The sequence below is a fragment of the Acinonyx jubatus genome, chromosome C1, assembly GCF_027475565.1.
Source record: "Acinonyx jubatus isolate Ajub_Pintada_27869175 chromosome C1, VMU_Ajub_asm_v1.0, whole genome shotgun sequence".
In the NCBI taxonomy this organism is placed as follows: domain Eukaryota; kingdom Metazoa; phylum Chordata; class Mammalia; order Carnivora; family Felidae; genus Acinonyx; species Acinonyx jubatus.
In genome coordinates this window covers 108,594,566-108,665,700 of record NC_069381.1, presented here as the reverse complement: position 1 = coordinate 108,665,700, position 71,135 = coordinate 108,594,566, and the positions used below count along the sequence as shown (strand labels likewise).

At 48.4% G+C, this 71,135-nt stretch overlaps 1 long non-coding RNA gene across 1 annotated transcript; it reads left to right on the top strand.

Annotated features, from left to right (window-relative positions):
- Positions 1 to 11,616: 11,616 nt before the first annotated feature.
- LOC128313989 (uncharacterized) lies at positions 11,617 to 63,405 on the top strand. Its single transcript, XR_008295254.1, has 3 exons — positions 11,617 to 12,105; positions 12,487 to 12,704; positions 59,951 to 63,405. It is a non-coding gene; the product is annotated as an uncharacterized LOC128313989 (long non-coding RNA).
- The last annotated feature ends 7,730 nt before the right edge of the window (positions 63,406 to 71,135 follow it).

Sequence of the window (71,135 nt, the reverse complement as noted above, 5' to 3'; positions counted from 1 at the left end):
CCCCATCTGCTATGTACTGTCTGCTCTCTCCCCTGTCTGTTGTGTCCCACCTGCTGTGTCCTGTCTGATGTCACCCGTCTGCCGTGTCCTGTCTGCTGTCTCCTGCCTGCAATGTCCTGTCTGCCGTGTCCTGTCTGCTGTCTCCCCTGTCTGCTGTGTCCTGTCTGCTGTCCCCCGTATGCTATGTCTTGTCTGCTGTCCCCCATCTGCCGTGTCCTGTCTGCTGTCTCCCCTGTCTGCCGTGTCCTGTCTGCCATTCCCCGTTTGCTGTGTCCTGTCTGCTGTCTCCCCTGTCTGACGTGTCCTGTCTGCTGTGTCCTGTCTTCTGTCTCCCCTGTCTGCTGTGTTCTGTCTGCTGTCTCCTGTCTGCTGTCTCCTGTCTTCCATGTCCTGTCTGCGGTGTTCTGTCTGCTGTCCCCTGTCTGCCATGTCCTGTCTGCTGTCTCCCCCATCTGCTGTGTCCTGTCTGCTGTCCCCTGTCTGCTGTCCCCTGTCTGCCATGTCCTGTCTGCTGCCTCCCCCATCTTCCATGTCCTGTCTTCTGTCTCCCCCCTTTGTGGTGTCCTGTCCCCTGTTCCCCTGTCTGCTGTGTCCTGTCTGCTATCCCCTGTCTGCTGTTTCCTGTCTGCTGTCTCCCCCATCTGCCATGTCATGTCTGCTGTCCCACATCTGCTACATCCTGTCTGGTGTCCCCTGTCTGCCATGTCCTGTCTGCTGTCCCCTGTCTGCTGTGTCCTGTCTGCTGTCCTCCATCTACCATGTCCTGTCTGATGTCCCCCATCTGCCATGTCCTGTCTGCTCTCCCCCATCTGCTGTGTCCTGTCTGCTGTCTCTTGTCTTCCATGTCCTGTCTGCTGTGTCCCATCTGCTGTCCTTGTCTGCCGTGTCCTGTCTGCTGTCCCCTGTCTGCTGTGTCCTGTCTGTTGTCCCCTGTCTGCTGTGTCCTGTCTGCTGTCCTCCATCTACCATGTCCTGTCTGATGTCCCCCGTCTGCCATGTCCTGTCTGCTCTCCCCCATTTGCTGTGTCCTGTCTGCTGTCTCTTGTCTTCCATGTCCTGTCTGCTGTGTCCCATCTGCTGTCCTTGTCTGCCGTGTCCTGTCTGCTGTCTCCCCCATCTGCCATGTCCTGTCTGCTGTCCCACATCTGCTGCGTCCTGTCTGGTGTCCCCTGTCTGCTGTGTCCTGTCTGCTGCCCCCTGTCTGCTGTGTTCTATCTGCTGTCCCCCATCTGCCATGTCCTGTCTGCTGTCCCCCATCTGCTGCATCCTGTCTGGTGTCCCCTGTCTGCCATGTCTTGTCTGCTGTCCCCTGTCTGCTGTGTCCTCTCTGCTGTCCTCCGTCTACCGTGTCCTGTCTGCTGTCCCCTGTCTGCTGTGTCCTGTCTGCTGTCCCCTGTCTGCTGTGTCCTGTCTGCTGTCCTCCATCTACCGTGTCCTGTCTGATGTCCCTGGTCTGCCATGTCCTGTCTGCTCTCCCCCATCTACTGTGTCCTGTCTGCTGTCTTATCTTCCATGTCCTGTCTGCTGTGTCCTGTCTGCTGTCCCCTGTCTGCTGTGTCCTGTCTGCTGTGTCCTGTCTGCTGTCCTCTGTCTGCCATGTCCTGTCTGCTCTCCCCCGTCTGCTGTGTACTGTCTGCTGTCTTTGTCTGCTGTGTCCTGTCTGCTGTCCCCTGTCTGCTGTGTCCTGTCTGCTATCCCCCGTCTGCTGTGTCCTGTCTGCTGTCCTTGTCTGCCATGTCCTGTCTGCTGTCCCCTGTCTGCCGTGTCCTGTCTGCTGTACCCCATCTGCTGTGTTCTGTCTGCTATCCCCTGTCTGCTGTGCCCTGTCTGCTGTCCTTGTCTGCCATGTCCTGTCTGCTGTCCCCTGTCTGCCGTGTCCTGTCTGCTGTCCCCCGTCTGCTGTGTTCTGTCTGCTGTCCCCCGTCTGCTGTGTCCTGTCTGCTGTCCCCTGTCTGCTATGTCCTGTCTGCTGTCCTTGTCTGCCATGTCCTGTCTGCTGTCCCCTATCTGCTGTGTCCTGTCTGATGTCTCCTGTCTTCCATGTCCTGTCTGCTGTGTCTTGCTGTCCTGTCCTGCTGTGTACTGTCTGCCGTGTCCTGTCTGTTGTGTCCTGTTTGCTGTCCCTTGTCTGCTCTGTTTACCGTGTCTTACTTGCCATCCCTTGTCTACTTTTGGGAGGGAGACACCTGCCTGTCAGAGGTAGTCTAGACTGATCTAATGGAATACAATTTATCTTATAGGTTCTTCCTTGTCCTCAATGCCAGACTTATTGCTGGGGGGTTCATCAGAGACATGTGTCTCTAGGTGGATGAGCATTCTTTTCCCACCAGCTTCTGACTTCCTTCTCAGGGCCAGTGTCAGGGAGGGCCTTCTGTGTGAGCTGAATTCAGAGAGAAGCCCTTACGGAAAAGCAGGGGTTTGCCACATGTCAGGAACTGGGGGCCTGACTGGGGTTCCCTCCGGGTCCCCTTGCATCTGCTTCTTGGGTCAGGGGCTGAGCTGGGTGGGGATCCCTCCTGAAGATCATACTCTGGGGTGGGGTCACTGAAAGCTGTGTGATCAGGGGTGACAGGGGTCAGCATTCTTCCTTGGAGCTGGCCTGCTGGGCACACAGACAGCTTTGGGGGTGTGCAGAGGAAACCTTTGGACTAGACTGGAGTTGGGGCAAGAGTTCCAGCTCATCTGTGGGAGGGGAGCGCCTCCCTTGCTTTCCCAGCCCTGCTCCCTGAATCCCAGGAGGCCTGGAGAAGCAGGCAGAGGCTGAGACAGGGGTACATTTTTGGAATTCCAAGCATGTCTGCTTCCTTTCCAGGCCAGGCTCTAGAAGCCAGGCCTAGAAGCCAGGAGCCGGTTAGTCCCACCCCAAAGGTCTGGGAGCGGGGTCTTCTCAAAATGTTGCCAGATGAAACCCCTCCTCCCTGTCAGGCCTTCCCAATACCCCACTAGCCTCTGCTAAGGGGTGGAGGGTGGAGTGGGGGGGGGGGGTGGGGCATCCTCCAGCCTCGTCCCGACTCTGGTGGAGGACTTAGCCCCCAGGACACATGGTGTTAGAAAAGGCCACAGAAAATGACATCACTTAATTTACAGATCAAAATATCGTAGGGAGTTCTTTTAAAAGAGGTTTACGTGGGACATTGTGTAACCACTGAAATGTTAAACATTTTTAAAAAGCTCAATTTTATTTTGTTCTTAACTTTTGGCTATAACTCAAAGCAAAGACGTAAGTATGTGTGTGTGATGTTACTGACAAAGCTGGACATTTGGCTCTTGTGACATGACCATAGGAAGTGTCTCTTTTGAAAAGAAAAGTCTGTCAGCTTGTCAGTTTCCCTGTACACCCTGCTGGCCTCGGGGCCTGGGTGGTGGCCTGGTGCTCCCTTTCATCTGGTCACCCGCCCCCTGCTGACCCCTCTTTACAAGGGTTCGGGGTGTTAAGGCAGCAGCTTTCCACATTCCTTGGCTTTACCACATCCTTCATTTCTCTTGCAAGATTTGGCATTTCTGTCTGCAAAACATCTGTCAGGTATGTGTGTCGATGTCTGTTGTCAGGTGTGTGCATCACTGGGCAAGGCAGCAGGGGAGACTGGAGTTAAGACACCATGTACATCTGCATGTGGTCCTAAGAGGTCCTTTGTGAGAGGGCTTTCTTACACCGTGACCTTGGCTTTCCCACCCCCACCTATGGGGAAGCGGGTGCTGGAGATCTGGATGAAGAAGGCCTGGGACCTGCCGCTCCTGCAGATGCCATGATCTCCACCCTCCCTGCCTGGCCAGACTGGTGCCGAGGCTGGAAAGTCCTTCTTCAGCACCCCTTCTCCCCCCCTCTCCAGGCCAGCCAGAGAGGCCCAGTCCCCTCTTGAATGTGACTGCTCTCCACAACAGCTGTCCCTAGGCAGCACCCTTGGTGTGCGAACCTGACGTCCCCCACCAGCCTGCGGGCCTGGCGATGGCTGTCTGCAGCTGAAATTGAGCTTGCATTTTGAGTCAGGTCCTGCCCACTCCAGCTGGGGTGAGGGTCCTCAGGGGAGCTGCTACGAGGGGCCGGCCTGCCTGCTGGGGCCCTTTCTTGGACTTCAGACTGCTGCCTGAGTGGCCCTGCCCTGCCACAGCCCTGCATTTCGAGGGCTCCCAGACCACGGATGACATCTCATGCCCTCCTCCTGTGGACTCTCCTGCCTTTGCTGGACCCACAGCTTGGCCACTCCTTCCTGGCCAGCTTCATGAGTTCTTCCTGCCAGTCTTGCTGGGAGTCCCTCAGGTTCACCCCTCCACTGTGAGGGGGGCTTTGGCAATGCAATCTGCTATCTATTACTTAGTAATAAGCCACCCCAAGAATTAGTAGTTTAAAAATAACAATTTGGGGCATTTGGGTGGCTTGGCTGGTTAAATGTCTGACCTTGGCTTGGGTTGTGATCTCATGGTTTGTGAGTTCAAGCCCTGCATCGGGATCTCTGTACTTTGGATTCTTTGTCTCTCTCTCTCTCTCTTTCTGCCCCTCCCTTGCTTTTGTGCACTCTGTCTGTCTCAAAAGTAAATAAACATAAAAAATAACAATAATTTGTCTCCTTTGTGAATCTTCAATTTTGGCTGCTTCTGGCATCAGTGGAGGGGTCCCTTCCAAGATGGTGCACTTGCATGGCATGCTGGTGCTGGCTGTCAGCTGGGATCTTGGCTGGGGCTGGGAGCTTGGGGTCTTGGTTCTCTCCGGGCTGCTTGGGTTTCTTCAGAGCAGGGCAGCTATGTTCCAAAAGTGAGCATCTCTAGAAAACAAGGTAGAAGCCTGAAAGGTTATATCGCATCACTTCTGCCATGTAATAGGGATTGAAATAGTCACCAAGTCTCACCAAGATTCAAGAAGAGGGGCCATGGGCTCCATCTCTTGATGGGTGAGTGGCACAGTTCTAGAAGAGCATGGGGGTGGGAGATGCTATCACAGCCAGTTTTGGGAAAAAGATCTACTCCAGGAATGAAGATGATAAGTGGCCTCTGAGGTGGCCCCAAGAATCCTCTCCTCCTAGGATTTGTGTCCTTGGGCAATCCTCTCCTCTTGAGTGTGGGCAGGACATGTGGACTCACTTCTCATGAGCAGAATATGGTGGAAGTGATAGGATGTCACTTCTGAGGTTAGATTACAAAAAGGCTATGGTTTCTGTCTTGGGTGCTTTTTGTTGTTATTTATAGGATCACACATTATGGGGGACACCAGCTGTCATAAAACAGCCCCATGGAGAGCCCATGTGACAAGGGTCCAGGGCCTGTCAAAACCATGTGAGAGAGCTCAATGGCAGAGTTCTCCAGTCAAGCCTTCAGAAGAGACTGCAGCCCTGACTGACAGCTTGACCTCAGTCTCATGAGAGACGCCTCCCCGGGGGTCCCCAGCTTAGCCAAATCTAGATCCTGGTCTCCAGAAACTGTGGGATAATGAATGTATTATTCTCGGGGCACCTGGGTGGCTCAGTTGGTTGAGCATCCGACTTCGGCTTAGGTCATGATCTCACAGCTTGTGAGTTCAAACCCCGGGTTGGGCTCTGTGCTGACAGCTCAGGGCCTGGAGCCAGCTTCCAATTCTGTGTCTCCCTCTCTCTCTGCCCCTAACCCACTCACATTCTGTCTCCATCTCTCTCAAAAATAAATAAATATTAAAAAAAAAACTTAAAAAAATGAATGTGTTGTTCTTAGGGTAATCTGTTACATAGCAGCAGATAATACAAACAGTTTTGCCATAAAGAGTAGCTTGAACCCATGGTGCACTCCTGTGTCCTTTTAACCCAGAGAAGATAGGGCCATTTCCTCTCCTGATGTCATGCTTTTGCTGGCCTTTAAGACTACAAATATAGTTATTTTTTTTAAAGTTTACTTATTCATTTTGAGATAGAGAGACAAAGGGGGAGGGGCATAGAGAAAGGGAGAGAGAGAGAATCCCAAGTAGGTTCCACACTGTCAATGAAGAGCCTGACTTAGGGCTTGAACCCCCAAACTGTAAGATCATGACCTGAGCCAAAATCAAGAGTCAGACACGTGACTGAGCCACCCAGGGACCCCTATGGCTCCAAATACACATGGGTCATACTGACAGCTGCTAAAAATGGTTTGAATGTAGGGTGAAGGAAGGAAGAAAAAAAGTGGTTTGGTGAAAAGTTTCCCGTATCAGGAAGGAGGTATTTTTGCCAAGCTCTCTGCTCTCCAGTGACTGCCTAGTTCATTCATGCGATCCACACAGCATCTGCTGGGTGCAGGCGTGCAGTGGTGAGGCAGATGGCCAAGCGTCCCTCATGGGACAGGCCACAGTTGTAGGACGGAGGGCTTAGGGAAAGGCCACAGAAACGAGATGTGTGGGTGGGTCTGCAGAGACACAGGTGTGTGGAAAGGTAGGGTTGGGGGGGTCAGGCCTGGAGGTGGGTAAAGATACCTGGCTGGGGCAGGTGGCTGAGGCTTTTCCTCAGAGCTGCCTTTCCTCAGCAGGGGAGAAGCTGGAGGAGGCAGAAGGTGCACCTGCTAGCCTGCAGTGGAGGTGATGACTTAGGAGAATTTAGGCAACCAGGTCTGGGCTGCACATCAGAGGCTGTCACGGGTGAGCAAGGATGTAGTAAGCGCCAGGACCCCAGCTCCTCTCCAGGGTGTGGACAATGCTCTCGGCACTGGGGAGGGGGGGAGCGGGGGTCTCTGAGGGGAGGGCCTATCTGGGAACCTCTCTGCTGTAAGGGGAGGCCCTGACTCTCCAGTGCCAGCCCCTCCCCAGCCTCTGTAACTCTTACTCTCCCATGCAGCTTGTCACCCCGACACCCATGTGGGACTTGGACTGGCTGGGCTGTTCCAGATGCTGTTTGTAGATGCTTCCCCCACTCCTTAGAGTGCTCCTTCCCCACTCATCCCTGTGACCTGTTCAGGTGTCTCCTCCCTTCCTCCCTGGCCTGCCAGTGTCTCCACCTTCCCACCCATTCCCCTCCCCGAGTTTACCTCCCACACTGGTAGGCCTCCTCCCAGACCCCTGGTGCTCACACCCTGGAGCCTATGTCCTGATGTCCCAGCTCTGCTGCACAGACCCCGGATGCAGAGATTACCACTGACTGGTTTACACAAACACAGAATGTTCTGGAAACGGAAGCCAGCCGGGACTCAGACAGGCCTCTGGGTGTCCTGACTCCCACCCCACCCTGTTCATGCTCCTCTCTGCCCTTGGCACCTTTACTTTCTTCTCCCTTTTGTAGTTTGGACCTTGACCTAATGTCCCAAAAGTTCTGTATCTGAGTCTGACAGAATCTGAATCATCCCTATTCTGCTGACAGAGACTCCAAATTTCGTCAATCACTGAAGTCCACATGCCTGAGACCCCCTGAAGGGACATTAATTAATATTTGTAAAGATTCCAGGAGCCCCTTGTCGAAAGGTGCTACATGTAGAAGATATTCCTTTAAAAACTGATTATAGATCCCCTCCTGAGACCCTGTAATTAGGCAACTGTTGCTGTACTTGAGTAGCTGCAACTTTAATATCCAAGTAGATGGTGATTAAGTCGGGCCTCCTGGAATCGGACGGGCCTTGCTTTGCAGTTGGGGAGAGAATTCCACCCACAGCAACTCATTACAGGAATGTGCTTGGATTCCAGGAACTTTGCCAATTATTTTTTTCTATAATTCAAATATGGTTTTAATCTCCTTCCTTGCAATTTCCTTTTAGGTGAATGGAAATGTCTTCTCGTCTCTTTACACTTCTCTGGTATTTAATTGATCAAACATCCTGTAGTGAAAGCCACATGTGGGGGTTTCAGTTTGAACAGTCTTGATTCAGCCCCTGTCCTAGAAGCAGACTCAGAGAAGATATGTGTGGGGAAGCCCAACGGCAGGGTGGGTGGTGGGGTGAGGGGAACCAGAGCCGGGGCATCCAAGCCGGGGCTGGCAACACCTGGCCTGATGCCCCCAGTCACATCCTTCTTTCTGGGCACACTTGGACTGCATTTTCCAGCCTGCCTTGCTGGAAAGCTAGATTATGTGACTATGTTATAGCTGATGGGTGTGAGCTGAAATGAGGGGCATGCCAACCTTCAGGCCTGGCAGAACCACAACCTATAGGGCTCTTCCCATTGTCACTTACTGACCAGCACAATGTAGAGGGTCCAGGGGAAGACCCCAAAGACCCTTGAAGACAGTGCCCCTGCTACATGGCAGGAGATGGCCAGCAGAGACACAGACCAGACCATCTGCACTGGGTTTTGCATCAGTAAGAAATAGGCTTTCCTTGTGTCAAGCCAGATTTTTTGGTTGTTAGCATGGCCAGCATTGATAGCCCTAACATATGGAGACTCAGTTTTCTCACCCGTAAAATTGGTGAGAATGGCGTTTTCCCCAGACCACTCACAGGGCTGTTGAAAAGGCAGACAACAGAAGTAAAAATACTTTGAAATGGGGAAATGTCCTCGAAAGAGGGGCTGTATGGAGCCCTCAGAATTCACAGGTAACACTTACATGCCGTGCTTTATTTTCAAAATGGTGCTGCCTGTGTGTGTCGTAGGCTGGCCACTCAGAGACCTGGGGCCTGAGGTGGGGGTGGGCGGAAGGCATAAAGTCAGGGCAGCTGAAGCCGCAGGATGTGTGGATTCTGCAGTGAGTCATGTGTCCCGCGGTGGTGGAAGGCCTGGGCCCTTGCTCTCCCAGGTTCTGTCCTGCCTCTTGAAGTGCTGGCCATCCCAGCAACTGTGGCCTCAGCTGCTCGGGAAGGCTTGTGACAGGTACTCCTGCAGCGGGCAGCTCAGGGGCACAGGCCCTGGTGAGGGGAGAGCCCAGCCCCGAAGCTTACAGCCTCGGCCCTAACTTGCCAGCTGTATGATGGCCTTGTTGAGGAAAACTTGGCAAGATCCTGGCACCCCAGCTCATCTTGCTTCCCTCCCTGTGCTCCTGCCTGGTCCATGGCCCAGCCCCCTTCCTTGGCCAGGCACCCAGATTCTCTGTAAAAGACCCTGCCCTGTCTGTTGAGGTGGCTTTCATCTCCCCTAATCCTCACTGCCTCCCTTCTTTGTGCCTGTTGGGTCTCTGCCACATTTCCTTCTCTGGGCCCCTGAGTAGCACAGGCTGTTGATCAAGGTGCAGGGAGGCCAGAGCCCGTGGCTGTTGCCTCCTGCTGCTCCCTGCACCATCCCTGTGCACTGCCCACTGGGCTCTGGAAATGGTTCATTCTTGCTTCTCAGATGGCCTACGTGGCCTTGGCCTCCTGGAGCCCCAGTTTCCTCATTTCTTGGGTTACTGATACCCCTTTGTGGGGACCACACAAGCATTCAATGAGGCTACGTGAGGAAAGTGCCTGGTACAAGAGCAAAACGACAAGAATAACAACACTTTATTTCGTGGAGTGCCTACCAGTGCTGGTACTGCTGTATGTACATACTTTACTCCTCTCACATCCTTGGGAACAGGGCTCACCACCTCCAGCCCCATTTCGCAGATAGGGCATAAACCTCTGAGAGGTGTGGTGGTGAGGGCCATGGGCACACAGGGGCAGTCACAGAGCCAGCATTCAGCATTCTGACTATAGCGGTTGGTGACTCTTGTTGGGTTAAGGAGTGAGTGCCAGTCACAGTGCTCTATGCCCAGTGGCTGATGCATCAAGGACACACAGAGGACTGGGGCCCCCACCGACGCCACTGATCTGCTCTGTCACCCTGAGGAAAGAGAAGGGTGCCCTCGGGATTCTGGGCTGTTCCCAAAGGCTGGATGTGGGTGGTGGGAGATGGGCCTGGCTTCAGAAACCTGTGAGGAGGCTGTGAGGGTGCAGAGGCAAGATGGACGCCATCCAGAAGCTTCTTACCTCCCTCTAGGTTCTCAGTGGCTGTTGAAGGTGTGTGTCCTGCCCAGGAAGGTCATGGGCAAGAGGAAGTACAGGGCAGGGGTGGATCTTCCCTCAGTGGTCCCACAGAAGAGACCACTCACTTTTAGGGAGGTCAGAATCATTAGTAGGCGCAGAGACCTATGGATACAGGGAGTCTATTTCCAGAGTTCTGATTGCCCAGAACCAGTGTCAAAATGCTGTGTTTGTCTACTTAGGTCATCATAACTAAATGACAGAGACTGGGTGTCTTAAACAGCAAACATTTATTTTCTCACAGTTCTAGAGGCTGGAAGTCCCAGATCAGGGCACCAGTGTGGTGAGGTTCTGGTGAGGAGTCTTCCTGGTTTACAGATGGTTGACTTCTCACTGTGTCTTCACATAGTGGAGGAGGGGAAAATAGAGAGAGACAGAGAGGAGGGAGGGAACAAGGAGAGGAGAAAGAGAATAAAGAGGGAGGAGAAACACAAGGGGACAGAGAAGGTTCTTTGGCATCTCTTCTTATCAGATTAGATCCCCACCCTATGACTTCATTTAACCTTAATTAAATTCTTTTTTAAGTTTATTTACTTTTGAGAGAGAGAGAGATAGGGTGTGAGCTAGGGAAGAGGCAGAGAGAGGGAGACACAGAATCCAAAGCAGGCTCTAGGCTCTAGGCTCTGAGCTGTCAGCACAGAGCCTGATGCGGGGCTTGAGCTCACAAACCATGAGATCATGACCTGAGCCGAAGTCAGACGCTCAACCAACTGAGCCACCCAGGCACTTCTAACCTTAATTAAATGGCTCTATGCTTAAATACAGTCACCCTGGGGGTTAGGACTTCATCATACAAATTTGGGGGACATATATTTCAGTCAGTAGCAAATAGTGACATTTTCATCAAAATAGAAATATGAAAACTTTACGAGTAATTTCTGGTCATGTTGATGGTCCCATGCCTGCCATCACCACATTGGGGTCAAGAAACGTGGGTTCTAATTCTGGCTCCACCCTAAACAACTATCTGTAACTGCCTACAACCTAGGCCCCTTCTGTGTCTGTGGCAGGCATCACAAATCCATCACAGAGCACTGTCATTTCGAGCTGACAGGCAGCCTCAGAATCCTTCTCAACACACTGTTCTAGGCAGCTCTGATCAACCAGCCACAGGTGGCCTGTGACTTAAACCTGACCTATTTTTCTTGTGTTAAATGAAGTATGAGTTTGCTCAGGGCAGGGCAAGGTCTTCCCTTCCTTGTGCCCTGCAGGCCCAGCCCGTGCCTGGTGTGGGGCAGGCCCTGCAGAGGGTCTGGTGAATGACAAGGTGGGGCTGGCTGCTCAGCTTTCTCATCTTTCACGTGGTGGGGATAGTGTCTGTCCTGGCCCTCCAGATTGTGGGTAAAATCTCAGGTGGCAATGAGGGAGCAAGCGTTCACCACAGCGGCTGCTTTAAGCACAGGGACTCACGGGACTCCACATCTGCCATATCTGAATGCAAACTGTCCATATTAACAGTAGTAACCGTGATTGCATGGGGCACCGGCCATGAGACAGATCCTGCCTGGGCCCTTTCCTCAGTACTCCTCCATACAAGGGGTGGGGGAGTGCTATTGTGGTCCCTATTTACAGATTGGGAAACTGAGGCACAGATTGCTGAAGCTACCTGCAAAGGTCCTGAGGGGAGGTAGGAGAAAAAGCAAAGATGTAAGGGGAGCCCAGACTTTTCCAACCAAAATGGCACAGTTGTTGGTCTGTCACCTAGGCCAGAGCATGAGGGCCAGGCCCAGACCGGCTGGAGCTTGGCGGGGGGTGGAGGGGGGAAGAGAGGAAGAGGGCACAGAACTTCTGCTGGGGTGTTAGATGCGGGCAACCAGCCCAGGCTGAGTTTCTGGGCTGTGATTGGAATTCTGCTGGGGTCTCTCTAGGGGAGGTTTGTGCCTGCTCTCAGCGCAGCATTGTTCCTGTGACGAGAAGGGCTTTTTATGTGGCTTCCCTGGGAAATCAGACATGACCAGACTCCCCGCTGCGTGTCTGCGTTCGCTGCAGGCTGGTGGGAGATGCCTTTGTGGTTCCTAGCACTTGAGAACAAGTTGCTTAAAAACCAAACCAAACAAAACAGAATAGAGCAGAGCAGAGCAGAGCAGAGCAAAGCAAAACAAAGCTCATTGTTTTCTTTTATTCCTTCATTTAAAAAGCAGAGGTTTTGCAGAGACTTTGGACACATGGAGACAAGAATAAGAAGTCAGGGAAGCCATAGGTAAGCCCACCAGCCTGAGCTACCTGCAGGGAAGCATCCTCTACTCCGACAGGGTGAGTTCCCCTGAGCCAGCCTTTCTGACCCGTCCAGTAGGGATGGCTGGAGCTGACCGTGGGAAAAGGCTGCTGGCGGGGGCCTGGGTGGGGTTGCATTGTCTTGTGTCCCTCCCACCCCGTAAATCCTTCTCAGTCGGAGCCTGGAGTGTCCTGTGGGAAGATTGATGGGGACTCTGGGCCTGTCAGCTGGTCCTGCCCTGGGATACTTGTGATTTAAGTCCCTCAACAGTCTGGGGGAGGCTCTGAAAGTATCCCTTGCAAAAGGGAGGAGGAATGTGGAGGATTTGGGGTCACCCCAAGGCACCATGTGAGGTCAGGGGTGGCAGCGACCAGAGGTGGGAGGCATCTCTGAATAATGAAACATTTCTCTTCTGACAGCCACCCGGTTGAGAAGGTCACGGGGCCACAGAAGGGCTCCCCATAAACATCTGAGAGGGATGAGCACCATCTTAGTGCGCCACACCTCGCCCTGGCCTCCTGGCCCCCTGGCTTCCTGTCTGCGCTGTACAGCATTGGAAGAATTTCCCAGAATTTCAAGGAATGAAAATGTGAACATTGGAAATGGCCTGGCTTTTTATCTCTGCCTGGGGAGAGATGTGAGTAAATAGGCTTATGCTAGAGAAGTGGCTGGTGTCTGGAGACTTCTTTCTAGGGAGAGCAGAAATGGGGAGACTGGCACTTCCTAGCCCTGTGGGTTTCCACTAGCTACTTGTCTCTCTGAGCCTCAGTTGTCTCATCCGTAAAATGGGAGTGAGTACCGTGCAGCCTTCGTATGGGAGCCCATCAGAGGCCTGCAGCGACAGGAGTTGCTGTATTATCTATGCCTGTGTCTCATGTGCAGACACGGGATCTCAAATCATCCCACTAGCCCTTCTGAGAGACAGGAATTCTTAGTCCCTCCAGAAGGATGAGGAAAACTGGTTGTGGGGAGGTTAAACAGCCTGCCAGAAGTCCCAAGGGCAGGATGGAACACAAGTCCAGTTACCGAAGGCCCCTCTGGCCTCCTCACGATTTAGTTTTACTTCTCTGCCTTCATGTCCCAGATCGTGCTGGCCTGTGCATGGGGCAGCAGCTGTCCTCGGTGGGCTGGCTGCCTAGATGGCCCTCCGGTGACCCTGGCTTCAGGCTGACCCCGCAAAATGATGAACACCTCTGTCCCTGCTCAGCTGCCCCCAGCTGCCAGGTCCCACCCCCCTGCGCCTCTCCCAGGACAGACCACTGGGTCCTGTCATCGGGTGGCTGCCCTCCATCAAGCTCACTGTCCTCCTCTCTCCCCCTCTCTATCCCTTCCCTGACCCGACCTTCCTCAGAGAGCAGCTGTCTTGACAGATGGGTGGGCAGGCTGCCCCTTGGGGCATGTTTTTCTTCCCTACCCCAGAGCCTTTCATCCCAGAAGTGACATGGCTCCAGGGCCTGAGTTGTAAGGAAGTAGCCTGTCCACAGATCATAGCTCCTGGAACATTCCCTAGTGGTGGCAGTCTCCACCCTAGGTCCAGGGCCCAGGCACAGTGGCATAGTGTGGGTGTCCTCCACAATGGCTGCGGTCACTTTGGGGACGGGACCAGCTGATGGTGCTGATGTTGGACAGCTCCCCCAGAATCTGGTGTGCCATGGGCCGCAGACAAGCTCTCAGCCTGGTGGATGGGAGATCCGGACACTTCCCACCCTGCCCTGCTGAGCTTCCTCTTCGGGTGGCTGCCCATCCAGGTGAAGAGTGCAGGGAGAGGAGTGATTCTCTTTCCATCGGCTCTGAGAACTTTAAAAAATTATCTTTTAAGGTGACATATTTGGGGGCGCCTGGGTGGCTCAGTCAGTTAAACGTCCAACTTCAGTTCAGGTCATGATCTCACAGTTCATGAGTTCGAGCCCTGCATCAGACTCTGTGCTGACAGCTCAGCGCCTGGATCCTGCTTTGGATTCTGTCTCTCTTTCTCTCTGCCCCTCCCCCGCTGGTACTCTGTCTCTCTCTCAAATAAATAAATAAATAAATAAACGTTAAAAATTTTTTTCTAAGTGAAATATTTGGTGCACGTAAAGGAATGTATAAGGCATGACCATGACATAAACAGGGACATCTACACTGAACCAATTGCTATTGCCTGATTGTCATCAGCGTAGGGAGAAGCAGCTGGTGGAGAATGTGGGTGTTGGTCCATCAGATATGGCTTTGAACCTTATCTCTACCACTTACCACCTGTTAACCCTTGGAAAGGTCACAGATGCCCAGACCGGTGTGCCCAGCCGAAAAGTGGGTAGACAAAGAGTTCAGGGTGTCGTGGAGAACTGTGTCCTGAGACCCCTGCAGAACTTTTCCTTTATTTCCCCCTCCTGCACCAGGACTGGTGGTTGGTTCTCTGTTGAGGGCTGTCTTGCGCGCCGGCTCCTGCATGTCAGGCTCCGGACCTTCGGATGCTCTGTGAGTGAACACCCATGGGGCATCAGGTGTGGGGGCTGGGGACTGCTGTGAGATTTGTCCCCCAAGTATCCATGCTTCCCTGCCCCATGGTCCTCAGCCCGGCCCTGGTGGTGTCCCTGTGTCAGGGCACCTCAGATGCCTGCTGCAGCAGGAAGGGCCATGTTGAATCTCCAGGGGATCCTGGTGTGCTGGGCAGCTGTCACTCACCCAGGGGGCACTGGAGGACTGCACTGGGGTCCTGCATGGCATTCTGAGGCCAGTCACCTCTGTGGGTGCTTCCTCTGCATCATGTTCACAGATGTCCCAGGCACAGGAACTGCGGGAAGCTCCGCCTTTGCCCGTCTTTGCAGACACTGCTCCTGGGCCCACGTGCCTTTCTGCTGAGTGCCACCGTCCTTCTGAGCCCGCTGGCTCTGCCGCCTTCTCACCATGTTCCGCCCCCTCCCAGCCATCGCTCTGCTCCTCAGGGGCTTGGAGCGTCTTGCCTTGGCTATAAATCACACACATCTAGCAATTTTGTGAAAATTTATGAACTCCTCTTTTGGCTGTGAACACACAACTTCTTTTTTCCTCTCTTTGAGCTGTGAGACTGGCAGCCTTCGTTAATTCCCGGGATGATGTCGGCAGAACCTGTTGAGATCATTGAAAACCCAAACATGTAGATAAAAAATGGGGGAACTGCCACCAAGGCATGTCTGTTGCACTTCTTTGGGGTATAGTGTGTGGGGAGATGGGGGTAAAGTGACTCTGGGGAGGCATGTGTTGTGCAGGCCGCAGTGGGGCGCCAGGCATAGCCAGCCAGGGTCTTCACAGCTGTCCTGTGGCTGAGAGCAGGGCTGGGGGGTGCAGAGCGTGGGGCTTAGACCCCGCAGATCCAGCCTGGAACCACCCGCCACTCTCCTGGAGACTTTGTGTTCTTACTGGAGGCTCCTCCCCTCTTTGTGCTTCCTTCCCTTGCTTGTGTGGTATCCACACCTATGGTTGCCCTGAGCTTACGTGAGAGAAACGATAGCCACGGGCAGGACACTGGCTGGGGTTGCTATTTGAATGTATTTCTTTGGTCCTTGGGTGGCAGGGTTGGGAGGGTCAGGGCAGGAAGAATCGCTTGTGCATGGGGGCCTCCTTGAGGATCTGGTAATGATGCCGAGACCAGGGGCCCAGGAGGACGCCTCCCTCTTCGCCCTACCTGAATCACTCACCCCCACCATGTCCTTTTGGTTGTGTGGTCCTCTTTGGCTGCACTCCCTGAGTTGTCACTTGAGTTGTGCAATTCTTCCATTCCCATCTTGAGTTGCGCAAGAGGGGCCTCTGGGTGGACGAGGCAGGTGGCAGTTTTTCTGCTCACCATCGTCTCCCCAAGTGCTCGGCAGGGTGCCTGCACACGGCAATTGCTCTGTAAACATTTACTGTCCTGGTGTCAGAGGGCTTATCTGAGCCCATCCCCTTCAATGACACCCATGGAGGGCTCACCAAGTCTGCAGAGCCCCTCCTGAGCCCGTCTGTGTGGTGCTGGCTGTCTAACTGCCTCCTTGAGACCCAGTCTGTGGGGCCACCCAGAATGAAGGAGCAGAGCAGGCCTCTGTCTGGGGAGCATCTTTCAGGCCCTTCCCGAGTCTCATGTTTCCCACTGTCTCCAGCATTTCCTCCTGGGCTGGGTTCCTCCAGCTCTCCATGGCTGTCCCAGGGGGGGTCTCAGTTTCAAAAGTGGGGCATGTCCCTCCCCTAGGCTCACAACTTGGCTCCCACGGCCCTTGGGCAGAAGTCTGTGCTTTCTTCCCAGTGTTGACCTCCCTTGTGTTTGCCCTTCTCATGACTTCCGCTTCAGTCCAGAGAGCCGTGTGGGACCTGCTGTTTCCTCCTCTGACCCTTCGCTCACACCAGCTTCTCTTCCTGAACGCTCTCTAACCTGCAGACTCCTCTCTGGTGCCACTGCCTCTGGGAGCCACTCCTGTCCCAAAGCAGGCCCCTGATCCCTCCCTGGGCCCTGCTGGGTGGGCACAACCCTGCTGTAGCACAGGACGCACAGGCGCATCTCCTCGCTTGCTGGTCTCTCCCCACAGGGCTCCAGGAAACTTGAGGCATCTGGCATCCCTGAAGTAAGTTGGGCTGACACACCTGCTTGTGGGACGAGCGAATGGCCTGGGCTCTGATTCCCTTCTGGGCTGCAGCAGGAGCTCAGGGCTAAAGGCCTGGATGCCCCCATTCCCACCCCCCATTCAGCTCTTCCACCAAAGATGCAATCCTGTAGCTGTGCTGCGTGTGGGTGGGAGCGGGGAGGCCACAACAAGAGGCAATTAGGGAGGGGAAGACCAAATGGTTTGGGGCTGCGTGGCTCTGACATGTGCAGAGGAATATTTGTGGCTGCCTTGGCTTGGTGTAAGGGTAGGAAAGGAATTACAATTATGTGTGCCGAGTAAACACCAGGTACATTTGAACCTCCTGGCAGGTGTGTGGGTGCCTGGCGGGTGTGTCTGTTTTCCCTGTCTCCCTGCCAACCCTGGGGGAAGTCGAACCTGTACCCCTGGCTCAGAGAGCAGTGGCTCACGTGACAGCCTTCCTTTACAGAGATGCTGGGTGTCTGGAGAGAGCAAGGAGTGCTTCCATGGCCTTCTGGGCCCCTGCTTTGGGCAGACATACCCCCAACCCGTGGGGCATTTCATGCTTCTGCTCTAGGAAAGGGGAGTGGTGGGTATAGGAATTGTTTTTCTAAAGTTTATTTATTTATTTTCAGGGTGGAGGGGCAGAGAGAGAGGGAGAGAGAGAGGATCCTAAGCAGGCTCTGCACTGTCAGCACAGAGCCCGACACAGGGCTCGAACTCATGAACCTGAGCTGAAATCAAGAGCCAGATGCTTAAATGACTGACCCACCCAGGCCCTATGTAGGTACAGGATTTGAACCTCGTTTTGCCCCTTGTCACCCCTGAAGCCTTTTCTTCGGATCTTGCTGCACCTGGCTCATGGGGAGCTGCCTCTGAGCAGGGTCACCAGTGTCACCCCCATGCTGAAGCAGACCCTCAGTGGGGAGGCACAGCTGCCAGCTACTAGACACTGCCTCTGTGAGGGCCCCGTGTGGGCTGTGCAGCCTGGTGCCCCTGCCCTGTCCAGGCTAGCGGGACAGGAAGAGGGCCCTCTCATTCCATGGGCAGGGCCAGGAGGAGTGGGGGCGAGATGGGGTCAGTGCACCAGGGACATCAGAAGGCCACTGGCATGGGGCAGGCGGTGGGGGACGGTGAGCTTTTACAGTTCACCTGAGATCACTCCATTTCTCCGTGCTGTGCAGATTTTCTCATTTTTACTCCAGACTCTTTCCTTCTTTCCCTCATACTGTGTTGACTGGGTCCAGACCGTGGCATCCAGCAGCCCTGGTCCAGGGCTGAGGGAGGGCTGGGAGCAGACACCACAGGCCGAGGAAGGCCCATAAATAAATCATGGCGGCACACTCTCCATCTTGAGGAATTCGGAGGAAAAACAGATGGTTGTAGCTGGGCGACATTTACTTTACTGTCTGTCAATATTTGAGAGGTTTTATTACTTTGCAGTGCCAGGTTTTAGAATAAATTAAATGGCTAATGGAAATATTAAAATAGAATTAATTTAACTGAACAAATAAAACTTGGAGGGTTGGTATGATTTGTTTAGAAGTTACTAAATACATTTTCAAAATGAAGCCTCAGGGAAGTGAGTAATTCCTTCCTCACTGGGTAGGAGCCCAGCCAGCCAGACTTCACCCAGCACTTTCTGGGTGCCAGGACCTGGGTTGGCAGCGGTGCTGAATCCAGGCTGGCCTGGGCATGTCTGCGCTGGAGAGCTCACAGGCTGGCAGACCGATGTGTGGGAGACAGACGTGTGGGCCACAGCCTTGCCCGGGATTCCTTTGCGTGTGCAAGGCTGGGAGGAAGGAAGGCCCGGGGGAGGGCCTCCATCAGTTACCTCTGTTTCTTCATCAAATCCCTGGGCACCTGCTCAGTGCCTGGCTGGAGGTTAAAAATTCGGAGAATAATGGGTCATACACCTGTTCTCAGCAAGGTCACAATTTCGGGAGAGGAGCAGAAAAGGTAGTGGGTAACAGGTAAGATACTTTTAAATAACATGATGCTAGAGATATCCTCAGGATGTCTGGGGAGAGGAAGGCAAGGTCTCTTAATTTAATTTTGTTTTTTTAACAAACATTGATCTGGTGCCCATTGAAAGAACTATGGAAGCAATTCTTGCCTGACAGCACTCGATTGCCTCATGACCCTGCCTTTTTTCTTTTTCTGGGCCAGAAATCACACCATGAGAAAGTCTTTTCTATGTGTCTTTTACAATGCAGTGGGGAGAGTATCAGTGCTCAACCCTAATGGCTTTTATCAGAAACAGAGAGGTAGGCCTTTGAAGCTGTGGTCCTTGACAGCTGACCTTTATCAAGGACAGTCAACAGAATCTTGTCTGACAAGATCTGACAACTTCCTGGGCTGGGGAGCCAGGGAGGGCCTGGGTCAGGAGGACTTTGAAAAGCCACACATGCCTTTGGATCTCATCCCACATGGTTGGGGAGCCTGGGAAGGATGAGGTCTGACTGGTGTTTAAGACTGGGTGTAGCTGCCATGGGTAGGTGCATGGAGGGGCCTGTGTGGCAGCAGGGAGCCGCTGTGGCCAACCCGGCCCAGGGAACTCAGATCTTGGATGGCAGGGGAGCTGGGATGAGGTAATAGAGCAGACAGCGGCTTATTGTGCACGGCCCACGTGGAGGAAGAAGAGTGTGGACGTGTTGACTTGGAGATGGCCGTGAGAGGTGGAGAGATGCTGAGTGAGGAGGAGGAGGAGTCTGGAGGGAGGTCTGGGTGCACATGTATCTGGGAATCCACACACATAGGCCTGGGTGGGGGCAGGGAGGGCTTGGAGAGAAAAGACCAGGGTCTGGAGTAAGCCCCGGTGCTCAGAGGTGGAGACAAGTAGGCCCATCCAGGGACCTCAGGACCCGACGTGAGCTGAGACAGGCCACACCCTGCTGTGACCAGGGGGCATGTGGCCCCTCCTAGAAGTGGCTCTAACAACCCTACAGGCCTGGGCACTGCCATGTCCCCAGCACGTATGAGTACGAGACTGTAGGAGCCTCCGGGGAAGGTCTGAGGAAGTCTACTGAGGATCCTGCCACAGTGTGTCTGGGGTTTCCTCCTGGGGACTCACCATCCCCTCTGGTCTGTACTTTCTGGATTGAAGATGGGTTTAGGCCTGCCAACGGGCAAGGGGTTGGGGCTTTTTAGTGGAGCCTTTGTCCTCAGTCTTCTGTTCGTCCAACCCTCACTTACTCTGTGTAACTAGCAGTCCCTTGTCCTTGGCCCATCTCTCTCCCCTAAGAACTCCACGTTCTTTATCTCCACTGGCTGCCACTCAGCCCATTATACTAGCCTGCATCCTCAGCTTGTGATGTTCACAACTGCCCCCTGGCCTCTGTGGGGCGGGCTCCTGTGTGTCCAATGCTACCAGTTCTGTGGCAGCCTCTTCTGCGTCCAGCCTGCATGGACAGCCATCCCTGAGCTCCTTAGGGTCGTGGGCCCACTCACCATCACCATCCTCCCCACTGACAGGCGGGGTGTCCCTCTTGGGGAGCATGGGCACCTGGTGTTGTCCTTCTTACATAGTCTGTCTACTCATGGAGGTCCACTGTTTGGAGACCTTTTGCTGTGCCTCTGCCGTCTGTTGTGGCAACTTTGACACTTGTGTGTCACTGAGCGTGGGCCACCGCTTCCCACAAGCTTCCAGGAAACATGTGTGGGAGCCCTGCTCTCCTGGGTCCTTGCCAGGGTGCTAAATTCCTGAATTGCAGGAAAACCTTCCTGGGTCAGCACCCCTTCTCTGTCCAAAATCTCTACCCCTTGATGCAGTACCCCAAATTCAGCCCCACTGCTGCACGGAGTGGCTTCTGCTGGAATATGCTGGCTAGCCCTGCTGTCATGGGGGATGCCACATGTTCCTTCCTCTGGCAGGCCAGCCACCTTCCCTGCCAGGCTGTGTGGAGTGTGATCCTAGTGTGTAGGCTGGCTGCGAGGGGGTGGTGGGCACATTCTCAGGGGGCGGTGCTGTCCTGGTGATACCTCATTAAAGCCATGGCAGTACTTCCATCAGGTGGGGTGCTGTCTTCTCAGACAGGAGTGAGCTGCTCTGCGCTTCCTCTGGCAGTTTCAGGGACCTTGGACCTGCATCCCCAGAGTGCCCCATCCTGAGAATCGGTCCCCTTCTTTGCATACTGGGGCCCTGAACTTGTGGGGGACTGGCCAGGGCTGAACATTCCATCTTCTCTGAAGTTGGCACTCTTACATTAAGTCCTGAACTTGACCCCCACTCTATTCTTAGCTGCAGGACATTAGAGTTTTCTTAAAAGCAGCTGGGGAAGCCCCCTTAGCTTTCATGTTTGTCCTGAGTTGGTAATTAATCACACTGAGCTGTCATTTTCTTCCTTCAAGTGCCACCCATTCCCTGGTCCTTCTGCTCACTGCTTCTCCCGACTTCTCAAAGGCCGGGGATGCTGCTTGGCCTGTGGTCCCTACACCAGTGCTGGCCCAGCGGTGGGGCCTGGCCAGATGGCTGGCTGCAAATTCCTCTTTAAAGTCTGCCTTCAAGGACTGTGCCTGCCACCAACCATTTTAGGTGGGGGAAGCAGATTCTGAATGGAGAGGCAGGTGCAGGGCGTTTACTGGGAGACACACCTGCAGGGCAGTTGGAAGTGGAGCTGGGTGGAGGGAGGCACTAATCTGCAATGTGGCTGCTACTGGAGCCTCAGCCCTCAGAGCTGTCCCAATTGGAGGCAAAGGACCGAGCCTCCAGACCCTCTATCAGGTCACTGCCTATAGAACAGCCCCAGAAGAGGGTGCAGGTCGGGGTGGGGGGGCAGGTGGGTGGGTGGCTCCCCAGGGCTGGGGGCAGCTGCTAGTGAGGGGCACAGTTCTGAGCCCATCTGCCCAGCAGCCGGCTGGGTATGCTGGCTCTGAGGAGGTCTGCTTTCCAGGGGCCAGGACAGCAGTGTACTTCCAGGAGGAGGAAGGGGCCCATCTTGTTTATTGCTGCAGGGAGTCACATGACATGTGGACAGAGAGCTGTCCCTCGTCCCAGGGGAGTGGTGGGACCAAGCAACGGACAGGGTGAAGACCCCATCGGAGGTTGGTGGGAGTCACCAGGGGAAGCGGCCTGCCCTGGAAAGAGGTGGGGAGGCTGGTTGTGGGCTGTGTCCCTGTGTGTGATGTAGGGCCTTGCCTGGGCTTGGGCTTCTGTGGACAGGACGGCCATTTTCTTCTGTCTCCATGCTCTTTTTCTCCACCTTACACATTCCAAGAAGGTGAGGGAGGAAAAAAGGAAGAACAAACTGCCAGTGCCAAAGGACATGTTGGCGTTAAGATCTTTGCAGCCTGCAAACAGAAGCAATCTGGGGAGGTGCAGTGGAGTGGCTGTGGCCCGGTCTGTGGGGGCAGGCAGCTCGCTCCTGCTTCACTGAGCTGCATCCCAGCCTGCCTACGAACAGTGGCACTGCTCCAACTTTTATTAAATCAAGAGAGGAAAATATTTTTGAAAGAGGCTAAATAGAACTTAATTTGCCATGTGGTTGGAATTGACAGAGGGCACTTCCCACCAGCCTTTGGAGACTTTCGTGGTTGATGAGGCCTTGCTCTCTCCTCCTTGGGCTCTGGCTTGGTTCAAAGCTGTGTCACCAAGGTCTGTGGACGGTCCCTGGCTGGGCTGGAACCCACACAGCACATCTTCAGTGGCTTCAGCGGCTGTGCTGAGGGCTGGATGGAGCCCTGGAAAGCCTTCCTCTTCACAATCCCTCCCTGAACCCAGAGGTTCACATTCCAGGGGAGGCAGATGTTACCAGGGGTCCAGGGAAAGGGGGTGCTGGCCAGAGGGACTCACTGGGGCTCATCCAGCATCTTTGGTCCCCTCCATGCTATTCAGGTCTTGTCCCCAAACAGCTGGTAGTCATCTGTTGTAGGGGAAAAGGCATGAGGTGCAGAAGGGTACACTGTAGAGAACATTGGTCTGGGTTATTAAAAATTCTTTAAATAACATTTTAAAGTCTGCATAATATTCCCCCTTACGATGACTATAATGCACTGATCAACCCTCATTGTTGGGCGTTCTGGCCGCTTCAGTACCTGAAAGTCTTATGGCCTCTACATCCAAGGTCCCTCAATGTGGGCCTGCTGGACAGGTGTGAGTGTTGTCCACTGCACCACCGGACAAGTCACACTTTGCATACTTCACTGTGGTTGCTCGGACCCATCCTCACTGTCCCCAGACTTCTGCCTATGGGGGCCTCTTCTGCATGTGTGGTCCCTATTCCTCTCCCTTGTCTGTGACTTGGGATAGCCACACCTGCCTCTGTGCTGCAGTGGCCCCTGGGAGAAGGAGTTCTGTGCACTCCAGAGCCCCAACAGCTGATACTCTGCATGGAGAGATTGTGTTTCAGGGCCTGGGTGACATCACAGACACCAGGGACCGGCCTGTCAGTGAAGAAGGGTCACGCCAGGCCATCCAGCTCCCTGGAGCCTGGCCTGGGCTCCTGTTTTCTCTCTAGGACAGTTTGGGGGTCTTTTTTAGCTTAGCAGGGGTCTGACATCTGCAGAAGCTAGAAGGCATCAAGGACCCTAGATGGCAGCTGACATATCAGAGGGAGTGTATGACAGGGAACCCTCCTTTCCTTGGGGAGTGTGTGGTGTGTGTCACAGTTTGGCCTCTCCTGCCTCGCCCTGTGCATGGTGCACTGTCTCCCCTGTGGCTCTGAGGTTAGAAGACTGGGGGCCCCTGCCGTCTCCCTCTTCCTCCAGTTCACAAGGCATCTCATTCCATGGGTGTTTGTCCCCAGTGAGGGTCCAAGAACTCAGTTGTGGGCCCAGGGCAAGTGCAGACAGGGCCTGGACTGGATGGGCCCCTGGACCTTGACCTGTGATGCTGACCATGGCTCCAGATGGTGTCCCTGCTCAGTCTGAGGAAGTGAGCCAGGAGTGGGGGGCCAGGGGATGAGTGTGGCACAGGGCAGGCACCCAGACCTTCAGGCTTGGGGACAGGGAACACGAATACCAGCCTGGATAGGTCTCTGAATCCAGGGAAGCTCTCCTTCAGGGACCCTTTCAGGGCACCTGTGTAGGTAACCTGTTTATCTTCCCCAGTATCTGGGGACCAGGCCTCAGAAGGGGTGGGCAGTACCAGCACAGGGGCTCAGGACTCCAGCTCCATCAAAGCCAGTGAGCAAGGGAGACATTAGCCAGGAGAAGGGGAGGAGCCCCTCTAGGACAGGGGCTTTGTGACCCTGACAGTTCAGTTCCTCATCTATAAAATCCAATGGAAACTTGCAGGGGGACAGGTGTGGGAGTGCCTGTCTCCCACTCCTCCCAGCGGTGACTTCTCAGGGTCCTTGGCAGGCTCCCAGTTCTCTTCCCTCTGTCTGGTACCTGGGGCTCTCACACTGTGGCTGTTCTGTCTTACGGAGACTTAGCTGCCTAATGGCTATGCCTAGGGTCCCCAGTGGCTCTGAGCGTGTGGGCCTTTCTGGGTGGGGCTGAAGGCCTCTTAGACACAGATAACAGCTCCTGTTTGAAAACAGTAAGTACTGTACTAAATAACCTTGCATTCTTTACACACCCACCGTGTGCCAGCACCACACTGACTCATGTCATACATTACACTGTTAGATTCAGTTCCCACAATTGACCAGGTGTGTCTCCAACAGAGGGGAGTTGGGAAACGCAGTTCTGTCTCTCTGTTATCTGCTCTGCTCTGCTTTGACTTAAGCTAAACCACTATCTGTATGTAGAGTGCAGAGCCTCGGCATGCAGGCACTGAGGGTAAGACATTTAACTGCTCTTCACCTGTTCATACTTCAGGGCCACTTTGGGGTACGTTGAAATTACCTGGGTGTTTACAAAACAGATCCCCCCTCCACCTTACTACCCACCCATCAGACTTTTTGACTCACTCTCTTGGTTCAGGGTGGGCAAAGGGGTTGGCATTTTTAATGAGCCCCAGGCAATTCTAATGTGCAGCCCAGGCTGAGAACCACTGTCGTGGGGAGAGGTGCAGACCTAAGCCACTCTACTTCTGGACAGGTAAGAGGGACTGTTATAATGCCAGGGCTTCTGAAGAGCCCAAAGAGACCAGCAAGATGCTGGTGCGACAGGGACACTGCTATCTGCTGGACATCCTCTTTGTGTCAGGATGTTTACACATTATCTACTTAATGGGCATCCCAAGGGGGCTATTTCAGTATATAGATGAAGAAACTGAGGCTCCAAGAAACCTAAGGAAACATCCTGTGGCTCTTGTCCAAGGTGCTAATCCTTGGTTCTGGGTGTTGGGCCCTATTGGTGGAAAATACGAATTTCTGGGCCCTGCTGTGGCTCTGATTCTGAGGGATAGACAGCAAAGTGTATTCTGAAGCAGGTGGTGTGCTGACCTGCATGGAGATCTCTGAGATCTCTTTGTGTCTGGAAGACAAGAGCGTATTATGAACAGCCTGAATCTTGTCTTAGGATAAAATCTCCCATTGGCCAAGGCTGACGGAGCACAGTACTGCAGGACACAAGAATCCTGAGGGGTGGGCAGAGAATGGGGGTGGGGTGCTGGGGGAAGGAGGCCATGTACGTGTGCCTAGCACTTGCAAGGAGTGGGGGGCTGGTCTTGCACCTGTCATACTTCACCGTACAGGACCATCCCAGCAACTGCACAAGGAAGATGTTATCTCTCCTCACTTTCCTGATGAGGAATCTATTCTAGTTCTACACTGCTACGTAACAAACCATTTCAAAAGTTAGTGGCCAAAACAGATCTATTTATCACAGATCCTACTCAGAAGTCTGCCACTGGGCGGGGCTCAGCTGGGGTGGCTCACCTCTGCTCCACTCAGGGCTGCTTTCCAAGGCTCCCCCCCCCCCCCCCCGCCATGGCTCTTGGCTGGGAGGTCAGCTGGCTTGAGGGGATGCCTCTCTATGGGCTGTGCATGTGTCCTCCTGGTCTGGTCTAGTGTCTGGCGTTTTCATGGCACAGCCTTGGCAATCACGTAACGTGAGGTCTGCTGTGCTCTGCTGCTGGAGGCAGTCCAAAGGCCTGCCTGCGTTTTGGGAGGTGTGCAGACCCACCCCAATCTGACGGGAGCAGTGTCAAGGTCACAAGGCAAGATGAGCATGTGAGACTGGAGACAGTGCTGTGAGCCATTTTGGGAAAATACAACCTGCTGCAGATGTGAACATTTGGAGAAGTTACTGGCTGTCTAAAGCTACCGGCTTAGGGAAGGAAAGCACCAATGAGACGGGGAGCTTTTCCTGCTGGGCTCCTTGGCAGAGAGGCTCTGAATTCATCCCTCGGAATTCACGTTTTATGATCCATTTCTGACCTACAACATGCATGCCTACTTTTTAAAGTTAATATTTTCATTGGGAATATGGGTTGATAATGCCTGTTCTCAAATGTTCAATTTTCCTAGGAAAAGAAAGGCATGGGGGTCGGGGCAGCACAATTGGGGCTGTCCTTCCCCAATGTGCCACCTTTGGCAATTTTTGAATTCAGCCATGACTGATTTCAAGCTAACAATGGTTTAACAACAGGCTTGCACAATTCATGAATATTTAACAATTGCTGCCAATAAACTAGTGGCTTTTACTGCCGTAAATGAGGATAAGACAGTAACCTCACACTTCAACCCCCTCCCCCCAACAGTGGGAGATGTCCCTGAACACGCCAGGCTCTTTGGCCTTTGCCCTTCCTGTTCTCTTGGCCTGGAACGCCTCCTCCCCTAGTCCTCCCATCCATATGGCCCAGCTCACATGCTACCTCTGTGGGAGGCTGGCCAGGGACATCCTCCCTACATCTGTGTGCCCTTTCCTTGGAGAACTGAACACACCCTCCTTGGTGTAGGCAACATTTGGGGTGGAAAGTGTTCTTGTGCTTCCAGTACTACTTGTTAAGTGCTTACTGTGTGCCAGGGGGTGTGCTGGGTTCTGGGAAACAGCTTGCCCTTTGGGTGTTTATTGTGCATGTGTTGTATGCCAGGCATCATCTAGGCCCTGGGTCGGCTGTGTGTGAAACGACAGGTCCTACAGGTATAGCAGAGGAATCTTACTGAGTTGGGGAGGCCTTTGGAGTCCTGAGAGTGAGCCGGCAGAGTGGGGAGCCTCCTTCAGGCCTGAGTGTCTGGAGCACCAAGGGCCCAAGGAGGGCATGGCTGGGTGCCAGGAGAGCCCACACAGAGGGCATGGAGTTAGCTTGAGCTGCAGGGGGCAGACCTTTAGCTCTGAGCAGGGGAGTCTTGAGGTCTGCCCCCTGTGGTGAGAGATCCCCTTGTTCCTGCTCAGGAACCTGATGGCTGGGGCTGGGGGACAGGCATCAGGCCTCCAGTGCAGAGGCAGATGCAGCTGTCAGGGGAGAGACAGGCCTGGTGAAAGACGTCATGGCAGGTGTGGCTCCCCAGGGTACTTGAGTTCCAGGCCCCTCCCCGTGATTACTCATTCATGCTTTTCCTAAACTATTAAAACCCACACATTTGTTTAGATGTTGTGGGCCGAGGGAGCCGTGCTCCTGATCAGTGTCCTGTCACCTGGTAGAGGCCACCCATCAGGAAGGTCTGGAGCTCCAGGGCTGCCTGCTGGGCCGCCTTGTTCCTGGCTCCCATTAGTGTTCTCTGCTTTTGAGCTTTACTTTACCTGTTCCCACTTTGTCTTATATGATCCCAGGTTGTGTTATTCTATGCACTTTTGTGGCTAAAAGATGGCAAAATCAAATCGGTTAAGTGTCAGCTGTTTGATTCACTGACTTGTAGTGGGAAGGACTGGCGTGTGTGTGTGTGTGTGTGTGCGCGCGCGCGCGCGTATTGGGGAAGTGCTCCTGGCTCTGGAGTGTTAAAAAGCAGAGGAAACAAGACTCTGTCCTCAGCTGCCCCTGGATAGGGTGGTAGTTTCTAGTGAAGTTCATTTGTGTTACTAAGAAACTTGCAGGCAGCTGCCTTCCTGCTGTGGGCTCACATGGCCTTTCCTCTGTGTGTGCATGGAGAGACAGCAAACTCTCTGGTGTCTCTTCTATAAGAACACTGAACCCATTATGAAGGCCCTACCTCCTGACCTCATCCTGCCCTGATTACCTCATCACTCCAAATATCATTGCTTTGGGGTTAGGGCTTCAACATATGAATTTTGGGGGGAATGCACATGTGGAATCCATAAAACCAAAGTGTGCACAAATCAGGGATAGTTCCAGATCAGTAACCACTGCAGTGTTATGATGCCCCACTGCATTGGTAAAATCACCACCCTTTGGTTGCCCTTTGGTGCTGACACTGTCTGGGTAACTGGTTTACTGCACGACCGTGCTCTCCTGCATATGCACAAAGCAGAGTTCTTGCGTGTTCCACACATGCACAATCTTCCTTTAGTGCTAGCTTGGCACCATGCTGTCTGCCACCTCTTAAGCACAGCACATGGAGAGCTCAGGTGTCCCGGTCAGCCTGGCTGTGCATCCTCTGAGGCACAGTATTGCTCAAAGCTGCATCCTGCTCAGGGAGCTTGTGGCTGCTCAGGGTGGGAGGTGCCCCGGCTGAGAACCCCTTTCTAGATTCCCTTGGATGGCTCTGTTGGGGGTCTGTTGGTTAGGGTTGAGGCCAAGCTTACAGAAGACTATCCAGTCTTCACCCCCAGTTTTGTTTGGCGAGTGTGTGTGTGTGAAAATCATGCTGCTTACAATCTTGCGGACTTGGGGCTGGGGAAGAATTTCCTTTCTCAGTTTGTCCAAGCCATGCTGGAGTTTATGAGCCTGGGACTAAAAGCCGAACCCAACTTAAAGTGAGGAGTTTATTCTTGGCAAAAAATGCATTTTCCTCTTCCTTGAGAAAAGAGTGCTAAATGACTTACAAGAGGTTAAAAAAAGAGCTTTGTGGATGTTAAAAATTCTTGTAAAATATGTTTTTAATGATTTGTAAATTAATAAGAAACAAATGCAGAGTATTTTCCTTCCTAGACTATGGAAATTAAAAAGAAAATGTAAGAAGGGTTTGTGGGGAAATCACATGTGGGAAGTTTGGCATTTTCTGTATGGCTGAGGACCCCTGAGGGTGTCTCCCCAACCCTGAATTCTAGTCAGTGGGGACCTGGCCTGACTCCTAAGCTGGCCCCAGACAGTTTCCAGCCCTCTCAGCAGAGGCTGGGTGAATGGGTGCTAAGGCCCTCCCGCCCAGCAGGGTGGTGCACTCCACAGCCTTTGTTGCTTGTCTGTCTGTGCCAGAGACAGCTTGGACACATGGAGATGGGAGATGGGCCGGCCACTTTGGTGTCTCAAGGAACTCACTGGGGAGTCATTTTTCCAAGTACATATGCTATCTTTAAAGGCCCTGAACTTTAAGACTGGATGTAATGTCTGGCGAGGGTCTTCCCAGCAAGATGTTGATGCTCCGAATTGGGAGATGGAGACAATTTAACGTTGCCCCTCTTTGCCTGGCAGTGTGTGACAGTTACTCCATCTTCCCTCAAGGTGGTGACTCCTTCCCTTTGAGACGCCTGGTCTCTTCCTCTCAGGGTTCGAAGCCCCCTGTGTCAGCTCCCCTCTATTTCTCTGACCTGGTCTTCCCTGTGCCAACCTACTTTGAGATCCTTGACACATGCTGAATGCAGTTTACCTTGGAAAAGGAGACCCCGCAGAGGCTGCCTACTTGGACCTCACATCACATCAGTAGTTAGCAAGAGGGATTTACTTTTGACAAGCGGGGATGTTTTCCGTGGCTGGGTTTGCAGGGAGAGAATTTCGGCCACGATGGAGGCAGATGGCCTACCAGAAGCAGCAGCCACGCTGTCACTATGGGCAGTATGACCTTGGACAGCTTATCTACCTCGTCTGAGTCATGATACAGCCACCTGCAGGTGTAGTGTAAAATGAAATGAGATAATGTATGACAGGCCCACTGCGAGTGGTGCCTCTTGCAACGTATTTTAATGCTGTGATTATCATCTCTGAGAGAGGAGGCCTGTAGTGCGAACAAACTGGCCTTGGATTATTGATCTGAGCAGCTGGCTGTTCATAAACCTTTTCCAGGCAGACACATCACTTTTCAGGACATTACACTTGAACTAGAACTCAGAGCAAGGAAGGGGATTCAGGAGGCCATGTAGTATTGTGGCTAAGGGTACAGGGCTCCTAGTATTATACAATCAGTGTATAATAAATCGGTGATTTAGGCAATCAGTGTATTATTTAGACAGTCAATGCTTGAACAGTTTGCCAACGATCTTGCGAACTTTCTTTGTTTACCATTGCCTTTTGTGCCATTACCTTCTTCTGGCTTTGGTTTTCTTCTTAAAGTTCTTTCTTTAGTGTTCTTTCAGTGAATCTTTGAGTAGTAAACTCTCTCAGTTGATAAGCTGATCGATATGTTCTCTTGGCACTTTGAATGCATTATTTAATTGTCTTCTGGTCCCTGTCATTACTACTGTGGAGTTGGCTGTCTAATTCTTGCTGCTTTGTGGGTCATCTGCCTCTTTTCCCTGGTTGCTTGTAAGGTGGTATCTTTGTCTTTTGCTTCAGCAATCATACTTTATGTGTCTTCAGTGAATTTAATTTTATTTATTCTACGTGGGGCTCTGATTCACAAATATGTGGATTAATATCATTTTGGAATATTCTCTTTATTTCTCAAATACTGCCTTTCTCTCATTCTATTTTCTCTTTCTGGAGTTGGTATAAGTTGTTGAATTTTCAAATTTGTTTTGGAAACCTTTCTATCATAGTTTCTATTTCTTTCTTTTTGCAGCACTTTGCTTAATTTCTTCAGATCTATAAACAAATCAGCCAATAAATAAATTCTTCCTCCAACTGTTTGTAGTCTACTGTTTAATCCACTTGATGAGCTTTTAATTTAAATGTCTTTGCTTGTTTGTAGAGATTCTTTGGTTATCTTTTTTTCCAAATTGATCTGTTCCTTTAAAAATAATCTTTGGTTTCCAAGTGTTCTTTTGCTTCTTGAATAATTATAAATTTATTTGTAGTCCCTATCAGATTATTTTAAGGTTTGTGCCTCTTGGGTTAAAACTCTAGTTTGTGGTGTTTGCTGATTCTCACCCATGGTAGGTGATCTTTATTTAATGTGTTAGTATTTTTTGTTGTGAGCTGATCTTTGCAGTGACTACATCTTTGAAGCTCTCATGGACTTAAGGTGAGGTCACATCCCTCCAGATTCAGTCTTCACTTTTGCCAGTGACCCAGAGACATTGCTGGCCTGGAAATTCATTTTTATGTTATTTTCTTAGGTTGGTGATTTGTGGATCATGAGGTTAAGGTAATTTTTAAAAGCTGAAATACACGAGTCTCAGGATTGTGTTTCAGATTTTCAGGGGAGGATTTGAAATCTGTATGCAGAGACCAAGAGGAAGAGACAAGCTTCCCAGTCATTGCTCTGTGCCCGTGGGCGGGCTCTCCCTGAGCTTGCTCTTCTCTGGGTCTGCAACCCATTACAGGCTCGACCTGGATCCCACTCACTCAGTGTGGGCCTTCAGTTCTCACTACATGTTCACTCACTGCTGTACCTCCAGGCTTCCCTGCGGCACAGCTTTGTTTCCATATTTATGATTGAATCCAGTTCCATTCTGTCAGTGTGTGTTAAGTACCCACTTCGTCCCAGGAACTGGAGCGACAGACATGGTCCTTCAGGCTCCTGCATACATGTGGATGAACCCCCAGCTTTGGCAGCAACACGTTTCTGGCTTTCTCCTTCCTTTGCCTCTGAGGCCATTCTCTTCTTACATCCTAACCAGAGCAGTGAGAGCAAAGATTTTGGGCAGACCATGCATCTGTCTGTACTTCAGTGGTGTGACTTCTTCTGGTCATCTCTTTTTGTTCTTAGATTTGGAAGGAACCTCAGAAAAATTGGCCTGGTCATTTTTAGGTTTGTGAAGCGATGAGAGTCCACTGTGTTTTTTATGGCAGTATTCTGTTGTTGGTATAAAGATGGCTATAGAGCCACAGAGACCTGTTAGTTAACCAGAAACCTGCTTCAGGAGAAAGGTAGGTCATCAGCATGGTAATGAAGCTAACTAGAAGGGAAGACTGGATCAAGTAAATGAGCTTCTCATTGGCCCTTTGCAACCCAGAAGAATTGGGGAAATTGAAACCCAGTGTGTAGTTCAGTTTAGCTTTGACTTTTGTTCTCTCTGTGACAGTCAGGGCTCTATTACCTGGTAGAAGGGAGCTGAAGTGCTGGCCAGCCAGTGGCCAACTCAGAAAGAAGTCGGCTGGTGCTGAGGACAGGATGTTAAGCAGCTGTGTGGAGGCAGGTCCGTTTCAATGGGACCAGCACCAAGCAGAGGCAGGAGACATTGGTCCTTTGCTGTGTGATCTTGGACACATCCCTTAGCTTCTCTGAGGCTTGGTGTTCTGTCAGGGAGGTTTCATAACTCCTGTCTTGCAGGGTTGTTATGGAGTCAAAGAAGATAACGCACAAGAAAGAGTTTTTGGGGACCCATTTATAGTATTAACAAATGTGAATGAGTCTAAAGGAACCTGATTTAATTTGAGGTTTCAAACAAGAACACTTTCAACAAAGGAACAAGATGACAAATGATCTCCAGTCCGTGTCAGGTTTTTCTCTGGAGCCTGGTACTCATCAGCTTGAGAGTTTCTGTCCTTTTCTGTGGGAGGGACTTTTAAGTTGCTTAATTTCAATTGCAGGTGTACCTGAGTGGCACTGGATACCTCTCAATCCAGTTGAGAGGGTAAACAATCATCTCCTCCCTTTGCTCCTTGGGCACCAGTTTCCAGAAGAAGCTGTGCTGGGTCTGGCTGCACACAGAGTGAGAGTTTCTCTGACGGTAACAAGCACTGAGGCCCCTTGTTGGTCTGATCCCTCCCAGGAGTCCCCATGCTGGGGCTGCAGCTGAGGGGCAAGACAGAAATCCTTGTTGGGACCACAGCCTTGGCTCACGCAAATTTTGGAGAGGTGGGCACAGTAGTAAGAATTTAAGATGTTGGCTCAAAGCTTAAATGCATTAGAGTAGGACTTTTTATACTGTCAATTATTATTTCATTAAAAGTTTTGGTTAGAAAGTGTCTATTTTAATCTTTTGAATATTCTAAAATTGGGCTCCTTTGAAGGTTGGAATTGTTAAGAGTTCCTGCAAAGCTGAAGGTGCTGGGGGCATTTTGGGGAACGTGTGAGTGGGTGGGTCCTGAGTGTCCTTACTTTCTTGCTTTTTTTCCCCCCCCCAGGGCCAACACACCTGACAGACCTTGGGAGGCTGAGGGTCTTTCCCCAGCCCTGGGATTTGAGCAGGAGACCTAAGTTCTCTCTGGCCTCAGTATTCTCATCTCTAAAGCCATGGGATTAAAATACCAGACAGAGTGGGTGCCTCAGAGCCTGACAAATGCTGCTGAATAAAAGAATGCAGAAGTCCAGTTCCAGGAAGTTATTACTGCCCGTAAGTGACTGCCGCCAGCTTGTTTCCGGGCGCAGCTGAACACTGTGTGTCGTGCAATGGGCATTCTCATCATTGCTGTTTCACCGGATCACCAGGTCACATAGCAGCAAAGCATCTCTGCCAGGATCTGGACTCAGATGTCCCTTGCACAGGTGTTCCTGCTCCTCCCACCAGGTTATCCCCCCACTCCCGCCCCCAGAGTGGAGAGGGCAGCTCTGGGCCTTACTGTCTGAGCCCCTCCCCATGCGATCAGCCGTTGCCCTATGTCCTGTAGCGCAGCTGCTGACTCCTCAGGAGTTCACACATCTGGTCAAGTTCTGGCCCATTTCTCTGTCAACAAATGGTAGGTAGGAAGCACAGCATCTTTTGCCAAGCATTCTTAACGAGCACATGTTAAGTACCTGCCACTCACTCGTGTTTTTCCAGGGCCAGGTTATTAATCTGCTCGACAGTCATGGAAAAAGGATGGGGAGTGCTCTGGAGACTTGCTGGTGGTCTCAACCCTGTCCCACCTAGTGCAAGCATGGAAGGGCATGGGCAGTCCTAAGGCTGGGGCTTGCAGTGGTTTTCCTATTCCCCTGGCTTTTCCTTCTGCCCAGCGTGATGGTGCTCACCGAGGGGATCCTTGTTCTCTTCATTTCTAACTCCAGACGGTGAGCAGAACCTCATGGCCAGGGGTATGGAGCAGGTGGTGGCGAGGAGTCCTGGTCTTAATTGTGTATGCAAGGCTTCCCCAGTGGTTGGTGGATTAAACACCTTTTCATGTGCTTATTTGGTGCCTGTATATCCTCTTCTGTGAAATGTCTCTTCATGCTTTTTTTTTTTTTGGCCCATTTTCTAGTTGGATTGTTTGTTATTTTTAATAAATTACATTTACTGTTCTTTTACCCTGATTTATTCCTTCATACCCATCACCACTCTTTCAGATTTTTATCTACTTATTTACTTGAGTTTTGTCCAGATCCCTCCCAACCCCCACCTTACCATCACTGAGAAAAGATAAACAGTGTTCACCATCCATTCTAAAAGCAAGTCGTTTGTCACGTGTGTGGTTTGCAAATATTTGCCCCCAGTCTGGCTTTTTTCATGAGGGTCATTCACAGAGCAAAAGTTTTAAATTTTGATCAAGTACAGTTTATCAATTTTTTTTCTTTAGCGGGTGTGCTTTTGGTGTTAAGTCTAACTGGTCAGCAAGTCCTAGGTCCTGAAGACTTCCTCCTATGTCTCTTTTGAAGGGTTTTATAGTCTTATGTTTGCTTTTAAATCCATTTTAAGTTTAATATAAGTTAGGAAATTTAGGTTGACAATTTTTTTGCCCAAGATAAAGAACAGCTCCAGCTTCACCTGTTGAAGGCTCTTCCTCCATTACTTCTGCGTGCCAGTCTCTGATTTCCCTGTTCTGTTCCACCTATGTACTTCTGCCCCTCTGCTCACACCCTTCAGGGTGACCCCTGCAGCTATGTAAGTCCTAACAATGAGTAGAGTGATTCTTCTCACATTATTCTTCTTTTCAAAATTGTTTTAGCTGTTAGTTATTTAGTCCTACTTCCTTTGACTCTTCCATATAAATTTTAGAATAATCTTGACTATATGTCTTCAAAATTCTTGCTGGGATTTTGGTAGAAGTTGCATTAAGCCTATAGATCAATTTGGGGAGAATTGATATCTTTGCTAAAGTGAGTCTTTCAATCTATGAACATTATATGTCTCTTCATTTTAGACTGTGATTTCTTTTATCAGCACTTTGTGGGTTTCAGCTCTAACTTAAATTTTATTAGATTTATACGTACTTCATTCTTTTTTTTTTTTTTGCACAGCTATAAACAGTACTGTATTTTTAGTTTTGGTCCATGTGTTAATTACTAGTATATAGGAATACAATTGATTTGTGTGTGTTCAGCTTATATTCTACAACCTCCCCTTCCCTTCCCTTCCCTTCCCTTCCCTTCCCTTCCCTTCCCTTCCCTTTCATGTTGTTGCCTTGTTGCACTGGCTAGAATTTCCAGTATCATGTTGAATAGCCGTGGTGAATGACCATCCTCGCTTTGTTCCAATCTCAGTAGGAAAACATTTACTCTTTCACTATTAAGTCTAATGTTAGCAACAGGGTTTTTGTAGATGATCTTTATCAAGTTGAAAATGTTTCCTTTTATTCCTGGTTGTTTGAGAGATTTTATCATTAATGGGTACTGGATTTTGACAAGTGCTTTTTTGCATCAACTAATAAATGGTCATATGATTTTTCTTTAGTTTTTCTTTTTAGAATTTTTTTTTAAAGTTTATTTATTAATTTATTTATTTTGAGAGAGAGAGAGAGAGAGGGAGAGGGAGAGAGAACACATGGGGGAGGGGCAGAGAGAAGGAGAGACAGAATCTCAAGCAGGCTCCATGCCATCAGCGCAGAGCCTGATGCACGGCTTGAACTCACAAACTGTGATATCATGACCTGAGCCAAGATTAAGAATCGGATGCTCAACTGACTGCACCACCCAAGTTCCCCTTCTTTGGTTTATTAATATATCAATTACATTGATTTTCAAATATTGAACCAGGCTTGCATACCTGGTTCAATAAATCCATGTGATAATGATGTATGATTCTTTTTATTGGGTTTGTTTATGGATTGTATTAGTTAATGCAGTGGTAAAGATTTTTGCATCTATGTTCATGAGGGATATTGGACTATTGTTTTCTTTCTTTGTGCTCTTTTTGTCTTATTTTGTTATCAAGGTAATACTGGCAACATCAAATTAGTTGGGAAGTATTCCCTCTTTTATTTTCCAGGAAAGGTAGTGTAAAATTGGTGTTAATTATTTTTTATTTATTTTTTTTAAAGTTTATTTATTTTCGAGACAGAGAGAGACAGAGCATGAATGGGGGAAGGGCAGAGAGAGAGGGAGACACAGAATCGGAAGCAGGCTCCAGGCTCTGAGCCATCAGCCCAGAGCCCGACACGGGGCTCGAACTCACCGACCGTGAGATCGTGACCTGAGCCGAAGTCGGACGCTTAACTGAGCCACCCAGGCGCCCCAATGTGTTAATTATTTTTTAGATGTTTGGTAGAATTTTCCAGTGAAACCATCTGGGCCTAGAGATTTCGTTTTTGGAAGTTTTTGATTTACAAATTCAATTTCTTTAAGAGTTACAGAGTTATTCAAATGATCTATTTCATATTAAGTGAGTTGTGGTAATTTGTGCACTTTGAGGAAGTGGTCTGTCTCAGCTAAATTGTATATTTTCATGTGAGAGATTGTTCATCGTATTCTCTTGTGCTGGCTGCAGGTTTTAGACCTGTGGTGAGAGCCCTGTCACATTCCTGATATTGATAATTTTTCTCTTTTCTCTCTTTCTGTCTCTTTTTGTCAGTTGATAGAGGTTTATCAATTTTAGTGATCTTTTCAAAACAACTGGCTTTTGCTTCATTGATTTTCTCTATTTTCTGTTTTCAATTTCATTGACTTCTGCTCTTACCTTTAGTATTTCCTTCCTTCTGGTTACTTTGGGTTTATTTGCTCTATTTTATTTTGTATAGTTTCTGAAGGTGAGAGCTTAGTTTACTGATTGAGTCTTTCTCTTTTTTCTAATGTAAGCGTTTAGTGCTATAAATTACTGTCACTGGTATCAACATTTTACTAGTTTAAATGAAATGTAGAACACTTTCTTCTTTAAATTCCTTTATCCTTGTCCATTTATAATATAATTCTTATATACTTCTGCTTCATACATACATTGAGAACCACCTCAGACCATAATGTAAGTCTTACTTTAGCCATCAAACATAATTTAGGAAACTCAAGAGAAGGAAAGTTTATTGTATTTACCTACATTTTTACTTTTTCCTCTTGTTTTTTACTTTTCTGATTGTCCAATATTCTTTCATCATTTTTTTTTCTGTTTCCAGAACTTTCTTTAGCCTTTTTCTTTTGGATGAGTCTCTGGCTCAAATTCTCTTGCATTTCCATCACTTAAGAATGTTTTGCTTTCCCCTCAAGTATTTGCTGGGTATAGAATTCTGGTTGACAGTTCTTTTATCCCGTGAACCAGGTTGTGTCACCTCTTTCTGGCTTCCATGGTCTCTGAGGAGAAATCTGCTCTCATTCAGAGCAGTTATTCCTCAGGGTAGGGTGTCGTTTCAGTCTTGATGCTTTCAAGATTTTTTATTTGTTGTTAGTTTTCAGAAGTTTGACTATGATATGATTGACATGGTTCCTTTGGGTTTTTCCTGTTTGTTTAGCTTCTTGAATCTGGAAGTTTATGCATTTTGCCAAATTTGTGGAAATTTGAGCCATTATTTATTTTAATACTGTTTAATTCCCCCTCCTCCCCGCCCCATTTCTCTTCTCCTTCTGGGGCTCAGATGACACAAATGTTAGATCTTGTGTTGTAGTCCCATAGATCCCTGAGTGATCATTTTTTTCACTGTCCTTTCTCCCTGTTGTTAAGATTGGACAATTTCTATTCTATCTTCAAGTTCACCAACACTTTCTCTGCCATTGCTACTCTACTTTCAAGCCCACCCATTGAGATTTTTTTTTTCCCAGTGGTTGTGGTTTTCAGTTCTAAAATTCCCATTTGGTTCTTTTTTTGTATATTCTATTTCTTTGTTGAGATTTTCTGCTTTTCATTTATTTCAAATGTGTTCAAAACTGCATTTCTGTAGCATCCTTGCAGCATTGTTATTGTGGCTACTTTAAAATCCTTGTCAGACAATTCCAACATCTTTGTCATGTCAGGGTTGACATCTGTTGATTGTCTTTTCTCATTCAAGTTGAGATTTCCTTGGTTCTTGATATAATGAGTGATTTTCATGTGAACTCTGGGTATTGTGGGTATTTTAAGAGACTCTGGATCTTATTTCAAACTTTTGTCTCAGCAGGACTCATTTGACTGTATGCTGGTGTGGTGGGAGGATACTGCCTTGTTTCTGTTGGGTGGGGGTGGAATCCAGGTTCTCCATGTGGTCCCCATGGATACTCTGTGTGGGGAGGAGGACCTCATAATTGCTGACAGGGGAGGGACACCTTCTTATGTGATTTCCTCTGACAGGGGTGAGGGGTGAGTTCCTCACTTCCAGCTTCCTGCTAGGCCCCTTCTGACACACTCCAGAATAGAAGGGAGAGATACCTCAATACCGCTCAATACCTGGGTGGGGGTAGAAATCCAGGATCTCTACATGGACTCTGAGGACCCTGTAGGAGTAAGGTGGGTGACTCATTACTGCAGGTGAGCATGGAAGTCTTGAGTCAGCCTTTGCTTTTGGGAGTGGAGCCACAGTTTTTTCTCTTTGGTCAGAGTAGGGCAATTACAATTTCAAAGTTTTCTGTTTTGGTAGGTTGCCCTTTCCTGGTCCTTTGGCTAGAGAAAGCAGGCTCTCCTTAGGGCTTTGTTTGTCTGTGTCCATTGGTACTGTGGGTGGCCACTTCCTCCAGCACCCAGTCTCAGATATATGTGGCAAAAAGAAAATCCTGGGAAATCACTGCCATGTTTTTCCTCAAGTTCCCTAGCTGGGCAGGCTTCTTCTCTCTCTCTTCCAGCGTATTCTCCCAGAGTATTCTCATGTTTGGTTTAAGGTTGGGTGTGAGAACTCACTCAGGAGGGTACTCTGCTGGCCAAAGACTGGGGCACCCCCATCTCCTCCTATTGCCTGGCACAGGGCATCCTGAGGTAGGAACAGCTTGTATCCTCCCCCAGAATATTTCCTGCAGGGAGGAGAGGGCTTCTCTGTTGTGGACCTCTCTTTCACACCTGGCCCAACACCCTTGACTCCCACAGGGTTTCCTGTTTTTGGCAGCCCAAAGTCGAGATACTTTCTCCCCTATGCTGCCTGCCCTTGGACATACACCGCACATCTCCCTGTTTGCCCATCCATGTGCCCATGACTAGGGAGATTTATTTCCTTTTGTGACCCAAGCCCAGCCCAGCTATGTTACTCAGGAGCCACAAACTGAGCTGGGTAGAGCCAGACAGGCTGAGAGGATGCCTGGGGCTCTGACTAGGTGTGTGTGTGGGCAGTGTTTCTGTAACAGAGACTTGGAGGCTCATAGTTGGGAAGGGCATGTGTGAGGTCATTTGGCTTCCTAAGAGTGACCCGTGGGATCCCCCAAAACCCCAAATGACAGAGATCTAGAGAGATGTTTATCATGGTTGAGACAGTTAAAGCTTCTATCCTTCACCCACGTCTCGAATCCAGGAGATGCTAAATAAAATAGAACAGAATTCAGGATTAAAGTAAATAAATGAAAGATCAGCTTCTGTTTGAACTACCAGGATGATTTGAATATTCAGCTCTTCTCCGTGGAATGTCAGAGGATTTTAAAGAAAAACAAATGAAGATTATCCAAATTTTTAGAAGACCTTAAGATAAGTTTGTTAAACAATTATGATCATCTGTCAGGAGTTGGAGTGGCATAAGTGAAGTAGGGTAGGGTGGTTCTTTTCACTAGGGGGTAGGAGGGCTAGGGGGTAGGAGGTCTGGGTCTGGGTCTGAGGTTTGCCTTTTCCCTGAGTCCTTCTGCTGTGTGATTTTGGGTGATTTCCTGCCCTCTCTGGGCTTTGGTCTCATCATTGGTCATCTGAGGCAGTTGAACATGTAGTCCCCAAACCTAATGATTTGGGAGCCTTAACACTGACTGCCTTAAAATTCTTCAGTGGATCCCCACGAACACTTGAATCAAGTCCAGACTATAAAGGGCTGCTTGGTAATTCAGAAATACACTCATGCATATATGTCAACTAGTCTTTGATGGGAATGGAGAGAGGACAGTCTCTTTAATAAATGGTTCTGGGAAAACCAGATATGCACATGCAAAAGAATGAAACTGGACCATATCTTACATCACTAACAAAAACAAACTTGAAATGGATTAAAGGCTTAAGTGTAAGACTTGAAACCATAAAACTCTTACAAGAAAACAGAGAAAAATGTCATTGACATTGGTTTTAGCAATGATTTTTTTTTTAAATCAAGACATCAAAAGTATAGACAAGAGAAGCAAAAATAAACAAGCGGGACTACATGAGACTAGAAAGCTTCACGGTAAAGGAATCCATCGACAAAATGATGGAATGGGAGAAAATATTTGCAAACCACATTTTGGATAAGGGGTTAATATGTAAAGTACATAAGGAACTCAAAGAGAAACCAAAACCAAAACCAAATAAATAATCTGATTAAAAAATAAGCAAAGGCCTGAAATAGACATTTTCCCAAAGAAGACATACAAGTGATACAGCAGCACTATTCACAATAGCCAAAAGGTGGAAACAAGCCAAGGTGAATCAACAGGTGAATGAATAAACTAAATGTGATGTACCATACAATGGAATATTATTTAGCCACGAAAAAGAATGAAGTATGTATACATGTTATAGTATGCATGCACTTTGAAAAAAACTATGCTGAGTGAAAGGAGCCACACACAAAAGGCTACTTTTCGTCCACTTATATGAAATGTCCAGGACAGACAAATCCGTGAACACAGGAAGTACATGAGTGGTGGCCAAAGGCTAAGGCTCAAAGAATGACTGTATGAGGCTGGCATTTCCTTTAGGGTGAGGAAAATGTTCTGGAATGAGAGGTGGTGATGAAACAACATTCTACAGGTAATTAAATGTCATTGAATTGTACTATTTATCTAGTTATTTATTTATTTAATTTTGGAGAGAGAGAAAGAATGAGTGGGGGAGAGGGACAGAGGGAGAGGGAGAGACAGACTCTTAAGCAGGCTCCACACTCAGTGCAGAGCCGGATGTGAGGCTAAATCCCATGACCCTAGAATCATGACCTCTTATGGCAAAATCAAGAGCCAGACACTCTACTGACTGAGTCACTCAGTCAGCCCTCTGAGTTGTACACTTTAAAATGGTTTATTTGATGAATTTTATGTCATGTAAATTTTACCCAGATATTTTGATTTCTGGAGCTCACCAGAAACCTCTGGAATCTGCCTCTGGAGCCAAAGTCCAGGTGCCACGATTCAAAGCTCTCTGGGTGATTCCAATGTGCCACCAGAGCTGAGATTGCTGGGGGTCTAGAATCCAGTTAAAGCAGGTAGATTTGTCAGGGTTGATAACATTTTGTACAGTTGGGGGGCCATATAACACTTACAGCAATTGAAAAAATCATTATTTATAACATACAAAGAGCCCCTGTAAAAACAAACAATCGAAATGTGTCCAAATATGAAAATAGTATTTGAATTGGGCAATCACAGGATATCTTGTAAAAAATCAGAGGAAATCTTAAAAAAAAATTAAACAAGTGAAAAGAGGTTCAACTTCACTAATAGGTAAATAAAAATGAAAGTAACAATGGCTAGTTATTTTTCATTCATCAGAGTGTCAATAATGAAAACAAAACAAAACAAAACAAAACATATCACACAGTGTTTGCAAAGATGCACTGGAAGGGCACTTCTGCATATTGTTAGTGGGAATGTGACTTCTTATTGCATTTTTGGAAGTTAACTTCCTGTTGAAATCCCATATTTGGGACTCTACCATAATACAAAAATGTTTACTGAGGAATTTCTTATAGATCACAAAGTATAAACCAGAAATAACCTGCAAGCTGTCAAAAGTGGAATGGTTGAATAATCAGAACACACTCACATCATAAGATATTATGCAACTATTAAAAATAGTGAGTTAGATGTCTATCTATTCATTTGGAGAAATTCCATGTTGTAAACACTGCCAAGTTAAAAAAAATGCCAATTTTAGAGAAAAAAGTCCTCCTGTGTATGGCCTATTTATCTGTCTTTGCTTCCTCCCTCTCCTCCATGTTGCTCTGGTCTGCAGTCCTACTTGTGATTCTTAGAGTGGGCCTGGCTTGGCCACACCTCTGGGCCTTGACCACACTGTTCCAATTGTCTAGGATGCACTCCCCAACTTGTCACCTTGCTAATACCTACCTGTGGCTCATGTTAAACAGGTGTCTCCTATTCTAGGAAGCCCTTTCTTTCCTCCCCTCCCTCCGACATGTCCCCCAGTCCTCCAGGCTTCTCTCTGTCCTGCCCTTACTATGTTGCTACTCATCCTTTGCCTCTGGCCTCCTTGTGGGGTGAAGGGCTATGTCTTGGTCACCCTTGAATTCTCCATGAACAGCACCAGGCCTGGGGAGGGGCCATGGTAGGGGCTCAGTGGTGTTGAAATGGGCCTGTAGGGGTGGGCTGACCATTGGAAGTCAGATGAGGAGATGGTCAGAGAGTTTCTTATCCGTTTCTCTAGTCTACGACTAAAGTCTTAGGAAACATTGATCATTTAAAAGTAATGGACCTAATGTTATGCTCTCTGTTATCAAAATACTTGAATGAATCGGTATGCATTTTCCAGCTTTTTAAAGGTGGTTGGAAGTAGGGTCATCAGCTTGCCCTGGTTTGCCTGGGGCTTTCCCATCTCTGGTGCCAGAAAGTCTTGTGTCCTACATAAACCCTGATGGCTGGTCGCTGACAGTATGAGTTACCTGGTGAGGTCTCTTAACCTTCCTCTCCTAGAGCCCAGCTTGTTGTATGAAGAGTGGGGTCAGCAGGAAGGTGCTTTCTAGGGGACAGTCAGTAGTACTCGGTACTGGCATGGCCAGTCTGGCCTGGTTCCTGCCACTTTTAGAGAATGCAGTTAACCCTTGAACAACACTTCTTTGTAGATTTTTTTTCAAAAAGTTGCAGTGCAGTCATGTAGATGTATTTTCTCTTCCTTGTGATTTTCTTAATAACGTTTTCATTTTTCTGGCTTACTTTATTGTGAGAATATAGGGAAAATATACATGTAACATATAAAGTATGTGTTAGTCGGCTGTTACCAGTAAAGCTTCTAGTCAACAGTAGGCTATTAGTAGTTAAGTTTTGGCAAGTCAGAGTTATATGGGGAATTGTGACTGTGGGGACAGTGACCCTAATCCCTGGTGTTGTTCAAGGCTCAGCTGTAATCTCAATTTAACTCCAAGGAACCTCAGTTTCCTAGTACTCAAAATGGGCATAAAAATCCTAAATCAGTTTGGTGGGAATTTTCAGCATGATATAAATAGAGCCACTGGAGTGACGTGGTCATGTGTACCTCTAGTACATAATGGGGGCTAGACACTATAGTTTCAACTCTCAACAGTCTTAGAGATGGGAGCCAATATGACTCTGACAGACCAGAAACCTGGTTACAGACACGCAGGTGGCAGGGCTAGGCAATTGTTCAAATGTCCTGGGGCCCTTGTCTGTTTCTTGACTCCAGGCTCTGGGGGCTGGCCAGGTGTACACATATGGTTGTTTTCTCTTGGACCACTGTTGGGCCATCCTGCTGGGAAGGCTTTGGCTTGATCCTCTGGCCTAGGGCAGTGAGAACAGCTAGCAAAGCCAGCAGCCCCTCTGGGTGCCTGTGCTACATTGCCCAGGGCTTCTTCAGAGTTGGGGAAAAAGGGACCCAGCAAGGCAATTAGGGCAGTGATGCATTCATTCATTCACGCAATCATTCCTGCATGCATTAATTCACTCAGGTAAGCACTCACCAACCACCTGAAGAGGCGGAGACCCCCCACCAGTGAACACACTGGTGCTCCCAGGGAGAGAGGAGCACCCAGGATTGTCTGCCTGGGGCAGTCAGTGAAGGCTTCCTGGAGGAGGTATATTTGAACTATGCCTGGAGACAGTGACTCTTCTGCTGGGTGAACAAGCTGCTGGCAGTGTTCCAGCAGAAAGGTCGGAGCCATTGTACAAGTGCAGGAGGCAAGGGGCAGTTTGATAATGTTGGAGTTGAGGAAGTGTGGCAGGGGTGTGGTGGGGAGGAAGCCACACCAGCTCTGTGGCCTCAGGAGGGGGTTTTGGTCATTCTGAGGCCGTGAGCGGGTCACAGGAGAGTTCTGAAGAGTGGCAGCTTCGTGGGCTAGGAAGGAGCAGCTGGGATTACTGGGGGACTGAAGTATACAGGTGAGGGATGGTGAAGACTGAGAGGGAGCGGGGCAGGGGCCAATCTCTCTAGCCCCTGCTCACTGCACCATGTTCTTGCTGGCCCTGGAGGGTCTGGCCTGAGGCCCAGGGCCTAGAGTTGGAGGGGTTGGTGGGCAGCGGAGGAGCCAGGAAAAGAGGTGGTGGCCGCTTTCGGGGGTAAGGGAGTGATGAGGACTTGGTCTGAATTTGGAAAGACATTCCCTCCCTACCTTCCACAGAAGGAGCAAGTGCCTTTCAGCTGCCCTGACAGCTCCTCATCCGCTGTTTTGCACAATATACAATTTCTTTGCATAACAGACAGAATAATCTCATTTTCTCACTGGCTACATAGCTTAGCTTTCAATCAATTATTCCAAATACATTAGAAAAAAGTCTCCATGTCACTTCTCCGCCTGCTCAGTGCTCCGTTTTCCCTGTCAAGGAATTTGCAAATCAATTGCTTTAACAATACTTTCCACAAATTACCTTCTAATGCCTGTGATGTCACCCGCGGTTAATGCGTTCCTGATAAATAATGCATCAGGAAGTGGTGAGGCTTTTTTGCCCCCACTCCATGCCCTCCCCGCCCCTCCCTGAGATGCAATAAAGGAACCGGCTTGTTTTGTGTTGAGGAGCCTGGCTTCATTCAGCCTTGGGGATAAGGCTGTGGTTGGGTGCTGGGAGGCAGTTGGTGGGTGGAAAGCCAGTCGGCTGGACATGGGGTGGCTCTGCACCCACTGTGTGGGCTGGCCTGCGAGAGACCCCGTACCTCCCTGCACCCCAGTCTCTGTGCCTGTGCTGGAACAAAGGGATGGTCACCCATACATCCTTACAGCCTCATCTGGAGTCCAGATAATTCTGTCCAGCAGCTTGCTCGCAGGAGGGCTGCGCTCACTGTGCTTTGTCCACTGGAGAGGGGGCAACTTTTGGCTCCTAGTTCCTGAGAACCTTAGAGAGTGGCTGGGGAGCAGAGGGCATTCCCCTGAGCTGGCTGAGATCCCAGCCCGAGGAACCCCATCTGTCTATATCTTTATACTCACCATCCCACGTGCAGGGCTACTTCCCAGAGGCTTCCATGCTTTGAGTGGGGCTTCGGACCCTGAATGCAGGGCTCAGGAGTGCCCAGAGGGGCTATGGCCTGGGGGAAGAGATGTGTGTCCTGGGGGTTCAGGCAGCACCTGAGCTGGCCTTGGCTGGGGGCTGGGTGGGATAGCAGGAGTGTCTGGGCCTCTGGCTGGGGTTTATGCAGCTCCTTCGTAATACGCTGTGTGCAATGTATGCCTGTGTGTGTGTGTGTGGGGGGGAGGCATGTTGTGTGTGCAATCACTCCTGAGCTACATGGGGTAGGCACTCTGTAAGGCCTTTCACAATAGGACCCTTGCAAGGCCATCCTTTGGGGCTGTAGAGTTTGCTTGCAGGAATAAAGTTCATTATCCCCCTGTACGACCTTTACTACTCTTGTCTTCATAGCTGTAAGTGTATTTTGATGCTGCAAGCTAAAATTGTAGAGTTTCAGCACAGTTAAACAGCAGCAACCACAAAGCAAAGGTTTGGAAGAGGCCTGAGCCCCCAAGCACACGGAACCAGTACTACCCATGTCACCCCCACGGGTGACACTTGGGCCCACGCCGCCTCCGCATTTCACTGGGCCCTATGTGCAATATACACTGCGTCACTTAATCAATCGATTGCACTGTGTCTAATTCATGTCTCAGGAGTGTACACCACAGGAAGAAAGCCTATCTGTTTGCAGGGTTGCCGAGGTGAGGAGTCAGAAGGCACTGACCCTGCCTAGGGAAGTCCGAGAGGATTCCAAAGGGAGAGGACTCTGGGTTGAGTGTGAAGGACAAGTGGGGTGTGTGGAAGTTCCTGGGGTCCTGGGACCTGGAGAGAACCTGGCATTTGGGGAAGTGTTATCTGGAGTACCCTGGGTGGAGCCATGGGAGACCAAGAAGGTTATCTGGTGACAGGCGGTGGGGTCTGTGTCTTGAGATGCTGACTCCAAACAGTGCACTTGGGTGGGCAGCTCCTGGGGCTCCGTGGTTTGGGTAGTCTGAGAAGTACAGCCCTCTGGGGGTGGGGGTGGTGCCAATGCAAAACGGGCAAACCTTTTTATAGAAATTTAAGGAGAAAGGAAGAGGGTTTTACTGGAGCCCAAGTTAGGACAGCTGCCTGGGATACATAGTCCTCACCAAGAAGAGAGTGGTTCGAGAAAGGAACATTTGGTGCAGTGTTATATACATTTTTTTACATAAAGAGTTACGAATCATCAAGACAAAGGACATTCCAGAAAGTTATAGACTTTATCTTCTATCTTTAGTACATCAAGGCTGTTGGACCTTAAGCTTGTGGGAACCAGGGAGGTTTCTTTCTTTTTCTTATCTTGTGCTCAGAATGCTCCTTTTTGGTTATCTATCTATCTATCTATCTATCATCTATCTATTCAACGAAGCAGACATACAATGTGTTCTCCAGGCAGAAATAGACCCCATGCTCTGAGGTTTTGCCAACTCATTTTGACCTTTGTAAATGTTAAAGGACAGCTTTCCCGGGAGCCCAGGAACGGGACCCCCAAACACTAAAGGTTGAAAATCTCCTGGCAGACCCAGGGCTGACAGGCCACTTTTAGTTTGTAATTCGTATTAATGTAACACAGAAATGGGTTTTGTGGAACATACTCTGGGAAATACTGTGGGCAGTGAGGAGCCATTGAGCTGTTTCTTGTTTCTTGTTTGCTCCTCTGGCTGGACTCTGGCCCTGTGAAGGACTGGATGCCTGACACCAGGGTGCCAGGCTGACTCAGGGTGACCCAGCACCTCTGGGCTCCTACGGTGAGATCTTTTGAGGACCAGCAGTGTTTGGGGTCAGGTACACACGGGGTCAAGACCATAACGTCCTGGTCTTGAGGCCTTCACACAGATGCACCTGATCTGTTATTCCTGAACTAGAGAATAAGGTGGGGAATGTGGAAGAAATAAAACTTGAAATGTGTTGAGTCAAGATTCTTTTTAGACCCCATGAAACCTGAACTTCCCCTGGAGAACTTGGGGTCACTCCCCGGGGGGGGGCACTTGGGGAGGAGTTAGGTCCAATGGGCTCTGTGTCCTGATGTGCACCCTCCTTCTCCTTCCTAAGCTCTGGAAATTCACTCTGAGGGTGACCAGTCGGGGTGGCCAATACTGTTGGGGCAATATGAGCTCAAAGGGAAAACTCGAGGAAGCAGCGATGAATCTTAGATGGCTGATGAGTAGAAGAAAAGCTGCTAACCTGACCAGGAATAAGATACACAGGGAGGTCCTGCTTCCTGTCCAATCATACTGAACTTAGAACATCAGATAATGGCAAGCTTTGGCTAAGATGTGGGGAAGTGAGCCCTTGTGTTCTGCTGGTGTGAGAGAAGTCTTAGACTGCATGCAGCATGGGACCAGTGATCCTCCTCCCAGATCTGCTCTGAGAGACACGCCAACGTGGTAGGGAGTGGGTAAGTGAACTGCAGCCATGCCGTGGGCACCATGCAGCAGTGGATGCCATTGCTGAGCATAGGTAACCACTGCAAGTGGTCTGAGAACCAGGGGTAAGTGCAAAAGTCAAGGACAGGAATGAAATTCGTGGTACAATTTCATTTATGTAAATTACAACGCAAGCCTTCAAAAGACAGATTGGAGGAAGCCTCCACATTCCAGGAAGTCCCTCCACATAGGGGAGGAGACGCCTCTAGCAGGAAGGAGGATGGAGGGCAGGGTTGGGGACAAAGGAAAGTAGAGGCAAACACCAAGGCAGTGTCTCAGCCTGGGTTCCCTAGAAAGCAGAGCCTGAGGCAAGGATTACAAACTAATGCTTTATTGGGAAGATGAGTGGAAAGACTGAAGGGGAGCCTGGGCAGAAATCCCCTGTGCAGGGTTGCATTGCTGGTGTTTGACAGCACCTCATCTGTGAGTCTGGATGTGGTGGGAGGAGCCAGAAACTCTGGGAGTGTGACCTGTTGGAGGTAAGCGTTGGAATCACAGTGTGGTTGGATGCACTGGTGTCCAAGGGGTCAGGAGTTGATGATTAGGAGAACCAGAGGCCAAGAGAGTCCGAGAAGATGCTCAGGAGGGGGCAGTTGCCTGACGACTGAGCAGTGCCATGGACTCGTGGGCTGAGAAGGAGGAGCCCAGTTCTCCTTGCCAGAGTGTGTATATATGTGCATGTCTTAGATCTAGATAGACTTGGGTCTGAACCCTTGAGCAAATTATGTGCCTAGTTAACCTCGGTATCCACATTGACAGAATGCACATAATAAGAGTGTTACTTTCCGAGAGTTTTGTGAGTGTAAAGTGCCTGGCATGGTTGGCACTCAGCAGACATACACTGTGTTACTACCTGGGGCTGGCAGGCTGGCCACGTGGTGCTCGGCTGCTCAGCCACCCGTCTGGAGAGGGACTGCTACATTTCTCAGCTGCCTTTGTTCCCATTGTAACAAGCTGGAATCTGCAGCAAGACACCTCTCTTCCAGAGAGAAAACACCCAGAGAAGTTGCCCCTTCATAACCAAGCACATGATTTATTTTTCTCTTTAGGTTTCTGTGTTTTGACACCTGATTACATCCAGCTTCACACTCAGAGTTCTCTGTGTACCAAGCACTAATTATTTCATGTGTCCTGAAATAGAGACAACAAAATGCCACTTATTGCGTTAATTGGGACTCGTTTTACCCCCGGGACTCTTGCTCTGCACATAGGTTTTATTCTGTATTTGTTCATTAATTCAGCCATCCAGTCACCAGACATTGAGAGCTTGCTACATGCCAGGCACAGCGTGGGCACTTGGGTTCCAGAGGTAAGACCCCAACTCTGCCATGGCCTACAGGCCCTGGGGGACAGATAGATGGCATCCCATGGGATAGCACCTCTTGAGGGGCTGAGGGAGCAGATGAAGTGCTGAGGGGCCCCTGGGAGGCAGCTGCCCCTGGAGAGCCATCTGGCCTGAATTATAGGGCATGAGTGGGATTTCTCAAGGTGGCAAAGTGGGAGCCCATTTGGTGGTATGTGCTGATGAGGTGCTCGGATTTGGAGTGAATCTTCCCTGGGGTAAGAGGAGTAGCAGAAGGTGAAATGGGGGCTGGATGAGGTGGGCTCTGAATGCCAGGCCCAGGTGTCATTCTGTTGGATATCAAGCAACAGTGGGAAAGCCGGGAGGTGAGACCAGGTACAGGGTAGCAACCCTGGGTGTGGGGATACCCATGGGAGGCAGGCATCACAGACTGTACCAGGTCTAAGGAGGGCCTGGCTGCACACATATTAGATGTCCCTGAATGATCATGGCAGGGACACCCATGACACCTGGCACCTTGGAGTGCTCCCTGTCTTCTCCCACTCTCACTGGGGGCAGTGTGTTCATTGTGAGGATCTGGCTTTGCTGCTGTTATTGTGGTGTTCAGGATGGTAAGATTTGCCTCTGTAAATCCAGCTTCTCAGTCCTTCAAAATTTGATCTCCCGTTATTTTAAAGAATATACTTATTTTACAAAACAGGACAGATTTTATGTGTTAACACAGTATACTCAATATAAAGAATAAAGTTTTTAACCAGGAACAACATGAATCACTGCTGTGGGCTGGGGTGGTGTGATGGCATTTCCCAGGAAGTGTCGTGGTCCTTTGCAAGGAAGTGTCCACTTTGGGTTGGAGCCCTCCTGCCCAAGAGACAAAGCTGGGCAGGAGCTTTGCTGGAGCAGCCGAGAGAGATGGTGTGAGGGATCCTGCACGGGGGACAGAGACTGCACATCTGATGTGAATGAGCAAGGGTTGTGCTAGAATTGGCTTATGGATGGCCTAGAGAAGGGGGCGACCCTTTCTCCATGGACAGCCCAGCAGTCATGCTCCACTGTGCGTTTTCTAATCTAGAGAGTAGGTCAGGAGCCAATAGCCCACAATCTCTGTGGGCTAAACAAGAGTAGTGCTGAGGTGTGTGAGGTGGCAGATTCACCTGGGGATTTCCTGGTGCTCATTGCTGTACACTGTGCATCATGCAGTAAGGGGGCAGGTGAGATTAGCACATGTGTCCTCAAGACGAGGGGCTTTGGGTTATCCTTTTCAATAAGGGCCCTGGGTTGTGATGGTGAAAGGAGGGGATGGGCAGTGTGTACAGGCTATGAACTCCTCAGCACTGAGCAGAGGGATCACGTCTCCTTCTCCTACAATGCTGATGGGCAGCAGGAAATCAAGACCATGTTCTGAGATTCTACACATCAAACTGCTGTCTATTTCTGGCCCAATGTTGACCTAGGGACTTCAGAGAAGCCACGGCTCTTGGTGGGGTAGGAGTGGCCAGAAGCTGTAGCACACCAAGGGTTTGCCAAAGCACAATACAGGAAGCAAAGCCTTATCTAAACCAACTGAGAAAAACTGGTGTCTTGAAGTAAATTTCGGGCAAAAGCATGGAGTGAGCTTGAGAATTACTTGCAAATTGTTACTGGGGCTCACTGAGATCACACAAACAGAGCACAGGCTGATAACTGCAAGGGACCTGGAGAGAATCCAGAGAATCTGGTATGAGAGGAGCACAGACTGGCCACGGATTCTAGATGTTGGTTTTGGAGTCTTTTGTCTATCCTTCATGTTGCTGCCATTAATGTAGGTGAATAGATCTTCTCAGGTACTATGTGTCCAAGCAATGGCAATTAATCCCTTGGTTAGCTGCATCTAGTCCTGAGTTAAAAAGCCCTCTAGATGGACAGTTTTTCACCCACAGTCAAGATTATGGTACCTAGAGCAGGCAAAGCCTAGGGAGTTACTCTCTTATTCATGGAGATGACATATTCTCTCTAAGCATTGAGGTCTGCTCATGAGAAAGCCCTGCAGTTAGAGCACTGCGTGGGCAGTCAAGCATTTGCTTTTGTGCTCAGCCATTCAGGAGCTGAGGTCCCTTGGACAGGTTACTGTCCCTCTCTGGGTGACTGTTCACTCACCCATAAAATGGGGGCTGGAGTGGACTCAATGAGCTGCCTGGTCCTTACAGTTTTGAAACACTTTGATTCTAGACTTTGACTTCTTCCCTTTGGCCTAGCTTAGGTGCTTAGGACACTCTTAGCAGACCCAAGACACCTGCTGGTTCTCTCCAGTGGGGGTCTGTGTGGGAGACAGTGTCTAAGTCTACTTTCTTGGAGGGACATGAGTCTTTGGCAGATAATAGATGATTGTGTGGGCAGTTCCATATATTCTGGGGTGTATATCTTGTGGCTATGCTGTCTATTAGATGTAGAATGACTGGCTTGGCCCAGGTGTTCAGACTCCAAACCCCATGCTCTTCTGGCAGGAGAGCCTACCCCCAGGGAGAAGTGAGGTCTTGTGTAGGTCAGAGTGAAGTAGACAAACTTAGTGCAGTGGCTAAGTGAGGTAGGCCATCCAGGGTCAGTGCAGAGAGTTCTTGAGTTCTGGTTCATCATTTAATTCACCATTGACGTCTGGGGAATGGCTGGTGGGCCTGCCATGAGCCGTGTTTGCTGCAATTCCAGTGTGATTAGGAAGAGTCATTTTCTGTGCCTCCTGGCACAGGGTCTGGTCCACAGGTGGCGGAGATAAAACTCCCTTGGAAGGATGCTGTGATGGCCAATGTAGATGGTGGCAGATTATGCATCTTAAAATGTGATTGCAAAATCAATAAGCCAATTACAGCGGTTAAATCTTTGCCTTTTCGGAGCCGCCTGTGGAGCTGAGCTGCTTGCTGTGGCATCAGGTGGCTGTGTGGCCCTGACTGCAGGGATGGAAGGGTGAGAAGGCTGCATGAGGGGCTCTTCTCTCTCCTTTGGGAGCCCTGCCCTCATTGTGTGGACTCCTCAGTGGAAAAAACTGTTGCCAGGAACTCTTTTGCACTTATTCATTGGAGATGGGGGCAAGAGGTAAGGGATATTTTTTTTTTTGAGTGCTTATGGTGACTTCATATATCACCATTACATCTTAACAACCCTGTGAGCTAAGTGTTGGCATCATCATTTCACACGGAAGGTGCATTGGTTTTCCTTGCTACACAGCAAACCTGCTCAAAACTCTGTGGCTTAAAAGAGCACATCACTGTCTATTTAGCTCACAATTCTACTGGCTGGTTCCTTCTGGTCTGGGCTGGGTCAGACTGATGCTGGTGGGTTGACTGGAGGCCTCTTGGTCCTGAGTGGCCTCATTCTGAAGTCTGGAAGTGAGCTGGCAGTTGGCCGGAATGTGGGGGTGACTCTATCTCTCACTGTGGCAGGAAAGCCCGGGCACATTCCCATGTCAGTGAAGGGTTCTAAGAGCATCAAAGATAGAAGCTGAAAGTCTTCATTTTAGGTCTAGACTCAGAGTGGGCACAATGTCACTTTTGTCACTTGCTATTGGTCAAAGCAAATGACTGGGGCTGCCCAGAATAGCGGGAGGGGCTGTCAAGGATGGTGGCCATTTTTGTAACCCACCACACAGAGAAGCTGAGCTTCTAAGACTTGAAGCAGCCTGCCCAGGGCATGCAGCTAGAATGGGAACCCACCTGAGGCACCGGGGTGGCTCAGTTGGTTAAGTGTCTGACTCTTGATTTCAGCTTGGTCATGGCCTCACGAACCATGAGATAGAGCCCTGTGTTGGGCTCTGTGCTGATAGCCTGGGGCCTTCTTGGGATTCACTCTCCCTCTCTCTCTGCCCCTCCCCCACTCATGCTTCCTAAACATACAAACAAACTTTAGAATGGGAACCCAGCCTGTGCTTTTCTAATACTGAATGTGGCGTGCAAGGAAACACAACTCTTAAAGAGAGAGCAATGCTCAACTCAGATAACTGAGAGTCTGCATTGTGGAATTTGAGGCAGCCATGGCTTATGGTGGGTAAGAGTTTTCAGATAGAGCGTGAGTTTTTAAATTGCTGAGTATGGAGAGCATCCAGAGTTGTGTGACTGCTGAGTCTTCCTTGGCTGTGACCCTGGGGACTCCTGAGTAGAGGGCTTCTGTATGTGTTCTGTCCCCCATCACCCCTCTCTATCTCCTTCCTCCATGGCTCTGTTCTTATTCTTTTTTTGTGGTGTGGGAGGCATGTGTGTGTATATGTACCTTCCATCAGAAGCTATGCTTCATCTTTTTGGAAGTAATGGGATTTAAAAAGCAAATTCATAACAAATAGATTTCTGTTTGCAATGCACACAGCTGGTATTTACTTCCATATTTCGAAATAATATGCTGACACTGCTATTTCTTGACTAATCGATTTTAAACATTGTCTATGGACTGCAGTGGAAGATGGCAATTTAGCTCTGCATGGACTTCCTTGCATTAGCCCTTCCGCCATCCTTCGGTGTACTTTTTGTCACAACTTTTGGTTAAATCAATGGTCAGTGTTTCTGTTACTATGACAGTACATTTTGCTTACCGCTAAGTGAAGTAGACAATGATGATGTTTCCTGGACTTAACATGTGCATGTTTTCCTTTTATTTGGTTTTCCATGTACCTATGTTTATTTTTCCTAACCACTTTGCCAGATCAGTTCTATATGAACCAGTTTTATATTCCAAATAGTCAAACTGACATTCTATCAATTTCCTTTTCTCCCAGACCCTCCCACACGGGGTTTCTGGATCTTGGTTGCTCTCCAGATTCCCAAGCAGCCTGTCATCCTGGGGCTTACTTTGCATCATGCTCTGGATGGACTCCTGGGTCTCGTGGCTTCCTTGCCTGCTTCACATCATCATTTTGCTGAAGCATGTCCTCTTAATAGTTCCCTAAGTTATGAAAAGTTATGAAAAGAGTCCCTATGTGTCTGAAAATATTTCTTCCAAGCAGACTCTGGGACATGGGTTTGTGTGAAGATGACTCATTAAGAAGATACTTCTAGGAGAAAGGGGGAGGGGGTGGGGAAGCAGGGCAAGGAGGAGGAATCCAGGCCAAGTTTGATTTCTGCAAGAGTGCCAGTCACAGCCTTCCCAAGGAGCCCTGGGGTGAATACCACATCCCAGAGTTTGCCCTGCAAAAGGCAGCGGTGGGGTGTAGGGGAACCCTAGCTCTAGGCACTCTGTCTGGGACTGAGGGTCGTCATCTGGAGACCACTGTGGTGCACGCCACTGGGAGCCCAACACACAACAGTTGGTGGCATAGACCAGGAGAGGTTGGCTGAGGGATCAGGACCAACGTCATCAGGGCAGCTCGGCAGCTGTGTGGGCAGGGTCCAACATTCAATGCAGGAAATAGGGATCATTACAGGTGTTCACACCAGTGTTGGAAGGGCTAAAGAGGCAATTTCTAGGTGAGTCTCCTTGGGATGATTTTCAGAATGATACAGAATGCTCACAAGGGAGCCATTCCCCCTAAGGAAGCCTCTGGTCTCCTGCAAGCTGAGGCATAGACCCTCAATTCTTCCAGGCAGCCTGAGTCATACAGAAAGAAACCACCTCTACCACTGCCATAGCTTGGTGTCCACACCTTCTTAACCAGGATTTCATGAAAATTGCCTCCCCCAACACAAAACCCACTTAATATACAGGACAGTGGCTGTAAACAAGTCTCAGAAATAGAGTTTTATCTATCTAATCTTTACGAATAGAAGGAGGGAAAACTGGAGGTTTAGAGAGCAATACGAATGCCATACAACTGGATATACACTTCTAGATTAAACAATTTTTTTCCCTGAGAATTTTGAGAGCATTGCTCCATTATATTTGAATTTGTGGTTTCATTGTTGGAAAGTCTAATGACATTCTAGTTCCCTTATGAGCAACTTTCTTTCTTTCTTTTTTTCCTCTCTATGGAAGCTTTGAGGATCTTCTCTTTCCCCCTGGCACCATAAGATGTTATGATGATGTATGTTGATGTGGGGTGTTTTTCTTTCATTTTGTGGGGTGCTCAGTGGACCCCTTCAATCTGAACCTTATGACCTGTGCTATGGACTAAAATTTGTGTCCCCCTCTCTGCATATTCCTATGTTAAACCTGACCCCCAATGGGATGGTATTAGGAGGTGGGGCCTTTGGGTGGTGCTTTGCTCATGAAAGGGAGTAGTCCTTAGAAAAGAGGCCCCAGAGATCTCCGTCAGTCCTCCACCATGTGGGGACACAGCGAGAGAGAAGACAGATGTCAGTGAATCAGGAAAAGGGCCCTTATGAGTTGTGGACCCTGTTGGTGCCGTGGTCTTGGACTTAGCCTCCAGCACTGCAAGGGATAAGTATTTGCTGTTCATGGTATTCTTGTTCTAGTTACCTGAGCGGACTAAGATGACCTGTGAAATAGTTAATATCATCTCATTGATAGTTTCCCTCTCCTATGTTTTCATTTTCTAGATTGCAGATTTTCTGAATTGACCTTTTCAGTTTCTTGTCTTTCTCTGCTTTCCATCTCTTTCTGCACTAATTTTTGTCTTTTTGTTCTACTTATTTCAGCCATTACATTATTATTTGAATTTCTAAGAGTTCTTCATGCATCTGTTACTTTTCCCACAGAACCCTATTCTTGTTTTGTGCCTGCAGGATCTTTCTGATTTCAATTTTTTCCTTTTTTTCTATTTTGATTTCATTTTCCCCATGTTAGAAGATTGCCTCAAATGTTTGGTGGTTGCTGGCTGCCAGTTCAGATTTAACAATGAAGCACTCAAAGCGAGTGGGGAGCCCTTGGGGTATGGGAGGGCCAGTCAACCAGAGGCTACGTGAGCAGCTGGCAATGAGAACTTATCAGTGGGGATCCCCAGATGTTGGACCTTGGGGTCTCTTTTCTGCACAATAATCCTGTCTTCTCTCTTGGGGCCAGAGCCAGGAGTGGGTTAGGTGGTGGTTGTTCTGCTGTTTGAGTACAGACTTTCTCTTCTCCTCTGTTTCTCTTCTGCATCTCACGCCCATCCTCCATTGTGCTTGGGTCCCCCAGGCTGGAGCCTTCTGGCTTAGTTTCTCCAGAAGCAAACGTTTGATGTCCTGACTCACAGGCTTTCACAAGTGCAGGAGGGCCCTTGAGCTTCTGGGACCCTTGGGGTTTCCTCCCCAGGCCAGCAGGGGTTATGTTTGCTGCACAATTACTGATGGTGCCCCTCTCACATTGTTCCATTGTGGCCCTCTCCCCACACTTCCTTCCAGCCTCCCGGTGTGCCCTGGGGGTTCCTATCCTGGGCCCCACGGGCTTGTTTGGGGCCAGCCAACTCCTTCCCTGGGCACTGCCTCTGTGCTTCCCTGAGGGCAGCTTCCTGGGTCCTCCTGGGGCTGGTACTCTCCTCCAGCCTTTTCCTAGATTCCAAAATGTTACTGCCATTTTGCATCTGCGTCTGTGCCCTCAGTTCTTATGGATTTATATATTTAAAAAAAATCCACTGATGTCATTTTAGTGGAGTGTTGTGAGCGAGAGCCAATGGTGGGTATGATCAGACTCCACATTTACCTGCAGTCTGGAAGGGACTCCAGGGAAATGCACAGCCATTAGGAAGAAACATGGTGGCTGCCATACCTCTTGGGTAAGCTCTTTCCCCTGCCTCCTGTGGCAGCTTACATGTTTCCTGTGGAATTATTTTACACATGGGGCTTGCTGGGTCTCTAGGCATTTGCAGTGCACAGGATGTTTATTGGTACCTTCCAGGGCCTGGCCGTGGGCTGGGGATGGGGCAGGACCATGGGAAAGTTCCTGCCCATGTGGGCTGACACTGGTGGGAAGACAGTCTTGGGTAGCAGGTGCCAGAGCAGGTCATACACTGGCATAAGGGGAGAGCCATCTGAGAGCCTGCGTGGCATCTATGGCTCCCGGATAGACATGAATAGAGGTGTGAGGCCTAGAGCATGCCTTCAACAGTGCGATGTTTGAAGCTTTGTAAAAGACAAAGTGAAAAGAACATGCAAAGAAGCAGGCAAGCCCTCCCTTCCTTCTCCCCTCCCACCCACACTCCACAAAGACACTGTGGAGTACTTCCTACCTCCTCAGAAAACTCTGCAGCAGCACTGGGTGAACTCCTCAGGGCCAGTTCTAGTTCACGTGGTCCTGGAGTGCAACGAGGACTTTCTCTCACGGGGTCAGATTTGCATAAGTTATGACAAGCACATGCTGGTAGATCCTGTGTCTCTCTCCCCAGCATCTAATAAAGAAAAATTCAGTTCAAGGTAGATCTTTCTCTGCCCCAAGCAGACCAAGTGTGGTTCAATTGATTACTTGCACATTTGTGGTACATCCTCCCTGTGTTAGCTTTCTGTGCTGTGTAACCATTACCATGGACTGCGTGGCTGTACCAGCTCCCAGCTTTGTAAGTCAGAGGTTCAGCATGGTGCGACTGTGTTCTCTGCTCAGGGAATCACGAGGCTGACATACAAGGTTTGGCCAGGCTGAGTTTGCTTCTGGAGACTCTGGGGAAAAATCGCTCTCTTGTTCATTCTTTTTTTTTTTTTCCTTGGACATATAAAAATTATATATATTTAAGATGTACAACATGATGGTTTGGTATATTCATACATTGTGAAATGATCGCCACAATCAAGTTAACACATCCATTACATCATATAGTTATCGTGTGTGTGTGTGTGTGTGTATGTGTGTGTGCGCGCACACACGTGTTTAGTTTTTTTTAATGAAAAATTTTTAGAATTTTATTTAAATCCAGGTTAGTTAACATATACTGTAACAATGGTTTCAGAAGTAGAATTTAGTGATTCATCACCTACATATAACACCCAGTGTTCATCCCAATAGTGCCCTCCTCAGTGCCCATCCCCCATCTAGCCCATCCTCCCATCCCCCCACCTACCTCTCCTCCAGCAACCTTCAGTTTGTTCTCTGTGTTTAAGAGTCTTTTATGGTTTGCTTCCCTCTCTGTTTTTATCTTATTTTCCCCTCCCTTCCCCTATGTTTATCTGTTTTGTTTCTTAAATTCCACATATAAGTTAAGACATGATATTTGTCTTTCTATGACTGACTTATTTTACTTAGCATAATGGAACCCTCCAGTTCCATCTATGTTGTTGCAAATGGCAAGATTTCATTCTTTTTGATTGCCAAGTAATATTCCATTGTGTATGTGTATGTATGTATGTATGTATGTGTATGTGTGTATGTATGTATATATATATACACATTGTGTATATGTGGGAGAGCCATTTGAGAGCCTGCATGGCATCTATGGCCCCCCATATACATATGTATATATGGTATGTACACACACATTCACACACACACACACACACACACACACACACAATGTGGTTAGGTTTAATTTGAGATCTATCCTCTTAGCAAATTTCAAATTTACAACACAGTATTGTTAACTATGGTCATCGGGCTACACGTTTCATCTCTAGGACTTACTGATCCTGCCCGCATAACTTAAACTTTGTACCCTTGACCAGCATATCTCCATTTCCACCCACCGCTAGCCCGTGACAACCTCCATTCTATTCTCTGCTTCTATGAGTTTGACTGTTTTAGATTCCACATATAAGTGAGATAATGCAGTATTTGTCTTCATGTATCTGGCTTATTTCGCTTAGTGTAATGTCTTCCAGCTCCATCCATGTTGTAACAAAGGTTATTTCCTTCTTTTTAAAGGCTGAATGATATTTCATTATATGTATGTACCACATTTCCCTTATCCATTTATCTAAGGACACATTAGATTGTTTCCATGTCTTAGTTATTGTGAATAATGCTGCAATGAATATGGGAGTGCAAATATCTTTTTGAAATCCTGATTTCAAGTCCTTTGAATATATGCCCAGAAATGGGGTTGCTGGATCATATTGTAGCTCATACTGTTTTCCATAATGGCTGTACTAATTTGTACACCAGTGTACAGAATTTCCTTTTCCCCACCTCCTCACCAACACTTATCTTTTGTCCTTTTGGTAACAGCCATTGTAGCAGGTGCAAGCTGATAGCTCATTGATTTTGACTTGCATTTCCTGGTGATGAGTGATGCTGAACACTTTTTCACATACCTGTTGACCATTTGGATGGCTTCTTTCCAGAAGTGCGTATTTGGGGCTTTGCTTGCTAATTCATTTTGTTGGCAGCACTCAGCTCCTTGTGGTTGGAGGACTACATGCTCTGCTGGGGACTGCTCTTGGTTTCTAAAGGCCACCCGTAGTCTTGTCACATGCCTCCTTCCATCTTTAGGCCAGCAAAGGTGCATTAAGTCCTTCTTATGCTTGGAATCTCCCACTTCCTCTGCTGGTCACCAGCTGGAGAAAACTCTCCTTTTAAAGGGCTCATGTGATTAGGTTAAGTCCTAATAATTCCCCAATATTTTTAAAAAACGAATCTTAATGTTTATTTTTGAGGGAGAAAGTGACAGAGCTCAAGTGGGTGAGGGGCAGAGAGAGAGGGAGACACAGAGTCTGTAGCATGCTCCAGGCTCTGAGATGTTAGCACAGAACCCGATGCGGGGCTGGAACTCATGAATCGTGAGATCATGACCTAAGCCAAAGTTGGATGCGTAACCGACTGAGCCACCCAGGTGCCCCAATAATTTCCCAGTCTTGAAGTCTGTTGTGCCAAGTGACATACCTAATTATGGAAGTAGCACCCATCACATACACAGGGTGTGTATGCACTGGGCTCCGTGTGGGGAAGGAGCCTGGGCTTGCCTCTTCATAACTGCACTCTGTCCAGGGACACGAGGCTGACACACACAAACTCAGTGTGTGGAGAGTGTTAGGAGAGCCACGCTCCGCTCCTGTCACTGTCAGTAACTAGCTGCCTCTCCCTGGGGCTCAGTTTGTAAGTGGCTATATTGGGATTGAGTGATGGGCTTTATCTTGTATGCCAAATCTGGCTGGTTGGCCATGGTGCTTGGGATGCTTCTTGAGAGGCTTGTGAGGTTGGCCTTGACCCTGGCGGGGAAGAGGGTGGTGATTGGTGTCTTTCAAGGATACCCACGGGCCCTCCTGCCATCTCCTGACTGATCTTCGCACGCTTCCAGCTCATTTGTTCAGCACACATTTACTGACGCTCTCTTTCCCCAGCATTTCAGGCTGCCGAGTTCACACTGAGCTATCTGAGAGGATTTTTTTGCAGAAGAGAATAACGGGAACCCAAGACTGGGGCACTAGGGGATAAATGGAAGGCATGAACTTGTGTAAAACCTTCGAGCATGAAGGACTCTATTCTGGGGACTAAAGCTTCATCCTGTTTTGTTTTGTTTTTTCCTGAAACAGAAACTGCGTTGAACTATTGAACTGGGCAAAAGCATATGACTGAACACAGGACTGCTGCACCCACATTCTTGATAAAAATTGGACACTCTGCAAAAAATATTTTCCTAGTAACTGTCACAATGTACTCAGATAATTTTGTACATTGTAAAATGTAATTATATCTTCCACTCAGAATTTTTGGAAGACAACCGGTGCAAGTTTCTGGAGACTTCTGCAGTTTGTTAATAAAGACCCTGGGTGTTTACTGCTCCTCGACAGGATGAAGTTTGGGTTGCTGCCTGAATCTATGCTTCCCAAGTGGCGATTCTAAGACCCCAGATAAACTCTTTTGTCTTATTTGGGTAACTTCCTGTTTTCTTAGCCAAGAAAGGGAAGGAAGAAAATCGACATTCTGCCTATTATCCCTCAACGCCTATTGCATGGGTCACCGAGTCACCTGCACCATGTCATGGGCTTCCTTTGCCAGGTTTGTGCCATGTCCTCCTGTAATAAATAAGAAAGCTGAGGTGCATTCAAATCACTTACACACACCGGAGCAGAGACAGAAGAAACCCTCACCCTTCTGACAGTTCTAAGTACTGGGGTGCTGCATCGACGGCAAGAGCAAGGACAGCAAGAGGAAGCCTCTCACATCCAGGTCCCCCTCCCCCGCCCCCAGCCTCCCTTCTTGACAGTCATTTTCCTACCAACTTGGCCATCCCACCTCAGGGGGCATGTAGCCTGGATGCTGTGATAAAACACCCTCTTTGCACCAAGGAAATTGAGAGCAGGGGGTCAGGGGCTGGTTGCTATTGGGTTTGATTCCTAATCACTTTTTAAATCCCTTGTGCCTTGTGAAATAAACGTGATGGACTTTGGGGGCTGGTTTCTGAAGCCTTGTGAAGAGGAGAGGCCCAGGCAGCCTGTGGACAGCTAATTTGATCAGAGGTTGTGATTTCCTCCTCTTGCCTCTGTGTCCAGGGCAGATAAAATGGAAGGAGGGCAGAGATGCTTAATTAACCCTGTAATTCTTGCATGGGCTAATTAGCATATAGATGAGGGTGGCTTTCCAAGCCTGTCTCAGAGCTGTCTCCTGTCTGTGTGCAGAGCGCTGGGCTAGCCCCCACATTAACCAGTCACAGTCCTTCCCAAGTTCTGCCTAAAGGAGGCCCATGACCGTGGGGTGGTACAGGGAGATTGGGGGCCTCTTATGGACTTAGGAATTTTTAACACAATCTCTCAGCCAGTGCTTTGAGGACACTATGACCGGGGCTACTTGGGCTTCTCATTAGTTTGGCCTGGTTCTGGCATTCTGGACCCTCTGTGGTCGACTTCTACCCACCCTGGGGTCTCTGCCCTCTGACCTTGTCTTCCCAAGCTGAGAGTGTGGAGCCCAGCTGTGGCAGTTGCCCAGGAGGAGGGGTTGGACTCAACCATTTGCCCTGTCTTTCCCAGAGCTGCATTGGTTATCTGTCCCCTCCCTTATCCAGTTGGTAGATTCAAGGCTTGGAGAGCCTTAGAAGCCCTCCTGGAATTTCCTCCCCACTAACTAGGCGTAGGCATGCCAAGCACAGCTATTCCCTTGGTTGGGGTGGGGTGGGGGTGGAGGGTTCCAGTCAGGGGTCTGACAAATGTGCTGTGTGGCTTAGTGTGCTGGGGGAGTGAGTGGGCCCAGGCAGGGTGGAAGTAGGACCATGGGCAAGCCCCTCTGGCCCTCCAACCCTTCCTGTGTCCCCTCCTTGAGGGTCTGCCCCTGAAGCTCTCCAGTGTACCCTCACTCCCCACCTTGCAGCTCCAGAAGTCTACCTGCTGTAGCACGTGGGGCTGGAGGTTTGAAGAAAGAAAACATTTGCTTAACAAAGTCCAGGTTTGAATTTGATCTGGGCCAAGCCTGTGTCCTGATGCACACAGGTTCCACCGGGGTTCCTGATGACCCAGTCATATGGAGGGAGAAGGCACACAGGACAAAACGGCCAGGGCAGGGATGCAGGCCCAGCCTTGTCCCAACCGTCCCCATCCGTGAAATGGGGATGATGATACACACTTCACAGATTCAATTTCTGGTCTCACAAGAAGCACCTTGGAGGGTGGAGCCCTATCCGCATTTTACAGATAAGACTGTTGGGGCTCAGAGTGGCCATGTTTAGCTCAAGAGGCCAGAATTGGGAATAGAGCCTAGGGTAGCATGCAGACCAGTGGGACTCTGAGCTTCTGTTCCCCCCCAGCGGGAGAGGGCAGAGGGCCTCCGTGTAGGGCATGTCAGGGTGTGCAGTGTGTGCACATGTGTGTGCACGTGTGTGTGCATGTGTGTGTGTGTGCCTGTGTTAGCATGCATGGGGTCTGCTCAGCAGTTCTGTGGGGCTGCTGTGGTGGAACCAACACACAGGCCTGAGGAAAGGTCTGTTCATTCTATCACTTATCTTAGTGACAGTGGTGTGGGCAGAACTTGCGAGTAGCCAGAAATATTTTAAGAGAAAACATTTTTAAAGTTTATTTATTTATTTTGAGAGAGTGAGCAAGCGGGAAGAGGGGCAGGGAGAGGGGGAGAGAGAAAATCCCAAGCAGACCCCGGGCTGTCAGTGCAGAGCCCAATGCTGGGCTCGAACTCATAAACAGTGAGATCATGACCTGAGTTGAAACCAAGAGTTAAATGCTCAACTGACTGAGCCACCCAGGAGCCATAAGAGAAATTAAAAAAAAATTTTTTTTAATGTTTATTCATTTTGGAGAGACAGAGAGTGTGAGTGGGGAGGGGCAGAGAGAGAGAGGGAAACACAGAATCTGAAGCTGGCTCCAGGCTCTGAGCTGTCATCACAGAGCCCGACGCAGGGCTTGAACTCATGGCAGCATCATGAGATCATGACCTGAGCCAAAGTCAGACGCTTAACTGACTAATCCACCCAGGTACCCCACTAATAAATTTTTTATTGAGATAATTGTAAATTCACTTGAAGTTGTAAGAAATAATAAGGTTCACTTGTACCCTTTACAGGGTTTCCTTTAATGGTAACATTACAAAATTATAGTATAATATCACACAGTACATGCTGATGTTGATACAACCGTCTGATCTTATTTAGGTTTCCCCAGTTTTACTTTCATTCATTTGTGCATGTGTTTGTACATGGATGTGTATGTGGGAGGAGTGGTTTGAGGGATGGGGCTGATCAAGGGGAGGATATGACCATGTGGGGCAGTAACACACCACAGGCTCAATGAGGTCGTGTTGAGACAGGGTTGCATGTGGGGGAACCCTTCCTAGCAGAAATCTGTGCAGAGACTATGAGGTCCAGAGAGGGGTGTCACTACCCAGAAGGAGAGGAGGGCAGGACACCTTCTGGGAGAGAAGCAGGTGGGGCAGAGGGCTCATGTGTCCAGGTGGTGTCACTTAGCCACACCCCAGGCATGTCCGGGTCACAGAGTTGGGAAGTGCAGCAGGGGCATCGGGCTTTATGTTATAATTTTTTAAATGTTTATTTATTTATTTAAAAAAATTTTTTTTAACACTTATTTATTTTTGAGACAGAGAGAGACAGAGCATGAACGGGGGAGGGTCAGAGAGAGAGGGAGACACAGAATCTGAAACAGGTTCCAGGCTCTGAGCCGTCAGCACAGAGCCTGACGCAGGGCTTGAACTCACGAACCGTGAGATCATGACCTGAGCCGAAGTTGGACGCTGAACCAACTGAGCCACCCAGGAGCCCCAAATGTTTATTTTTTAAAGAGAGAGACACAGTGTGAGCAGGGGAGGGGCAGAGAGAGAGGGAGACACAGAATCCAAAGTAGGGTCCAGGTTTGGTGCTGTCAGCACAGAGCCCAATGAGGGGCTCCAACCCATGAAACAAACTGTGATATTGTGACCTGAGTGGAAGTCAGAAGCTTAATTGACTGAGCCACCCAGGTGCCCCTGGGCTTTATCTTATAAATAAAGAACAGCTATTGGGAGAGTTTCCATGAGATATGCAAAGCAGGCAGTCTCTAAATGGCTAAAACTTTGCTTGTTTGGGCTGCTTTTTTAAATAATTGGATGTGTGTAAATTGGAATTTGGTGCCTGAGGGCTTTTGACCTAATGGGTCTCAGCCACAGCTGGAGAAATAAACAACTCAGGGGCAATACATACTGGCCATCTTTGGCTTATTTATGAGTGTGTGTGTGTGTGTGTGTATGTGTGTGTGTGTGTATGTGTGTGTAGGCCTGTGTTTATACAATTCTATCACTTGTGTAGTTTTATGTATCCACCAGCACAGTCAGGTTACTGAGCCATGTTAACACTCCAAAGTTCCCTCCTGTTAGCATTTTCTAATCCACTGCTAGCCACCACCTGCCCCACCCCCCAATCCCTGGCAACCACTAGTTTGTCCCCCATTTCTTAAGTGTTACTATTTCAAAAAAGTTATATGAAAGAAATTATATAATCCCTTTGAGACTGGCTTTTTTTTTCTCTCAGCATAATTTCCTGGAGATTGGGCTATTACAAATAAAGCTGCTGTGAACATTTGTGTAATTGTTTTTGTGAGAACACAAATTTTCATTTCTCTAGGATAGTGTCCAGAGTCCTATGGCAATTGCATGTTTGCTTTCGCGAAGAAATTGCCAAACTGCTTTTCTGAGAGGCTCTATTGTTTGATGTGCCTGAAAGTGTGAGACATCTGGTGTCCCTGCATGCTCCCCTAGTATTTGGTGGTGTTACTATTTTTACCATACCCTCATTCTCATAGGTATATGATGATACCTCTTGTGGTTTCAATTTGCATTTCTCTAATGGCTGCTGATGCTGTCTTTTCATGGGCTTTTTCCCATCTGTATATCCTATTGAGTGAAATGTGTTCTCACGTCTTTTGCTCAACTTCAGACTGGATATATATATTTTTTTAATGTTGAGTTTTGATTATTCTTTATGTATTCTAGATACTAGTCCTTTTTTTCAGATATGTTGTTTGCAAATATATTCTCCAAGTCTGTAGCTTGTCATTTTTATCTTTTTTATGTGAGTATTCGCAGAACCAAAGTTTTACATTTTAATAAGGTCCAGTTTAGGAGCACCTGGGTGGCTCAGTTGAGCTTCTGACTTCGGCTCAGGTCATGATCTCACAGCTTGTGGGTTCAAGCCCCGTGTTGGGCTCTGTGTTGACAGCTCAGAGTGTGGAGCCTGCTTGGGATCTGTGTCTCCTTCTCTTTCTTCCCCTCCCCTGTTCACATACTCTTTCTTTCTCTCTCTCTCTCAAAAATAAGTAAACATTAAAAAAAATAAGGTCCAGCTTATTAAAATTTCCTCTTAAAGATGATGCTTTTGGTATCAAGTCAAAGGACTCTTTGCCTAGCACTGATCCTGAAGAGTTTTCCTTATTTGTTTATTTTTTCCTGAAAGTTTTATAGTACTATGTTTTGCATTTAAGTCTATGATTCATTTTGGATGAACTTTTTTTTGTGTGTGTGTAAGATATGAGGTTTTAGGTTTTGTTTTTTATTTTTGAAAAGGCTATTCTTCTATCTAATTGGTTTTGCACTTTTGTTGAAAATTACTTGGACGTATTTAATTCTACTCTGTGTTCTCTGTTCTATTCCATTGATCTATGTATTCATTTCTCTACCAATGCCACATTTACTGTAGCCTTAATATTAGATAGATTATTCCCACTTAATTTATTTTATCTCAATGTTGTTTACTATGCTAGTTCCTGTGCCTTTCCCTATACATTTTAGAATAAGTTTCTCTATGTCTATAAAAAACTTTATGGGCATCACATTAAATCTATCAATCAATTTGAAGGAGAGTTGATATCTCACTATTTTGAGTCTTCAAATCCATGGAGTATCCAAGAAGTGTAATATCTCTCCTTTCATTTAAGTCTTCCTTGATCGTTTTCATCAGCATTTTGTAAATTTCAACATATAGACCCTATACATGTTTTGTTAAATGTATATCTAACTATTTCACTTTCTTTGGAGCAATTGTGAATGGTATTGTGTTTTATTTTATTTTATTTTTTAAGTTTATTTATTTATTTTGAGAGACAGAGAGAGACAGAAAGAGAGAGAGAGCAGGGGAGGGCAGCAAGAGAGGGAGAGAGAGAATCCAAGCAGGGTCTGTGCTGTCAGTGCAGAGTCCAATGTGGGGCTTGATCCCATGAACCATGAGATCATGACCTGAGCCAAAATCAGACTCTTAACAGACTGAGCCACTGGGGCTACTGAGCCCTGGTATTGTGTTTTAAAATTTGTTTTCTGTATTTCATTTCAGAAATGTGATTGATTTTTTTTTTGTGTTAATCTTGTATCCTATGACCTTGCTGAGCTCACTTATTCATTATAGGAGGATTTTTTTTTTGTAGATTCCTTAAGGTTTTCTATGTAGTTAATCATGTCATCTTCAATACAGATAGTTTTGTGTTTTTTTCCTTCTTGATGTCTTTCATTTACTTTTCTTGCCTTATTGTAGTGACTAGAACTTCTTGGGGGAAATATTCAGGTTTTTTTTCTACAATTGAGTATAAATATTACTGTTATAATTTTTTGGGGAGAGGAAGGTATTCTTTAAAAAGTTGAGGTAATTTGTCTCTATTCCTAGTTTCCTGAGAGTTTTTATTTCTAAATTATGAATGGGTGTTAGATTTTGTTAAAAGCTTTTTCTGCATCAACTGATAATAATGTATGGATTTTATTCTTTAGTTTGTTGACATGGTGTATTATACAGATAGATTTTCAAATGTTGAGTCAGTCTTGCATTCTTGGAATAAATTTCACTTGATCATGATGTATAATTCTTGTTACATATTGTTGGAATTCTTTTAAATTTCATTGAGGGTTTTGCATCTGAAGTCCATAAGAGAGATTGGAGCACAGTTTTGTCTTTGGTTTTGGGATGAGAGTATTCCCCTCTCTTATGTTTTATGGATGAGATTTTGTAAAATTGGTGTTGATTTTTCTTTCAAATATTTGATGGAACTCTTCAGTAAAACAATCTGGTTCTGGACATTTCATTCTTGGAAGCTTTTAAATTATGAATTCAATTTCATTGATGATTATAGGGCTACTCAGATGTCTATTTCATCTTGGTTGAGTTTTGGTACATTATAGTTTTCAATGAATTGGTACACTTCTAAGTTGTCAAATTTATGAATTTAAAGCTGTTCACAGTATTCCCTTATTACCTTTTTAATGACTGTGGAATCTGGAGTGATATTGGTGATCTGTGTCTTTTATCTTTTGTTTTTGTTAGTATTGCTAAAGGTTTATCAATTTCACTGATTTTTTTAAAGAACCAATTTATTATTTCATTGATTTTTCTATATTGTTTTTCTATCTTCAATTTCATTGACTTCTCTTTTTATTATCTTATTCCTTGTGCTTGCTTTTCATGTATTTTGCTCTGTCTTTGCTAGTTTCTTGAGGTAGGAACTTAGGTTGATTTTATATTTGATTTGAGATTGGTAAGGCTATTAATATCTAATGTAACTATAAATAATAAATACAAATATAAATTGTGCTATAAGTTCCCCCCTTAGCCCTGCTTTAGCTGCATCACAAAAATGTTGTGTCTTCAATTTCATTGTATACCATGTATTTTTAAATTGCCTTTGAGGCTTCCTTCTTGACTTATGGATTATTTAAAAGTGTGTTGTTTAGTTTCACTGTGTCTGTTGTTTTTGATTTCTGGTTTCATTCCATTATGGTCCAAGAACTCAGTCTGTATTGTTTCAATTCTTCTAAATTTGTTGAGACTTAAAACTTTTTTTTATTTGAGTATAGTTAATACACAATATTACATTAGTTTCAGTTGTTGAGAGTAGGTTTTTTAAAGTTTTTATTTAAATTCCAGTTAGTTAACATACAGTGTAATATTAGTTTCAGGTGTACAATTTAGTGATTCATTGCTTACATACAACATCTGGTGTTCACCACAATAAGTGCCCTCCTTAATCCCCATCACCTATTTCACCCATTCCCCCCCCCCCCCCCCCAGTGATTATCAGCCTATTCAGGAGTGGTTTTATAGACCAGGATATGGTCTGTCTTGGTGAATGTTCCATAGCCACTTTTAAAATGTGTATTCTGCTATTCTGGGGTGGAGTGCTCTATGTATGTTAATTAGAGCTCCTTGGGTGGTTGTGTTGTTAGCAATCCCTCTATATCCTTGCTGATTTTCTGCTTAGTGGTTCTGCAGGTTGCTGAAAGGAGAGTGTTGGAGTCTCAACTATAATTTTAGCTTTATCTGTTTCTCTTTTCAGCTCTGTTTTTGCTTCATGTGTTTTGAGGCTCTGTTGTTTGGTGCATACACATTTAGGATTGTTATGTATTCCTGGTAATTTGGTCCTTTTATCATTATGTAATATCCCTCTTTGTCTCTAGTAATTCCTCTTCTCAGAAGTCTATTTTATCTGATATTAACATATCCACTCCTGTTTTAAAATGTTTTGTATGGCCTCGGACAATGAATTCCCTTCTCAGCTTTGGGTCTCAGTTTCTTCATCTATAAAATGGAAGGGGAGGTTTGGGGTCAAACAAGGTGGCCTTGAAGACCCTTCTAGTAGTGATATTCTGTGGCTCACATCTCCCACATGATCTCTGTGTAGGTGATGCTGTGTACTGCTTTTGTGCAAAGGATGTTTTCCTTGGCGAGTGCAAACCCAGGGAGCAGGCATGAGGACCAGGGCAGTGGAGGAGGGCAGAAGGGGGAACGTGGGAGGATTATCACTGAGTTAGACTTGATTAAGAGAACAGGGTCCCTAAGAAGCTGTACCCTGGGTCTCAGGGTATCCCTTGAGCCGCAGGGAAGGAACTTGCCCACTGGTTTGTATATACCACTGGATAAAGGTTTGTCCTTGGGGTATTAGCCCTTGGCTCCTCCAGACACATGTGTGTAGATGTGATGGCCTCCCTGGGGATGTCAGCAGGGATGCTCAGGTCGCAGGGGTGGCAGGGGCAAAGGCAGGGGCCAGGAACTTCACTTCATCTGTGTGAAGTTGGTCAGAGACCAAAGGAGCAGGAACAGAGATGGGAGGCCAAGAGGACCTGAAGTGGCTCATCTCCCTTCTCACCATCAGTGGTGCTCATTCTTATCTTCCCTCATTGACTCAGCTGAACACATGCAAATCATTGTGCCATGTGTGGCTAGCTTGATTATTCTTGGTCCACTTATTCAACATTCAGGCATATATGGCTCTGTTTCTTAATGTGACCATTCTGAGCAACTGGCTCACAGCTCCAGGCAGGTACCCCTGCCTTCTGTGATGCAGGGTGAGACCGTGTGTCACGCCATGGCATCCTCTACCCAGCTGGTCCATGAGCTTCATGACCTCACAGTTGCAGGGGCTCCAGCACCTCTGTCATGTTGGAGTGTTCTGCCAGGGGTGCCCTAACAAGGCGCCCCCATCCTCTCTGAGCTGCCTGGAGTGGGGACTTGGTCTGGCTTAGCTGTGATGGGCCCATCACCATCTGTTTGAAAGTTGTTTTGTGAAGATTTGCTCAATAAATTTCCTTGTGTGCATTGTCTGAAAGATCACCATTAATGCATAGTTTTTGCTGGGTTTCAAAGACGCTCCTTTGGGTCCCTAGTCTGTGGGATGATTGTAGAGATGAAAACCAGTGCAGGCAGATGATGGAGATGTTGGGAAAATCCCAGAGTCAGGGGGAAGACATTTGCCTGATAACTGCTCTAGTCTGTAGGAAGTCAAGAAAAACCTTTTTTTTTTTTTTTTTTTTTTTTGGCTTGCCTTTCTCTTTTTTCTTCTGGCAAGTGGCAGTGATTCAAGCTATGTTTCCAATTAGGACATATGGTAGAATTAACGAATCTCTTCCACTGTACATTGCAGGCCATATTTAGTATGGAGAGGATGTGAAGTTTTCCTTGGTGATAATAATGCCAGCAGCTGTCATCTTCCAAGCACCTATTCGGTGTCAGATCATGGCATGCGTTGTCTCATTTTGTCTTCATGACAGCCCCGAGGGTAGGTGTCATTACCCGATGTCACCCGATGTCCTCGGTGGGGGTTTTGGAACTTCCTTTGTTCATGTAGGAGGTGGGGCCTGGGTCTTCTTGGTTGCTCAGAACTCAGACTGTGGATGAGGCCTGTGTGAACAGTGGGTGCTATCAAGGAGGGTCATGGAGGGGTGAGGATGGGAGACTGGTGCTCCAGGGAGTGGGAGCCCCAGCTGGGGGGGGGGGTTGGACAGGGCCCCTGGGACACAGAAGGGGCAAGACACTGGCATCAGGCTGGGCCCCACACAGACCCACAATCTGGACCCCTAAAGGGACTTGGGGACAGTCATCCTTCTGGGGGCAGAACTTCTGTCTTAGGCTGTCCAGCTTCTGGAACCATGAAGCTCCTTTGGAAGTGGAGTTTGAAGAACCTGGCCCGCATTTTCTCCCACGATTGCATTCCTGGGACTTCACTGGGCCTGAGGCTGTCCGAGGTACTGGAGACAGAAAAGGAGAAGACAGGGAGTGTCACCCTGGTCCTGCTGCAGGTGGTTTGAGCCAAGTGGCCCTGGGCTGCCCCACATGTGGCCTCATACAGGGCCTCCTCCTCTCCAGACCCTGAATCTGCAGCAGGAAATTACAGGTTTGAGGTAGATGATTTCTAAGAGCTGCCCTTTTATGACATGGAGGCCACCATTCCAGGCACTGGGGGCTGGACAGGCACCCTGAGCTGTGAGGTGGGCAGACCCAGCGCTCAGGCTCACATGAGTTCCAAGCTTTTCCAGTTTTTCTAGAGAAGCCAGAATTTAGATTTTATGTGATAACTCCTGAGTTTCAAAAACTGATAACTGGTTTAAAACAAAACAAAACAAAACAAAACATTGAAGGCTAAACAAGGTCCCTTTGCTAGCTGGATGTCCTGTGAGAGCCACTGTGTACCTCTAGGCTGGGGCCTTGAGTCCATGAATTATGAAGCCAAATCTGTACAAGGAAACAGGAGGAATCAGCATCTGAATCAGCACTGTGTCTCCTTCCGACTCTGCTGCTTCCCAGCACCTGTCATAGGCTTGGTGCCTGGTAGACTATTAGTAATTTCTGAGAAGGTTATCTCTTTCATGTATCCTCCATGACTTTCCATCAGGGGTCCATAGCTTTGTGCTTCAGTGTCAGGTGTGAGCATGTGTGAGAGTCTGTGAGAGTGACTGCGTGTGTGTGTGTGTGTGTGTGAGAGAGAGAGAGAGAGAGAGAGCGATGTGCATGTGATCATGTGTTTGTGTGAGAATGTG